The 70,875-nt window shown below is 42.9% G+C and overlaps 5 protein-coding genes across 6 annotated transcripts; 3 read left to right on the top strand and 2 right to left on the bottom strand.

Moving 5' to 3' along the window:
- Nucleotides 1-6,068: 6,068 nt before the first annotated feature.
- ren (renin) lies at nt 6,069-10,667 on the top strand. The gene is made up of 9 exons (XM_068729643.1): nt 6,069-6,145; nt 6,406-6,553; nt 6,938-7,061; nt 7,476-7,594; nt 7,718-7,914; nt 8,715-8,837; nt 8,966-9,107; nt 9,205-9,303; nt 9,617-10,667. The coding sequence occupies exons 1-9, from the start codon at nt 6,069-6,071 to the stop codon at nt 9,776-9,778; spliced, it is 1,191 nt and encodes a 396-aa protein (XP_068585744.1). The 3' UTR covers nt 9,779-10,667.
- A 2,288-nt stretch (nt 10,668-12,955) lies between these two features.
- LOC137886985 (macrophage colony-stimulating factor 1-like) lies at nt 12,956-24,105 on the top strand. Of its 2 annotated transcripts, XM_068729730.1 has the most exons (9): nt 12,956-13,170; nt 14,683-14,802; nt 14,911-14,973; nt 15,077-15,247; nt 15,420-15,621; nt 15,701-15,837; nt 23,459-23,502; nt 23,581-23,615; nt 23,726-24,105. In XM_068729730.1, exons 1-8 carry the CDS (start codon nt 13,129-13,131, stop codon nt 23,612-23,614), a joined length of 813 nt encoding a protein of 270 aa, XP_068585831.1. In that variant the 5' UTR covers nt 12,956-13,128; the 3' UTR covers nt 23,615; nt 23,726-24,105. The 2 variants fall into 2 exon arrangements, with proteins under 2 accessions (XP_068585831.1, XP_068585833.1); XM_068729732.1 differs by having other exon boundaries at nt 14,689-14,802; nt 23,581-24,105.
- A 1,424-nt stretch (nt 24,106-25,529) lies between these two features.
- Nucleotides 25,530-29,768, bottom strand: LOC137887002 (fibromodulin-like). The gene is made up of 2 exons (XM_068729756.1): nt 28,880-29,768; nt 25,530-25,854 (listed from the first exon to the last, which is right to left on the bottom strand). The coding sequence occupies exons 1-2, from the start codon at nt 29,766-29,768 to the stop codon at nt 25,703-25,705; spliced, it is 1,041 nt and encodes a 346-aa protein (XP_068585857.1). The 3' UTR covers nt 25,530-25,702.
- Nucleotides 29,769-33,227: 3,459 nt separating this feature from the next.
- On the bottom strand, nt 33,228-46,529 carry LOC137886995 (MAP kinase-activated protein kinase 2-like). Its single transcript, XM_068729746.1, has 10 exons — nt 46,290-46,529; nt 40,528-40,667; nt 39,757-39,821; nt 38,281-38,360; nt 36,538-36,664; nt 35,754-35,829; nt 35,523-35,647; nt 34,788-34,873; nt 34,616-34,696; nt 33,228-33,420 (listed from the first exon to the last, which is right to left on the bottom strand). Exons 1-10 carry the CDS (start codon nt 46,527-46,529, stop codon nt 33,283-33,285), a joined length of 1,158 nt encoding a protein of 385 aa, XP_068585847.1. The 3' UTR covers nt 33,228-33,282.
- A 3,281-nt stretch (nt 46,530-49,810) lies between these two features.
- Nucleotides 49,811-55,708, top strand: eif2d (eukaryotic translation initiation factor 2D). The gene is made up of 15 exons (XM_068729784.1): nt 49,811-50,028; nt 51,108-51,298; nt 51,372-51,455; nt 51,711-51,801; nt 51,869-51,976; nt 52,272-52,582; nt 52,833-52,950; nt 53,033-53,078; nt 53,182-53,288; nt 53,382-53,546; nt 53,825-53,914; nt 54,277-54,372; nt 54,970-55,090; nt 55,248-55,422; nt 55,524-55,708. Exons 1-15 carry the CDS (start codon nt 49,973-49,975, stop codon nt 55,592-55,594), a joined length of 1,830 nt encoding a protein of 609 aa, XP_068585885.1. The 5' UTR covers nt 49,811-49,972; the 3' UTR covers nt 55,595-55,708.
- Nucleotides 55,709-70,875: the final 15,167 nt, after the last annotated feature.

The raw sequence follows: 70,875 nt of genomic DNA, 5'->3' as shown, positions 1-70,875 counted from the left end.
AAAGAAAAACAACGAAGGTCTCCGAGACAACGGAGATCCAACAATAGATGAGCGATCGGATCAGAGGCCTCCATGAGGCGAGGCAGCCGGTACTGGAGGACTACAGAGAGGATGTTTGGTGGCCGTGAGGATGTGGACGCTTGTTGTTCAGGAAGTCACGAAGCGAAGCAATTAGAGGAGGATGCCTTCTTTTTTTAATAAGGATGTCCTGTCATGTGATCTAGGTCTGACCACTGAGAAACAGCTGACTCTTCTTTTACATTACCTTTGTTCACCGTCACACACACACACACACACACACATGTGTGATGCAGGATTGGTGCATTCAATGGATTCATTTCAACAGGAGGACAGAGTGAACGATCACTTCTTCACACTTTAATAATGAGCTTTCACTTCTTCACACCAATCAATAAGATGATACGGCGTACAAAACCTTTGTTGAAGTTTTGTACCATCTGAGGATAAGAACATGTTGCAAAGACCGGCTCACCTAGAGAGTCATTATAACCGCAAAGATGAATTTCTTATTGGTTAGGTTTTATTTACTCTTGAGAGGAGCCGAACAAGTTCAAAGTATCCAGATTCTATATTTAAGGGAATACCACAATGTAAAAATAAAGTAAAAGTCCTGCATTCAAACCTCTACTTAAGTTCAAAAACAATACTATTATCAAGAGAAAAAGGCTTCTCATTGTCATGTCATGGTGTAGCTATAAGTTGGAGTTCATTATAACTTAATTATAACACTTTATAAATCTGTAACAATGCATACTATTCTATCAAACGATCATAGGTTTTCTTATGTAAAATCATAATCTGCAAAATCCCAAGTGAATATAGCAGCTTTAATGTAGCAGATGAAATGTAAACGAGGATCAGAGAAACAGTAACTGCACCAAACTGAATGTTGGTGTAAAATGATCATTTATTTGTTTGGTGTACCGCCAACACTAGACCACAGAGGGTCCCAATCACACTAAATGTGATATCATAACACAGGAGGCCACATTTGGACCACAGACTCGATCGTCCATAAGACCAGTTTATGAATCAAAAACATATTTCACAGGATGACGTAGTTTAAACAAAGCAACGCGCTTTTTAACTGCCCGATGGTTCTGTTCTGGTTCCTGGATCGAGTGGCCTTGTTTTGATATTAGCCAGACTTCGATGCAGCCACAGAGCAGTTGGCTTCACTTTGTACTGCGGCTTCGCTCCTTCATGGAATCAGTTTGGCTCCACTGCTGGACGTCTTCATCAGTCTTCATCAGACTTTATCGGCTGGCTGGAGTTCGTCCTCATCTTGTGATGCTGTGCCTTGCTGCTGTTTTACTGCGCGTGTGATAGATGCACCTTTAAATCCTGTTCGTTGATGCTGGCTGGCAGGTTTTGTTGGCTTAGAGGGCAAAAGAAAAATTTGAGTTTCTCTCAATATGTATCACTCAACGGGACCGAAGAGTGTTACTTCAGAACGTTAACATTAGTCAACGGCACCATAGCTAGTTAGCTAGCTAGCCTCTCCTGCTCTCCTCCAAGCAAAGTCGGCTAATCTCCCCGCGTCAAAGAGGGAGACAGAGGGACATTTCCTGTTACCAGTGTAGCATTAAAGCGCCGCGGAATTAGCAAGGTAGCTAGCTTGCTAGCGAGCCACTAAATGAGCAAAATTCAACAACTTAATGCTTCATCGGCACATTACCAACTTTGTTCAGAGCTTCAGTAAGAAGGGCGTCCGCATGTACACTACCGTGTGACTGCGGTTATTAAATATTCATGGTCCAGGTGATGGATTGGCACACTTTGTTGCATCTCAAACCCTGAGCGGTAAAAACAACTGCGGTTTCTGCGGTTTGTCGTGCGTTCACCAGATGTTTTCTCGTCTTTTGCGGAGCACCTGTTTCCTAATAGAGCTCCCTGGGAATCGGAGTGTTTCTTCACAGGACACAAACCAGATCCGTCCACACGTTATCTCTCCTAGATGAGGCACAGATTACACACTCACCGGGTTAACACAGGTCAGTGGGTAACCATGTTTAACCGCACATAGTCTCTGATCGTTGTCTTCTGACTGCATTCACTGACTCATTTCATTGGATTAACTCCTTGTGTAGACCCGATGGTGCATGTGGTAGCTTTAAGTTCAGTGCAGCAAACAGAATCACTTCAATACATTTAGTTTTTAGTTAAACCTTTCTTCATTATCACTTTTTATTTTAGTTACATGGGATATTCTGGTGATCCTTTACCTCCACACCTTCCTCTGGATGAGTTCAGACGATGGGCCTTTCTCTCAGAGGACATTTTGACGTGTCAGAGGAGGACAAACACGTGTAAATAATAAAATGAACGATTGCTCAACCCCGTCTCAGAGTCGTGGCATCGTGCTGGCTCTCTGTCATGGCTCGCTAGAGAGCAGAGCCATCGTTAGTGTTATTAGCAACACCTGTGCTTTTTACTACTATCACATGCTGTGGAAAAGGCTTATTAAATTCATTCGATTTTTACGTTATTCTAGTCAAATAAATCAATAAATATAGATATTGTTTATTTATTTGTTCATTATATATATATATATATATATATATATATTATGATTTTTGTTAACTAATTATTTTAAATGTACTGCAACTTTTTGCAACAAAAAACTAAACAAATACAAGTAATTCATATTAATAGGAATTAATATGATAGAATGCATGACTTTATGCTGTAAAGGTTTACGTTTAACACACTCAAGACGTTGAAAAAACATGCCATGAGAACCCACTTGCTCTCGACTCATATGGTCACAAGTACGCCTCTACAAAGATGTGCACGCACGCACGCACGCACGCACGCACGCACGCACGCACGCACACACACACACACACACACACACACACACACACACACACACACACACACACACACACACACAGCTGCATGAGGTCTGGTACAGACTGACTCAGGTGAACTCTGCTTTGCTCTCAGCTGCCCTGATGTGTTTTAAGGCCAATGCTGCTCTCTGCTGGTCAGGAGCGATACAGCATGTTCATTACACACAAAAGAAAAGGCTTCAAACAACCACTTGAAAAATGAAAACACAGATTTATTCTGAGAAATAGCTCTATTACGCACATTCCTCTTGGGGATAGATAGCATCTGTTCGCACATGGAATATGTTTTCACTACATCCTTTGGTCTCTTTTTCTACATATTTCACCCCCCGTTGTGAAGACGGTCGCACATGTTGTCTCCAGATGGAATCACATTCTCATCTCAAATCTGGAATTTGTTGGCTTCCTTTTCAAAAAACAAAACTGACAATAAAATTAGCAAGACACAATTATTGTTCTCTGGTTTTTTAAGCAGTAATTGTATAAAGCAGCAGCAGCAGCGTTTAGGACTGTGTGGCTCACACCAGCTGGTTTGGATTTAAAGTCAGTTTTGAGTTTCACGGTTGAGTGAGGTAGACCTTCCATTAAGTCTCATTTCCTGCAAACAGTCCTCTGCTTTCTCTCTCTCTCTCATCACATCGACATCCTCTGCCTCTGAGGTGTGTCTGTCAGACTCCTTCATCAGCAGCTTACTTTAGTTTGCTTCAATGACCACATATGATTTGTGGACAGCTGATTCGCACAGTTTTGATTTGAAGTGTGAGCCTCTGAAGAAATATGAACGACACTAAAAATCACATGGAGCTGAAATAAATCATTTTTCAGGATTTCTACATTTCCCATGCACACCGAGTGGACTCACTGGAAAGGTGGAAGGCCAGGCCGGAGTGACGCATGGGTCCGTGAAGGCAGTGTGGGAAAGAGACGGTAACCCGGCGGGTCAAGAGTCAGCCGTCTGTGAGACTGTCCCTAAAATACCATCAAAAGAGTTAAATGTGTTGTCTCAACGCTGCATTAAACAATATGTTTCATTTTATCAAAGGATCAAAAGACAAGAAAATGGAATTGCTCAAACATGAACCCACAGAAGTGATCAACCATTGAAGCTCATTGTTCACCTGTTGGTTCACTCTCACGGCTCTCATCCACCTGAGAGCACCAAACAGAACAAAGACGAAGTCAGAGACGTGCTGCTGAACGTAGTGGAGCATTTATCAGCGTCTCTCAGGGGAGGGACAACAAGAAGCACACCTCCAAATGAATGCTAGTGTTGCTTGCTGTCTGCTAGCTGTCTCCGTGGGGATAGAAGTGTTGCTTTTACAGCTCTGTCCACTAACCCCCAGCAGGCCACAAAATAGAGGGTCCAATAATTAGAGTGCAGATCTCTGCAGCTGTGTCTGCAACACACTCTGCTGTATGCTGGTGTGTGATTGAATGAGTACAACCATCTGTAAAACACACATTATTCAAATGCAGAAACAAGCAGCAATGTATGCAGGTTAGTATTCGTTGTGCAAGACATTTCAAAATCAAACCCACACAGACGTCTGCCTGCACAGCAGCGGCTGTGTGGCGGCGATGTACTCAGCAGTGTGTGTGCTAGTAGCTCTGTTAGCTGTTAGCTGTTAGCTGTTAGCTGTTAGCCACACACACCCTCCAGAACAATAAACGTGTGCTGCAGGACAGCGGCCGAGTAATAGTAGGTCCGCTAGCTGTTAGCCTTTAGCCAAACAGCCCGTACAAAACAACAAAAGTGAGCGGACTCAGCTGCGTCATCACTAGCATGTGTCTTTCTTCACCAGCTAGTAGCCATCGTTGTTGTTTTTAGACCTTTTCTGAGGGAAGCAGCTGCCTGTAACACCAGACAAGAGGCAATGAGAGCGCTGAGAGTGAACCGAGAACAGCTGCTAACAAAAAGCTAAACTGAGCTCTAAAGCTTTTCATGTATTGATTGATGATGAAATAAATTTGATTTTTATAAAAACAGGTCAGAATAGAGGTCATTTCATTGATTTAGTTTCCACATGTTCCTCATAAGTTAATGTTAGCTTCTACTCATAAATTATAACAAGCTGAAGTTATTAGTAAATTTTGCTGCGATGCCGTGTTGCCGTCGGTGTAAGTCATCGCTGCCTCTGTGAACTGTGCGTAACCGCTCTATCATTTTCTGGAAGCTCTGCCCACAAGGAGTGTGGCCGACCTCTGATCTCTGCTGTTGCCGTCTGCGCTCGTGCATGACGTGGACGCCCACGTATCTCCCGGCTCGACCGGGTGGTCGGTACAGTACCAAAACACGGCCCCGAGCTGACAGGTCAGATACTGTGGGAATCCTCCCGGTGTTAGACCCCGGCGAGAAGCAGAATGATTAAGTACCAAGAAGAACGGTGCAACACACAGCGGGCTCCTGACCCGCCGTTGAACTGAACCCACTGATGTGCGCCGTCCTTTCCTCTCAGCCTGTTTATGTGAGAATCAATACTGCAGGCCACAAGTAGAAGAGTCTAGCAGGGTCAACAGAGAGGTGTAAAACTCTATCTGCTCCACCGATAAGGCATTGACGGCTGTGGGAAAATGAGACAAGACGAGATAAATGGTATCAACTGCAGCACAAAACCGCAATCCACAGCTTAACTCAAACGTTCTCACGAAATTGGCCGTTTCACCGTCTAGCAGAAGAAGATGCATCGTGACGTTCTAAAGTGCGTGTTTGTGGAGTGCAGAGATTTAAAGTGACTTTTAGTGAAGCAACATCCGACTAATCTCCCCCGACAGCTCAGAGCATGTTTCAGTCCCTCCAAGAAGCTTCTCACAGTCCTGCAGACAAGGTGTCCGTCCCACCGACGTCAGCAATCTCAGGAGCTCTGCACCCCCGGTCAAAGTTCAGGCCTGTCACTGGGACCTGTTTATCACAGCGGGGGTTGTGTGACCAAGTCAGAAGGGCGGGGGGGGGGGGGGGGGGGGGGGGGGGGGGGAGCGGAGCTTTTTTCTCAAGTGGTCACCTCCAGCAGAGCTCCCAGCCAGAGCCAGTGGGCCACGGGTGGGAGAACAGAGAAGAGCGCACGGTATAAAGAGAGTCCAGGGTTCTTCAGAGAGAGAGGCGGGCGGGTTTCAAAAGCTGACATTTTAAAAAACGTGGAATATTCTTTGCGTATACAGACTTCATCGCTGGCTTGTGTTTTCGGTGAATTCAAGATGGCACACCTGATGAATTACTGGATGTGTTTGGTTGCTCTGTCATCCACCGTGACCTCCAGCTATGCATTGAGAAGGTGAGAACTTTATTCCTTCGTCCGGTACAGAGGCGAGGATTTACTAGACATTTAGACAAGAAAACAAGGGACTTCTATTGTATGCTCTCATGTGCTTTTGTTCATGTCTTCTGGCTATGCGCTTGAGAGCGAAGCAGTCTGTGCTTTATGCTTTATTAAAGGTTCATTATCACACTGGGATGACGACCAGGCTGCATGATGAAGGAACGCAGGTCCTTTACCTCTAGTCCACTTATCTTGTTTGTCTGCATGGTTTCCAGGATCTCCCTGAAGAAGATGCCTTCCATCAGAGAGACTCTGAGCGGGATGGGTGTTTCTGCAGAGCAGGTCTTGACTGAGTTGGCTCAGAAGAGAACAGACGACGACAACAACGGGACTGTTCCCACTCCGCTAACCAACTACTTGGACGTGAGACAATTTTGCGTATTATATATTTACAGGAAGATCGAGTTTGTGTGTGTGGGTGTGTTGACGAAGGTCATGCATTTGGGAGCAAATCCAAATGTAGGGAGACAAAGGTAAGTGGATTTTCTGTTTTAGTGTTTTAGTGTCTAGGAGGCAAAAACAGCTGTTCATCAAAGAGGCTTCAGGAGTGGAATATTCTCTTTGTAGGAGTCATACTTATTCAATCTCGTTCTTCGTGACCTCAAATTAAATTTGTATCTAACAGCACAAGGAAAAGAACGTTTTCAAAGAGATAATTATATCACCATCAAAACAGCATGAGCTGGTTTAGGAAAGTCAGACATTGCTTGGTTAGAAATGTCTGTTCTTACCCTTCATCCCTCACAGACTCAGTACTTTGGGGAAATCAGTATCGGCTCTCCGGCCCAGATGTTCAACGTGGTGTTTGACACCGGCTCATCAAACCTGTGGGTACCTTCGCAAAGCTGCTCACCTTTCTCCACTGCCTGTTGTAAGTGTCCACACACAAATATTTACATTCCATATTCAGAGCATCAAAGGAGCAGCGAGCCCCTTCTGTCTGTGTAAAGATATGCAGTGAGGCAACGTCTACCTGAGCAGAGACGGAGGTCTCCCCTCTGTGTGTGATGGTATCACACACAGTTAGCTTATCAAATTTGGGCTCACCGCATGAGCTCACCGCATGAACCACGTGAGCGCTAACGTTGCCTCAAACGTTTGCTAACCAGTTCGCCATGTCAACTTGTTTGCGTTGCCCCCAAGTGGACAAAAGACAACAATCTGCTGTTGCGTGATTAAACTGATTAAATACATGTTGTTGTTTTTCAAATAAATGATATGTTGGAGGAAATATTGTTCCCAGATACACTTTGCTTCACGACTCAAATGCGTTTTGAACTTTTAGTTACTCACAACAGGTACGACGCCTCCAAGTCTCGGACCTACATCGAGAACGGAACTGGCTTTTCCATCCAGTACGCCTCTGGAAATGTCCGGGGGTTTCTGAGCGAGGATGTGGTTGTGGTGAGTTCGTTAACGATCTCCCGTGAAAAAGATGAAAGGACTCTGTTCTTTACATAAATTGTTGCTTTAACTTCCTCTCACGGGCTACACTTCCGACCTTTGATCCTCAGCTTGTTTATGCAGGTCGGCGGCATCCCGGTGGTGCAGGTGTTTGCTGAGGCGGCCTCTCTGTCGGCCATGCCTTTCATCTTCGCCAAATTCGACGGAGTCCTGGGGATGGGCTACCCCAACGTGGCCATCGACGGCATCACTCCGGTGTTTGACCGCATCATGTCTCAGCATGTCCTCAAGGAGGAGGTGTTCTCCATCTACTACAGCAGGTGGGTCGAGTCCACCGACTCTTCCACCGGCTGTGAAAGTGAAGTTCAGATTCAGAGACTATATAGATGAGGCAGTGAAGCAAATGTTTCATTTTTATCAATCATCATTTATATACTATTACTATATTCTATTATTATAACTGCTTATCAGTGTCAGGTATCACAAAACGACAGACAAGAACCCAATAGCACGACACAGAAAACAGTTCAGGTGTAGAAACCGGGTTTAATAACCAGCAGATGTCAAACCAGGTAGTAACCCGCGTGGCAAACAAATCCAGTGGGAGCAGGCAAAAGAGAAGGTCCAAAGTCCAAAAAGGCAGGTCAATACACGGAGGATCAGAATCGGAATGACAGGTTGCTGGATAGCAAGGGAAACACACTAGACAATCTGGCAGAGAACTGAGGGAAATGGGCCGGTACATATACACTGAGGGGCTGATTGCTGATGAGGAGCAGGTGAGTATGCAGGTGGGGCAGGCCAGGTGAAATGAAATCAGCAATTAGTGCAGAGCGGGGGGGAGTGGCAGATTCTGAAATGACATGAGAGTTAGTGTGGCAAAACAGGAGACAGACAAATGAAAAACTAAAGCCTAGCTGAAGTTGTGACAATCAGGGTCTTTAGAGAAAGTACCGCTTCATTTGTGTGAATCCGGTTGGAGAAGAGTGATGATGATGATGGGTTCCTTGGGAACGAGAGGTCATAGAACTAGACTATGGGAGAGTGCAACCATAGATGGAAAACACTGACAATGAGGGAACACTAACGGGGTTAAAGGTGATGCATTTATGGTTTGCAGGGACCCAAAACACTCCCCAGGTGGAGAGCTGGTCCTCGGTGGCACCGACCCGAACTACTACACTGGAAACTTCAATTATATGGACACCAGAGAGACGGGCAAATGGGAAGTGACCATGAAAGGGTAGGACGTCTGCTCCACACATTATACAGTGTGTGTGTGTGTGTGTGTGTGTGTGTGTGTGTGTGTGTGTGTGCACGCCCGTTCAGAAACAATACGTCTTGTGTTCCACCTCCTCCTCCATTCTTCAGAGTGTCTGTGGGGATGGAGATGCATTTCTGCGCGGAGGGCTGCGCGGCTGTGATCGACACCGGCTCCTCCTACATCACAGGCCCGGCCTCCTCGGTGTCGGCGCTGATGAAAACCATCGGAGCGCAGCTGGATGAGAGCGGAGTAATTCTTCACACACGCAACATTGATTCCCACAAAAAGATTTCTCAATGCAAAGATGAATGAGCAGCTGTTGCCCTCTTGATCTGTTGTTCCTCAGTACAAAGTGAGCTGTGACTCTGTCAAGGCGCTGCCCAGCGTCACGTTCCACCTGGGTGGCCAGGAGTACTCCCTCACTCATGAGGATTACATCCTATGGGTAAGCAGAGGATGCACACTGAATCACTTCTTTGAAAACACGCAGCGGTGGAACAATCACTCAAGAGCTTCGTTTCAGGTGGAAATATAGCTGTAGTACCTCACAGCTGTAGACGCTCTGTTATGAAACAGATCAACTTGTAGAATATGTTTTAACAGGCTACCATGTGGCTCATTGGACCAGAGGACATCATGTATATATATATATATATATATACACGTACATGTTGCTCCTGTGACTCGTGCAGAATGCTCTGTTCTTCTTTTAGCGGCTCGTCATGAAACCGCCTTCATTTTTTCATTTGTGTCTCCAGCAATCCCAGACTCAAGGGGACGTCTGCATCGTCACCTTCAGGGGCTTGGATGTTCCGCCCCCTACGGGTCCCATCTGGATTTTGGGAGCCAACTTCATCGCCCGCTACTACACAGAGTTCGACCGGCGCAATAATCGGATAGGGTTTGCCACAGCAGTCTGAGGGGAAGTCACAGCCGCCATGCTGCTCTGTCTTCTGGTTCTCTATCCGCACTGATAACCCGTGACCGAAGCACATCTGCTCTGTTGAAATGTTCCAGAAGAGTGCACATTATTAAAGATCATCACCCTCCCATTTCTTGCTGATCCTGCTTTCTAAAATGTACCAGTTGTACTGAACACCTTCTAACCTTTTGTGTTCATTAGTATTATTATTTATAATGTGTGTTTGTGACCGCTGATAATTATCTACAGCGACGGTGGAAGTCCAGATCGTTGCTCTGACGTAACAAGAACTAACTTGTTTACTGGTTTGAATGTGACTCGAGCCTGACTCCGTTAATGACTGCATTGTTTCTTCCTGCATGTCTTTAGTGAGCCATGTGAACGTCAAGTTGAAAACAGATTTTCTGCCGCAGATTAAATCAGCCACGCCGGAGCCGTCACGGAAATGTTTGTCATTGTTTGTATAAATGTTGTGCATATGCATTACTATATTTAACCCAAAACGGTAAAACTATTGGAAGCACACTGGCCTGATGTGAGGCGGTCATGTGTGCAGCACAGTGTGATGTGGAACCTCTGCGTCTTTAGAACCAAACGTTACAGTAGTGAACGTCGGATACCGTCACAGTTCAAAGAAGTCATCCGTCCTCTAGTTTGTGCAGCTTGTCTTCCCGGACAATAAACTATTGTCTTTTTCTGTAAAAAAAAAAGAAAAGAAGGTCATTTTTGGTGTAAAAAAACACACAATTGTTCATTTTTGTTAGCCAGGAAACACTGGTTTAGAGTCAGAGTCCTGTTTGTCATGTCAGAGGACACTCAGCCCCTTCAGGGTGATATTTCATTACTGACTGGACAAAGAGACTCAAAGATAAGAAACAATAAAACCACACGGATTCATCACATGCTCCTGTCCGATGCTTTTTTGTCTCATTTTCTCTGAAATGGGAAAGTCCTCAGGATGCTCCGCTGAGAGCAACTCACTTCCATGAATCGTCTGTCTGCTGGGGTTTTATCTGTTGACAGCGGGGGGGGGGGGGGGGGGGGGGGGGTACATTCAGGAGTACATTCAAACCACTAAAGAACATTTCTCCCACATGTCAACAGAGCCATTTGGGCTGGAAGCACACCAGAGCAACCCCCATGTTTCACAACATATCATGTACATGACGCCTGCCAAAGACTTATATAAACTTATACAAACTTATACAAACTTATATAAACTTATATAAACTTATACAAACTTATATAAACTTATACAAACTTATATAAACTTATACAAACTTATACAAACTTATATAAACTTATATAAACTTATACAAACTTATATAAACTTATACAAACTTATACAAACTTATATAAACTTATATAAACTTATACAAACTTATACAAACTTATATAAACTTATACAAACTTATACAAACTTATACAAACTTATATAAACTTATATAAACTTATACAAACTTATATAAACTTATATAAACTTATACAAACTTATATAAACTTATACAAACTTATATAAACTTATATAAACTTATATAAACTTATACAAACTTATACAAACTTATATAAACTTATATAAACTTATACAAACTTATATAAACTTATACAAACTTATACAAACTTATATAAACTTATATAAACTTATACAAACTTATACAAACTTATATAAACTTATACAAACTTATACAAACTTATACAAACTTATATAAACTTATATAAACTTATACAAACTTATATAAACTTATATAAACTTATACAAACTTATATAAACTTATACAAACTTATATAAACTTATATAAACTTATACAAACTTATATAAACTTATACAAACTTATATAAACTTATATAAACTTATACAAACTTATATAAACTTATATAAACTTATATAAACTTATATAAACTTATACAAACTTATATAAACTTATAAACTTATATAAACTTATATAAACTTATACAAACTTATATAAACTTATAAACTTATATAAACTTATATAAACTTATACAAACTTATATAAACTTATATAAACTTATATAAACTTATATAAACTTATAAACTTATATAAACTTATACAAACTTATATAAACTTATAAACTTATATAAACTTATACAAACTTATATAAACTTATATAAACTTATATAAACTTATATAAACTTATAAACTTATATAAACTTAAATAAACTTAAATAAACTTATATAAAGTTATATAAAATGATAAAAACAACCGTCACGTTGGAATGAACGGACTTCTTTCTGAACAACTGATCCTAATCGATCAATCTACCGGCGGTTAACTGATCTGTTCATTGTTACATGTTGTCCAACAGTTGGTAGTGTTTATGGAACCATCATCAGTTCATAATTCCATTAATCATCTGTAGAGTTTCTCATGTTTTAAAAGACAGAGTGGTGTCTTTGTTTCTCCATGTCTCAGATCAACAGAAACTAACCAACCTGTCACACAACACACATCACGTATCCACTTCACGCATTGTTCACTTCTACTTCCTGCCAGGAGTTTCATGAGAACAGTCGTACCAGTCTCGACAGGAGAACTTCTGCCTATCGTCTCATCTAACTCTTGACAAGAAAGTGAATTAACCGAATTCCGGAAAGGTCAAAGTGTCCTTTAAAGTGACGCGGTGGAGGCGCAGAGGGCCCTACATGCAAAACCTGATCACTCACACATGATCCCGAATCACTCCGCGGGACTGACTCCTAGAGCGCAGATTTAAAAGTGGAAGAGGATCAAAACCACCGATGTGTTTTTCCATTTCTCAATACCTCCTGGCCTCCGTCTGCTGTCTGCAGCACCACCAGCCCTATGAATCCACTGAAGACGTAAGTCTATAAAAAGGGCTAAACTCAATTAAACTCAGCACTTAATAGCTCGTTAACAGCACTGTTATTCTGAGGGATCACACGGGGATGACTGTCTATCGAGTTTCTAAAACCAGAACAGATGTCATCAGCACCCAAGCTCCCACAAACTGTTTTTGTCCAATTTGAATAGTTCCTTCAGAGGAGCTGTTGACTGAATATAGATAGACTGAGCATCCAGTCAATCTGCTGCCCTGAACCAGGACTGTGTACTTAGTCCAGCAGTGGAGAGGTGGGAGGTCTTTATAAAGGGCTGTCTGTCAGCTTGCATCTCGGTTTGAACTCATTCTGTGCAGGAGCAGCACATCAGGCAATGCCTTTAAGAACAGCAGCGCATGACGAAGTGTCAGAGTCACTGAGCGGCGAGCTTTCTTTCTGCGGAGTGGAACTGAATCTATGAAAAGGATCTCTTTGCTTCGATGTGTGTGACAGAGGAGTCTGGTGTTTTCCATTGTCAAACACGTACCAGATGACCGTCCTTGTGTCAACCCTGGTTCAGAGCAAAGCTAAGGTAGGTGAGAAGCTTTCTTTGATCTCAGACAACGCAGGAGAAGAGGAGCTTTAGTCACTGAAGGAATCATTTGTTTTGCCTGATTTTATTCTGACCTACATATAGATATTATTGGCCGCATGGAGAGAGCAAATCATGTGACAGGAGACTTTTGTATCATGTGCTCTTGCATTTACAATCACATTAATACTTTTAATTAGATTACATTAATTAGATTATCATCAATCATGGGGGTTCCCAATAAGGCTTCATCGTCTTTGAGCTCACACGCAGCATCTACTTTATTTTGGGAATCTTCTTGTTTTCTATGTTTTAAAGACATTTTTACAAGATTATTGTTTTTAATCTGCTTCCATTGTTGAAACACACTTCTTTTCTTTCTTCACCTTCGGGTCTCAATTGCATGCAGATTTTTGGCGAACTATTTTTTAAATAACACATATATGAAACATTTTATGTTTGTTGAATCAAAAGGCTTAACACGAGTTACAGTGTGCAGCTCAGCGTTGAATTAGGAACAGATAAACTAAATATGAAAGGAATACTTCTGGTCTCTGGCGGCTTTTATAAAATTGCCTTCCGTGTCTTTAAACGTTTCAGATGGTAATAAGGAGACACATAAATCCTGTTTTATTGCCTGTTTGATTCGCTGGCGTCGGTCTCAACCGTTTGTCGCAGAGGCTGCAGAGAACTCACAGGTCGAGTGAGTCAACGGGTTGTTTTTAAAAAAGAATACCTTTCAGTGCAGTCATGTTTGCCTGCAGTTTGAGGAACATGTGCTTGTCACCATGTTTCAATCTTCAATAGAAGAGTTAAGTCCATCTGGAGCCCATTGTTCTGTTAGAACTGCCAAAAGGTGCTTGGTAGCAGGCATCGTCAGCACGAGGCTCAAAGGCTCTGCCTCCGTGGTAGAGGGCACTGTTTGACCGTAGTGAGATTTATCTAACAGGCTTGGTTCCTCTGAGGTCACTCCGACATCGGTCTGCATGCTGCAGAACTTCCACCCGAAAGCCGACACTTCAACCTAAGTCAAGAAGCATATTGCAGCACACAAATATTGGCCAGAGGTGGAAATAAACTGTTGTTGTAACTGAAACAGAGCTGCTCCTCTTGTGTACTTTGGACGGAAAGAGAGAAAGTGATTGTATGCATATTGTTTAACTGTTCTGGCACAATCTGCAGGACATTCCATTTAGGTTTACGTTGAACTGGGTTTGCCTTGTAAAAATCATTTATAAGAAAAAGGCTTTTTACGAAGACAAGATGATCACAATTAGTGAGGAGAAGTGAATGAGTGAGAGAAACCACCATGTGGAGCGCATTCATATTGAAACGGTTAAGCTCAGGATCCCTGGTAGAGTTGGTGGTTGAGAGCATTCCTCATGCTTCACTTTTAGCATGCAAAATCTGCTTTAGTACACCCGCCAAGTAAAAGTACATTTGAATGACTGCACGTGTGTCAGACGCAGAGATACTGACCGTGGACCTGAAGGTAACGTGTGCTTGTGTTAGTTGCAGGTAAAGTGTCTGTGTGTACTTATGTTCCTGAGCTTCCCCCTGACTATGGCTGAGGTACCTGGTCCATGCAGACACTCCATCACAAGGGAGCACCTGCTGACAGTCAGGCATCTGGTAGGTGTTGAAATATTAGAAACACATGTGTTGAACTAACATCAGAAACAATGTGGCGATCCCGCTGCGCGACCTGGACTGAAACTCTCCGCGTTGTTGTTTCTGCAGATGGACAACCAGTTGCGGAGCGGCTGCACAATAACCTACACGTTCATAGAGCGGAGGAGTTTGGTACGGTAACGTTTGTGTTGTGGGACTTTGATTCACTTTCCAACTTTCCAACAACTCTCTTCTGCGTTTGAGTTCATCACCTCGTGCTCTGTTCTCCCCACAGAGCAAGTGTTGCTTTGTAAAAGCTGCTTTACCCTGGATCCTGGAGCTCCTCACCACCCACTTCAAATACAGCCGGGGTTCAGTCAACGACGGCTACGTTCAGTCCCTGAGAGCGCTCATCCTCCACATCTACTCTCAGAAGTGCGTGCCTCAGATAAATGAGGAGGTCGAGGTGAGTGCGTGTTTCTGGGTGCGGCCTGTAGCTGCAGACTGAAGGATTATATTTTCAATAATGAAAAACATGAAGAACAAATATTTGATGTGAGGAACATGCCCAGCGCGAGAAGATAAATCTGCAATACTTGTGAAAAAATGTTAAGTATGTTCCTGGGAATCTGCCGCAGGATAAGCCAGAGAGTTTTGAGATCCTCTACAGAGGGTCCACCTCAGAGGCGCTGCAGAGGGCTTCGGAGGTGCTGTCCGTTTACTGGGAGCTGGTGACGACGAGCGACGCGCCGGTCGACTGGAGATGCCAGCACGAATACGCAGAAACCTTTGGCTCTACCACAGAGTATTACACAGAGTCGCCCACGCAACACTTTACAGGTGGGAATCTCTTCTGCACAAATGAATGAGCAGACATGCGGAGCCTCTGAGATCACAGCGTCGGTGTCTTTCTCTACAGACAGTTATGGTTGGGGCTCGGCGAAGGCCTCGCAGAGAAGACCGGGCAGAGACCTGTACATCCTCGGCTTCATCCTGGTCTCCATCTGTGGAGGACTGCTACTGATACTCACTCTCTACTGTCTCATCACACAAAAGGTACAAGCACTTCTGTTTCCTTGACTTCTACATCTCATGTGCTCTAATAAAGTTAGACCATGCATTCCAGTCATGTTGCACTCGAGCCAGCCTTGGCAGCCTGCCTGTGCCCTCTGTGGCACTCCCTCTCTGGTAAACACGGAGCGCGTTCAAATATGGACTGGACCTAACGGGGAGAGTAGAAGGGCTGCTGTGCACAAAAGTCTCCGAATGCAAATGAGTGCATTTATGCACATTGTTTAATTCAGGGCTGTTTTGGCACCTTCGGCTATCATCTGAAAATAATAACAAGTCAGAGCGGTGGTTTTCAATTGGCTAACATCATTTACTATATGTATTTAATATAAACAACACAATGGTAAAGCAGCCCTGGACCCACTCAAAGCATTTGCAGTATTAGAAACTGGGCGTCTGAAAGAACAAGTGAGATCCAAGAACATACCTGCAGTTACCGCTAATCGCTACAAAGACAAAGCAAGTTTCTTTACTCAGCGCCTTATTGTACACAGAGGTCACTCAAAGACAATGAAAGGACGAAAGGTAAAAGTACACAATAACAAATATTAAAGTACAGTTTTGAACCATCCATCCATCCATTCACTCCGTTTCCCTGGTAACCTGGAACAATCATTACCATCCAGTAGTTCTCATGCAGTGGAAATGTTCACTGCTCCAGTAAATAGGATTTTCGGAGAATCTGTTCGCATGTTTCAGGCGGAGCACCACATTTTTAATTCTGACTGGCTAATGATTCTGTCAATCAAAAGGGTCTGTTCAATAGAATGGACTCAGACGCTTCTAAGGAGGGCCCATTGACTGAAATCGACCAACCACAGGCTGAGCTAGGAGACCTGGACTGGAAGCCAGATGAGAAAATCCCATGGATGACAGACATAAAGAGGCTCAGAGAGGATCCAGGCTCTCTACATGATGCCAAACTTCAGCATATGATAGATTGAACACTATTAGTCATAAAAGAAGTGAAATATATAATTATATACTATATAAAATTACAATGGAACAGCTGGAACCAAATGACATTTTGGTTGACCTCGCCTGAATGGGTATGCAATTTGCTTTGCTTTTTGCTGATTGTTAGTGTTCTAGCAGCAGTAATGTGATTGAGTGTCTGGATGCTCTTATTGGCCAGTAAGGAGTGCATGTCAGTAGTCCACCCTACAAGAAATAAACACCACAATGATCTTTTCTAAATCTTGCTTGCTTGATGACTTTGTTCCAGCTTTAATGTGGCCACTAACATTTTACTTTGTCAACACGAAGGTTCTTGATGTGCGTTAGTTTTAGTTTTCTGGAACTAAGGTGAACACTAAGTGCCAGCCTTTCTTTTTGAAGATTCTTTTTTGCTAGATAGATCTGGGTGTCATCTGCATAGAAATATTAAGCAACCTAATGGTCCTAGGGAATTATACCAAGAGGAAGCTTGTAAATGCTGAATAGGAGGGGCCCAAGAAGTGATCCTTGTGGGACTCCATAAGTCATGGCGACTATTGCAAATTCATAATTGCAGACTAAGTAAACCCTTCCTTCTTAGAATGACCTGATCCACTTGTGGACCGTTCCTGAGAGCTCAACTCAATTTTCCAGTCTATCTGGAAGTACTTTATGATCCACAGTGTCAAAAGCTGCAGTAAGTTACAATAACACCAGGACTGTGTGACAACCCAAATCCTGTTTCAAGCAATTGGGCAGAACCCTGATAGAGGCCGCCACAGAAAATGAAATAGAGATCTTTGAAATTGCAAACCTGACAGTGAATGAGTTGCTCATGGAAACATACGAAGTTGAAAGGGTAGGTACAATAAGCTAAGGCCTTTGTTTGTTGTTTTGTTATTTATTCTTTATGCACATTTCTATTCTGAGAATCGTTAATGAAGAACGAAATAAAAAAAATACTTCTACTTTAAGAACCCAATAAAGTAAAATCCCTGAAAAAGCACCAGCTGTGCCTCAGGCTGTTATTAAGCTATTTAGTCAGAGCAGTGGTTTTCAATACATATTTGTCCTTCATGGAGCCAAGGTGAGTATTTGCAGCACGGCTTTTATGTCTAATTAAAAGAGCTGAAGAAGCCAATCAATCAAATGCCCTGAAACAGCTGCAGGTTAGTACTGCTGAAGACAGTTTCTTAATTTATAACCTGGCATTTGTGGTATGTTTTGTTAACACACAGCTCCTCACAAGCTAACAAGCTGTAAAGAAGTCATGCTCTCTGAAAATCTGGGAATGGTTTAGATTCCCTTAAATTACAGAGGAGCAGCCCTCCCTGGCTGCTAAATACTGAGCACAACAAAAGAAGGTGGAGACTGAACTATTGGTGAGAGCAGAGCTGCTATTCTGCAGCAGCATGAACCAAAAAGTATGCATGTAGAAATGAATGCGTTTATGCTCTTTTTCCTCTTCGGAGCTTTTTGGCGTCATCAGCTTCTGTTTCAAATAATAGTAAATCGAAGGCAAGGCAACTTCATTTCTATAGCACATTTAATACACCAGTGCAGTTTAATGTGCTTTACAGGGTAATAAAAACACAGCAAAGGTAACGCGAGGTAGATGCCCAGTAAAGAGGCTCTGTGCCCAGCAGCCGGGGAGCAAGGGTCAGGAACCTCTTTGGTTTTTAGGAGAAGTTTTACAGTGTTTATTCATGGAAAGAAACTTGAACTTCGTTATTCCAGGTCTGTGTCGCATGATGACAATATGCGTGTTTTGGTCCAACTCTTGTGACTAAGAATCGTAGAACTGGTGCGGTCCTATTTTGTTTCTAGTCTTCGTCAGAATTCTGGCAGCGGCGTTCTGAATAAACAGGAGTTGCTGAGAGCTTTTATTGATGTGAACAGACCATCTGAATAATCCACGGAGATAAAAGGCGTGGGTTCGCTGCTCTGGGTCTTGCTTGCACATCACTCCTCTTGTTCGTGCAATATTTTATTTAGATGGTGGCAAGCGGACCAAGTGATTGATTTGATGTGACGTTTGAAGTTGAAATCGAAGTCCGAGGTAATGATGACTTTTATCATGAGAGACAGGGAGTTTGAGTGGGAGACGATATTGTGTCTCTCGTTCTTTGTTTACTTTGGAAAGTTAAAAAAGCACATTTTATTGATCTGCTTCTGGACCAGATACATATTCAGAAAGCAATGGGCGGCCACAGCTTGCGGACTCATTTTGAATTCTTGTGATTTTGCTGCTGGCTAACATGCATGTGTTGTGGTTGATGTGAGAACATGCTAACTGCACATAGCAAGGCACCAGTGGCTTATGGTGGACTTCAATTCACATTACACCAGAACTGTAAGGAAGCTTTGATCAGTCACTTTCCTTTCATCAAATCACATCACAGCTCCGCAAAAGAGGGGAACTAATGACAAACACACGGCTCCAAATATATCTCCGCAAACTCAGTTTATTAAATTACACGAGGAAGAGGGAAGAGACACATTCACGTCTGACTGAGCTTTAACACTAGACCAGAGCGTGGACAGAGGGGGGGGTTGACGTTCAGTCTTAGCATTGATTGTCCATATCCTTATTTGACTCACTGCATGCAGTGACATAATACACGCGGCAGCAGGACGGATGATGCAATGGCTGGCAGTGAATGCACAGACATTGCAGGCAGCGGGGGAAGGACCCAAATACAGACCAGGCAGGCGTATGTAATATATACAAATATGTGCTCAGTGAATGATTTCCTTTTAGAAGAACTTGTCCAACAGCAGGCAGGTATACGGGCGGGTTATAGGCCACAAGGAAACTGTACTGACAAGTAATCAGAGCGGGGGGGGGGGGGGGGGCAGGCAACCGACACACAAAGAGCGAACTCACAGAACGACATCAGGAAAAGTCAGAGCGCAAAATCTTCCACAGATCCAGACAAGATGAACATAATCCAATCCTCCCTGAAGAGGGCGTGAAGCCAGACCGTGACCTGGTCCGTGAAGGTCCTCTTCACGGACCAGGGCTCACTGGATGGCAGTGACCTGCCCCGTCTTCTGAAAATTACCTTCCCATATGTTTTCTGAGGAAAATGTATTTTATCATGCATTGCATTTGCTTTTGACTAAACATATGTTACACGTTAAATATACGTTAGGAGCAGTGTGTAGGATTAACAAATGGAACACAGGCCCAATCCCAACGGGATTCATGGACTGTGAGCGGCGCTCCCACAAAGACTTTGAGGGTTTCGTTTTTGAGCCCTTTATGAGCCCTTTCTATAAATCAGCATTAGATGCAGGCTTTGCCTCAGAGAATTACCCACAAATCATTGCAACATGACGTTAAACAGGTAGCCAGTGGACGCATGGAGACGTAAGAAACAAGGTAAACTAAGAGGACGGCTCACGTGTCTTATTAGATCTACTCAGAAACATTGAGGGTGTTCAGTCGGTTGCTATCTGCAGCCCGTTACACCGACGTTCACCCTGCTGTCGGGTCAAAATGGCTGCTGTGAAATGGGCCTTTTGCAGTAAAGGGCTTGATGCATTTTTTAACTCTCCACTTGTGGAACCTTAGTCTCTGTCTGCTAGCCATCGTCTTCTTCTTTTGCCGCTCACTTCATTTCCTCTCTCGCCTGCTCTCCCTCACAGTGAGTGTGTGTGGCTCTGCCGAGTGCCGCTTCAAACCTCAGCTTTAAGCCTGAACTCTCTCTGGCTCTAATTAACATCACCTGTGTGTTCAGTGTGGACAACCGATGGATGCGAGGGCTTCAAATGCTGCACGTCGGTAACGACCCATCACTTGGGACAGATGCATTTCTGTTTGAAGCTATTGGGTATGAAACAACTATCCCATGTTTGTGTCCTTTGTATTTATTGTCTCACCGAGAAGCCTGGGTTTGAACACTATGCTACGTTAACTTTATTAGCTGGTGTCTTACATGCACAGTTGTTTTATAATGGTTCTCAGCTGAATCCGCTGTGTGATCACAGTATGCAGCTGGTCTATTATGTTTTCCCAGGATACTGCAAAAAGCAAAAGGATCTAGACAGTGAAGCCAAAGCTTCACGTGTTAAAGCTGCATTCTCTCTAGTGTCCACCAGGGGGCGACTCCTCTGGTTGTATAGAAGTCTAGTCTAAAATGACTCTACTTCTCTCTTGATTTATTCCCTCAGTAAACATTGTAAACATGAGTTTATGGTCTCAATCTCTAGTTTACAGTCTTCTTCAATACAGCATGATGTTCATTTAGTACATTATGCTCCATTTAGAGTCACACAGACCATAAAGCAGGGTGTGATTTAGGGGCGGGGCTACACGCTGATTGACAGGTCTCTACCACTGAGAGTTGTCCGTATTTTATTTTACAACTTTAACCTCTTCAGTGCATTTTCACTTCTTCAAAGTTAACTATAATATTTTCGATCACCTAAAAACGTCTTCTTCAGCTTCCGGTTGTACTTAGCTCCGCCCTCTCATGTCACTTCCGGTTGCAAAAAAACTAACAAAAAAAACAATATGGCGACGGCCAGAATGCTGAACCTGAAGCTTCAAACCCGTAGTCCACAAACCAACGTTTGACATCACGTGATTAAGTCCACGTCTTACCTTCACAGCCATGCAGCACGCTGGTTTGAACCCTAACCTCAGCTACAGGGTTCTGGACTTGGTGTTTGCGTGTTTTCCCCGTGTCAGCGTGGTTAAAGACATGCCGGTCAGGTTCATTGTTGAATCTGACTTGACTGAAGGTGTGATTGTGAACATCCTGCGTCTCGCCCAGTGTCAGCTGGGATCAGCTCCGGTCAGCTGGGATCAGCTCCGGTCAGCTGGGATCAGCTCCGGTTAGCGGAGGCTGGCGGTGACAGATAACGGAAGTGCGAAAAGAAATCCTGCCAAGTCAAGTACTCCGTTTAGTTTAAGGTATCTCTGCAAAGACGGTCAAACACATGTATAGGTTGAGGCAAGATGAGCGCCGGTTGTGAGAGTTTACAACTTGGCTGTGAACGTTCTCTGTCACATGCAAGCTGTGTCCACCCGCCCACCTGCAGGGCAGTCTGGAGGAGCTAACGCCACAGCCTCACTGGAGGGAAGCCTATAACCGCTTCAAGATAGGAGCCAAACATATGTCTCTTTTTAACACTCAAAACATCTGGAATTCACATCACTGGTGCTGCTTCCCAGCAGTGAGAAGTGAACATCGTGCAAATAACCTGATGTTTTCTCTCTCTCTTTTTATTTTACCTGAACGTTCTATCATTATTATTTATTCTTCATTTCAATGCTATATTTATTTTATACACTGATTATTGTATATATATACGTATATATATATACGTATATATATATATACGTATATACATGTGTATATATATGTATATATATACATATATACGTGTATATATATATATACATATATATATATACGTATATACATACGTATGTATATACGTATATATATATATACGTATATATATATATATATATATATATACGTATATATATATATATATATATATATATATATACGTATATATATATATATATATATATATATATACGTATATATATGTGTATATATATATATATATATATATACGTATATATATATATATATATATATATACGTATATATATATATATATATATATATATATATATATATATATATATATATATATATATATATATATATATATATATATATATATATATATATATATACATATATATATATACGTATATACATACGTATGTATATACGTATATATATATATACGTATATATATATATATATATATATATATATACGTATATATATATATATATATATATATATATATATACGTATATATATATATATATATATATATATATATACGTATATATATGTGTATATATATATATATATATATATACGTATATATATATATATATATATAAGTGCCTCTGCAACTCTTTTTTCTTGATATTTATATTGAACTCCCCTCCCTCTGATTAATATTTCCATATTATTATTATTATATCTACTATTATCTCTGTCATTATTGTGAAGCCATGGACTTCGTTGGCTCCTCACACGTTGTTAGTCCTTGTTTGAGTTGAGCTCTCAGATGGGGGGGGGGGGGGGGCAGTACATCCTGCTGACCTTTGTATTTATTGTATAATATTGTAATATTCTTTTTAAATATCAAAATAAATCCTAAAATGCGACACTGAAAATACAAAAGCCTTCAGAAGGTCCAGTAACTGATCCGAGCTGTACGCTGCGTCCGTGAGGAGACGAGGTTCTGGGTGTTTGCTTTGTCTGTGGGGGGGGGGTATGACTCTGAACCAAAACGCTCATTCATGGACTGTGAAGAGCTGCTGCACATTTTAAAGGAGCCTTTAGAACAATATTGTTTCCTCTGTGAAGCAGAACGACGCTGTGCTGAATCACATCACAGGATTCAATAATAACGATCTTCCTAAAGAAATATTGAATCAACCATTAAAGTGCTTCTTCGCTCTGTCATCGTGTGATGAGCCCAATGATTGAGCCCAAACACAGTTTGTTATGTCTCAATGCTCACTCATAACTCATAAGTCACAACTCTAGCTGCTTGTTTGCTAAATATTTTATTCTTTAAAGTTTAAGAAATGTACTTAGTGAATATTGTCTCTCCAAAACAGATAACTCACAACCCTCACAGATCAAGATCTCACACGAGCTCAAGGTAAGAGCAGCTCCTTCAGACATCACATCTGTCTCCGTGTGTTGAAGTCAGACTGAAGTGTTGCTTTGTGCACCACAGAGACCGGCAGGACGTCGAGATGGAGCCGCAGTGATGTGAGTTCCCTTCTCACTTACATCATGGAGTTCTAACATCTGGAGCCGGTCAACACCTGCGTCCTCAGTGACTGCAGAGCCCATCATCCTCACCTTCTTTGTGTTTCCAGGAGTCCTCTGACGAAGCCCTCGACAGGCGGCACATTGTTTCCATCGGGAACAACGTTTCATATTTGTGTGTTTTTGTAATATCGCGCTCATGTTTTAATCAGAAGCTTGGCTTTGACTGAGAGCAAAGACGAGCCTTGAGTTGAATAGTATGCTGTGTATATTATGTTTGTGCGTTATATATATTGCAGATATCTTTTCCACTAAAAAAAAAAGTTTTATTTTTACACTAGTTATGTTTATGTTGAACCACGTGTCCATCTGCTACCACTTAACCAACTGTTTGTGTTGTTTGCCGAACATTCCCACAAGTTATTTATTAGTTTGACTCTATTCAACCACTGTATTGATAATAAAGCTTCCGTCGATATCAAATCCTAAATATGAATCTGTCCTGCCACCAGTCCATCCACACAGAGCTCAGTGAGGTCTCATCTAGAGAGCAGGGAGCCCACATCCCTCGTTAAGGGATGTGGGCTCCCTAATTGCTCACATCCTGTTTGACTTAACACTTTATGAGGAACGTTCTCCTCATTATGACCCTTTCTGACCAAAGACAACACGACGTGTTGTTTCAGAACGTGAACTCTGGAGAATATTCTGTTAATGATGAATCACACCGATGCACACGCACCGGTGTAACCGCAGGGGGCGTCACAGCAAGAGCCGGTGGGAATAAGACCCACTCATCATACGCATGCTGCACATACCGCACGGCCGTGGCAAATAACAGGATAATATCATGATTTATTGTTAGAATAATACATTTTGCACAAGCAACTTTAAAATGAACAGGAATTATAAGTGAACTGTGCTTTTAAATGCACGTCCGTTAATCCTGTCCAAAGAATCCCACGGGTGTGTGTTCTGGACCCGGTTTAGTTTTAGAGGATCTGTGCAGGAAGTGAAGGAGTGAGAAAACAGCAACACCGTCAGCCTGTAATTAATAATCATCTATGAATCATTTCATTTCTCACGCTACCGCTTATCAGTGTGCAGATCACTGTTGCGCTGCTCAGACTTCACTTCAGCGCAAAACAAGAAAAATACTTCTGTGATGAAATTAGGATCCTTTCTGCAGAGGATTAAAAGCAGCTGTGCAAGATGTCTTCAAGAATAACAGTGAAGGAACCGCCTGAGGCCAGCTAGTCTCCTTCTCTCACCCAGTCGTCCTCTCTACCTTCAAGTTACAGAAAGAAAATACAAACTGACCAAAGATACACAAACAACTCTGGAAACAGGTTAATTCACTTCAGATGTAACAACAGATACAAAGATTCACTTTAGACCAGAAGGTATGAATCATAGCTTTCACATCAGAATCCTGATGTTAGCTGACCGACGGTCAACTTCACACCAGTCTTTGATAAACAGAGCAGGACAAACACACACCCTAACAGTTATTAGATACAGTTATTAGTCTTAAACCAGTGTATGATCATATATATGATTACCTTTATAGAGTTCAGAGGCTCATTAGAGGAGGAATACATGTGGAAACACTTTATATGTGGATGAAACATATTGTATAAATGTGACAGTTCTGTTAGTGGTGATATGATCTGATGGTGAGAACATGACAGATATTAATGCTCAACCTGCTGTTCTATCACCTTGTGCCACATGGTGGAAGCAGAGACGCTCACGTTGATGACGGCACGTTTTATGCAGGTTATATTCTGCACAAGCAGAACTTGTTGCACCGGCCAAATCATATTTCTGCGTAGTATTATTTTTGCCAGGATACTACAATGTAATGTAATTAGTCTGTGGAAAGAATTCCCCATTGGTCATCTGATACGTGATTATACAGCTCTGGTATTTCCTGTTGACTAATACTGGAACTGTTTAATCGTTCTGAACAACGACAGCAGCTCTCATAACAGCTTCACCACAGCGGACGGTGACAGAAGACACGGTGACCAGTGCTTCAGGTTGAGCAACGCGGCGAGTCGAGAGAGTGGAGACAGAGCAAGCGGCTACACATCAATAAAGGCGACGCACCGCAAACAGTAGGCGGCCTCGGCAGGAATGTCTTTGGCGCTGATCTCATTGGATTCCAAACGCAGCATTCTCAGCCTGGAGAAGTTCGTCATGTCGACGGGAACGCAGAAGCTGCTCAGGGAGAACTCTGAAAGGCACAAGAGCAGAGAGCCATCAAGGGAGGGTACATGCTGCAGTCCAGCGGTCCTCAATCTTTATAGGTTCAAGGGTCAACACAGGGCTGCGTTACTGCAACACAAGAAAAACACAAAAACACGATATCATGTGGGTTTAAGAGTCTCTGCTGCTGTGGAGGCTGCTGGTACGGCAGCTGATGCTTCTGTGTCTGTTGCCAGACGGCGACTAGCCGTGGATGGGTCGGTATTTTCTTTTAATATCCGTTCGGCTCTGCTCAGGCACCTCTTGTCACCAATACCCCGATACTCTGTGGACGGTACCTTTGATGTTCTGGGCGGTTTTAATCCCCGGTGAGCCGTCCTGTCCTGTGCCGTGCACGTCTCATGCCAGTCTGTAATGTTTCCAGTCAGGGAACTTTGTTCTTCTTAAGTTCTCTTGAGAACTCCAGACGTGTTTGTTCTTTTTAAGAATGGACTTCACTATGACTGTCATCCTAAACAATGTGCTACCTTAAAACACATTTGTGTACTTTCTGATATTTGAATGTATACAAATACAATACAGCTGCATCACATCATTTCGGCCAGAGGTTCTCAGCCTTCTTCAGTTAAAGTAAATCTTGAAGAATTCCATTAAAATGAATGTTTATATATTTGCAGTGTTGTGAAATGGTTTGTGGTGACATTCCTGAGGGAGAAACATGCTGCATTCAATGTTTCTTTCATTTCAGACACACAAAAACTGAACTATGCACACAATTCTGAAAACGTGAAGGTCATGTTTCAACAATAGCTTCAAGCACTTCCGCACAGATGTTAACCGGAGGTTAACATCTGTGCTCTGTGGAATTGGTCGTCTTTGAGCTCGAGGTTGGGGGTGAACTGTCCCTTTAACGAGTGGGCTGATGATGTCATCCAGAGGAGACCTGGTGTAGGTGGATCGGTGAATACGAGGAGCTGATATGAGAGCATGAAACTACTTCTTAGAAATGTAAATCCTTCATCTTTCGGCGTCTCTGTGGCTGCGGCCCGATCTATATTTCTTGATTAAGGCCGGAGATGCGGTGTGCAGCGTAGTAGAAACTTTAACTGTCTGTCAGCAGTATGCTAGCTAACGTTAGCCTCAAGCGCTAGCACTTCTACCGTTGCTCTTTCACTGGCTGTTATGGTATCATTTAGATTTTAACTCCTAAATATCAAACATGTTTGTTACTGTTGGGGGGGTTAAGACTGGATCTGTTTCCTCCACACATTACCAGATCATTTGTGCTAAATATTGATACCGACTAAGGCTCTGGACAGGAAATCCCCTCCGATCGTCGAGCAGGGGGAACGGTCTGAGCCCTGCTTCAGGCCCTGATTGTTAAAGCAATTCTATTGGTCACCTTCCCAAATAAATTATGAAACAAACATAATGTACTAAATGAACATCATGCTGTATTGAAGAAGACTGTAAACTAGAGATTGAGACCATAAACTCATGTTTACAATGTTTACTGAGGGAATAAATCAAGAGAGAAGTAGAGTCATTTTAGACTAGACTTCTATACAACCAGAGGAGTCGCCCCCTGGTGGACACTAGAGAGAATGCAGCTTCAACACACTTCTATATTGGCTTCACTTTGCAGAACCGGAGGTTGGCCTCTGATGATGTGACGTTTATTTTGACGCTTTTTGTCAATGTGAATTCTTGAGCACATTTAGACAGCTTTTTAATTAAAATGAATTAATTCAACTATTTGGTAATACCTTTACGGCGTGCTAGATGGCGCTCTGACGCCACAGCCTACTGGTGGAGAAAAGCTGCTCAAGCTATCTAAGCGTTCACATCTCAGGGTTCCATCAAACCATGCCAAAGTAAATAATGAGTCCTGCTTTCCTGCTGGGGCTTTAAGTACGACTGTGCAACGAGGGGTTTCTGGAGCTTTTATTCAGTATATTGTAAAGTGTGGGAGCGTCCACTTAAGAAAATGTTTATGGAAAACCTTGACCTCAATTCAAAGAGTCTTCTGCTGTCGTCTGATGGTTGAAAATGTCTCTTTGCTGCATGTTCAGTCATGAGAGGTGCAACAAATCAAACTGTCTAAGAAATGTGGACTACAGAAAATATGTTGAGCTTTAGAATGTTGAGCTTTATGTAATAAATAAAACATCTAAACGATGTGGATGAACTGGTGCACGTCTGAACAATTCAAACCCACACAAGAAACATCAGGTCTCTGAAGGTCTCTCTTAAATGTGGCTTTAAAGGACACAAAGAAGTCCTTTACATCAAACTTCTTTTTTTAAATTCTAAACTTTATTTAAACTTCAGCTTCAACTTTCTACCCACATCTGTGCCTTTAAAGATCGATGAGGCAAAGCGCTCAGTGTGTGTCCTGCTGCGCCAACCAACCAACCAACCAACCAACCACACATAAAGAGTGACTGTTTGACTTTAAATGAGCGCAAAGAGAAGCTGACAGTATTCAGTAGAGGAGAGCGTGGTTGGTTGTGTGTTTTTAGCATGTTATCATGATGTCATTCACACTCATACTCAGCCTCACCCTTTCACACTTTCATCCTCAAACCTTCTGACTAGTCCTCACATTTTATTCATTGCTGTTCAAGTAGTAAGTGAGCAATGGAGGGTCATTCTGTGACGATACAAAAGGGTCCCAAGCAACCTCTCTGGCCCCATTAGCTCAAAAGATCCCTCGAGTCAACCTTTGATTTCCCCTCGCGGGATCAATAAAGTTACTATCTATCTATCTATCTGTCTATCTATCTATCTATCTATCTATCTATCTATCTATCTATCTATCTATCTATCTATCTATCTATCTATCTATCTATCTATCTATCTTTACTTCAAGTAAACACTGGTTTCAGCATTAAACAAGTTATGTTTGATTGTTAGAAATGAGAGTAAAATGTGTTTAAGTTACAGTTCTTCATGGAATACCACTCGTGATTCGAATGAGACATTTAAATCCTTGAGTACATTTACTACTGTACCGTTATTTCACATTTTATAGTAAGTAGAAGTGTCCATACCTTTGATCTTATTGGCGTGTAAGTAAAGGTTCTCCAGGTTCCTACTGACAACAGGGATCTTCTCCAGTTCATTGAAAGAAAGGTCGAGCTCCACCAGCGTGCTGACGTTGAAGACGTTGGATGGAAGTCCTTTATCTGTCAGCTTGTTATGAGCCAAGCGGACGAACTGCAGATTGGGGTTGGTGGTGAGGAAGCCCGTCGGCACACTCTCTATGTTGTTGAACTCCAGGTAGAGTTGCTGCAGCCTCTCTGGGAGGTTTCCAGGGATTTCCCTCAGCCTGTTGCTCCTCATATCCAGCAGGCTCAGAGACTTCAGTCCCTCGAACACACCTCCAACGTCCTCGAGGACGTTCGCTCGGAGCTGAAGGGTGGCGAGGTCAACCATCCCCTCGAACGAGTTGGAGAGGACTTTCGAGATGTTGTTGTGACCGAGTCGCAGGTCTGTGATGGACTTCGGCAAGTTGGGGGGCACACGTGTGAGCTCGTTGTGGTCCAAGAGGAGCCGCTCCAGGTGCTTGAGCTTGCTAAAGACGCCCTCGCCGATCTTGTCTGAGTTCAGTTGGTTGTGAAACAGCACGACCCAGACCAAGTTGGTGGCGTTGTCAAACACCCCGTCCTGGATGCCCGTGATCCGGTTGTGCTGCAGGTAGACGTACTTAATGTGCGAGGGGACGTGGGGGACGTGCTGGAGGTTGCGGCTGTGGCAGTACATAGCCGTAGGGAAGCTTGAGGGGCAATCGCACTCCAGGGGGCAATCCACGTCCTCGGCCCGCCAGCCGGCGTCCTGCCGCCGCCCACGCAGACGGGCCAGCCACCGGAGCTGGCTGTAATGCTGGCTGACGCTCAGATCCACTACTCCCACAGCGAGGAGGAACACCACGGTCCACATGATCCTGAAGGAAAAAAAGAAGTAATATGAAGTCACAATACCCACTAATCTGTAATACACGGATCATGTGAAACTAATACTGAATGATGCTCATTTAGGACGGATCTTTACAGTGTACCTACCTATGGTTGGTCAGACTCGATGCCTCCCTTCTCTTCCTCGCCTGTGTTCTTCTCAGACTGAGTGGAATATGCTGCAGTATAGAATAAGTACCCCCTCGGCCTCAGACACCCACTCTCATTAGATGACTTACATTCATGGAAAACCTACAGTACCACACATCCCCTCCGGCCATAACAGCATTAATCCCATCTGTGGTGCACACATCTGCTTTTTAACGGCCTTGTTTTCCCTCACCTTGTCACACCTTATCATTAGGACGTCCACTCGTACGTCTGGCTTGCTGTTTATTGCAGCAGCGTGGAGGCTGTGGAGAGGCTGGGGGTGCTCATGGTATAGACAACTTAACCAAACAGACGCTGTAATTGGCGCTACGTTTCTTCTCATATGAAACAATTCCGCTTCGTTAAATCCTCTGAAGATGCAGCATGCTTCTGTCCATTATTCACTGGATGTTTGAACATGAACAAAGTGTGACAAGCCCTGTTATTTGTCCACAATCATCCTCCTGAAACATAGTTTCCCTCCTGCCTTTTGTCCTGGTACTCACTACTTTTGACAATTACAGTGTTCAGCCCGAGGAGAAAGTTCACACGTGTTGTGTTGCTGGCGCCTGCCGAGAGGAGAGCCCGGCATCGTGCTGCGGGTTGCTGTGGATGTACGGCCTCGCCGCTTCTGTCCTTCACTGTGTGGGTTTTAGGGACTACTTCCTTCCCCTCTGATCTGAAAGTAGTCCTTCATTACGACTTCTTGTCGTCACGTAATAGACCTTAATCACCAAATAATTACATGAGTGGACCCGAGGACACAGATGGGACTGTTTTGCACAAAGGCCTTGGCAGGATTTCAGTTACAGAACAACAATCAATACAATTCTCTCATGATCCTGTGTTTGAGAAGCCAGACCTGTCATTCTGCTAGAACTGTGGTTCTGAATCCTTCCTCACAAATGTATCCACAGCAGTAATCGGATGACAACTGAAATGAAAATGTTTCCAGGAAAACAAAGTCCCTTTCAAAAGTCTAAAGTTGGATTTATCATTCAGTTATGATCCAACAATGTTCAAATCTCCCTATAATCCACAGGCATAAATATCTTTTTTCTGGCAGGACAGCTTCACGTTCAGTCTGTGTGTGTGTGTGTGTGTGTGTGTGTGTGTGTGTGTGTGTGTGTGTGTGTGTGTGTGTGTCTCTGTGAATGCGCCACAAAGGCAGTCTGAATAAAAACAGGATGCAAAAGCTGGAAATACTGTGTTGTAATTGGAGCAACATGTTTAATTCAAAACATTGTGTGTGGTGTCATATTCACGGATCTACTAAAGCCTGAAGAGTCTTCATAATCCCAATTATATGACTACACACAATAAACGTTTGGCCCTGAGGAACTCTGCTGATGTGAGTTGTAGCGTAAGGTAAAACCAGAACCAGAAGAATGGATGAAGACTGTACATCGGGTCGACTGTATTCATACAAATATATGATGCTTTTAACGTATATTTGTGTATTTGCTGCTTGGGAATTCTTTAAAAATGAAAAGATCAGAGAGGACGCGTGTTTCCATCTTCAGGAGAACACTTAACACAATGAAGGTTCTACCTTCTGTAACTTGAGGCTCACTTCTGATGAACGACCACTTTCCAAAATTAAAGAGGACAAAACGGAGAACAATAAAGTGGCTGTAAATGTGTGTCGTGCTGCGGTCAGCTGTATGTCCAAAATAAACATTCATGCAGAGTCTTTTGGGTGGTCAGTTCTGGCTGCATGCTGGAGGACCTCATTTCAGACACATCTGGCACAGATCTGCACCTTTAGAGTTATTTGTGTGAATTCTTGAGCACATAGAAAAATAACAAATTGTACATTATTAACAAAACAACAGCGGCCGACTAGACGTTGCCTGAGCACCGTTTCCTTACTAAGACGACAAACATGCTGCTGATAACTTACTTATTTCTTCACTGACAGTTGGACGAACTGTCACAACTTTGATTCACACTTCATCGTCATCCCGTTCACAACAAGAGCACGGTAACATCTGTATCAATTTTAAGATGCTTTCTGCTTTCTTTTCTTAACATAACATATGCACTATATATAATATAATTCATATATTTTGCACTGAAGAACTTATTACCACAGTGTTTGAACAGTGAGGTTGATTCAACCTTGAGATGAGTTTCTTTTTCACATACATTTGAGTCTTTAATCTTTAATCTCTTCACGTTTCTTTTCATAAATATAACACTTAAATCTCAGACAACATCATATTCATGGTTCATCATTTTAGTCTTTCCTCTGAAATGTAGATGTGATGTGATGTGATTTGATTTGATGTGATGTGATTTGATGTGATGTGATTTGATGTGATGTGATTTGATTTGATTTGATGTGATGTGATTTGATGTGATTTGATGTGATGTGATTTGATGTGATTTGATGTGATGTGATTTGATGTGATTTGATGTGATTTGATGTGATGTGATTTGATGTGATGTGATTTGATGTGATGTGATTTGATGTGATTTGATGTGATTTGATGTGATGTGATTTGATGTGATTTGATGTGATTTGATGTGATGTGATTTGATGTGATTTGATGTGATGTGATTTGATGTGATTTGATGTGATGTGATGTGATTTGATGTGATTTGATGTGATGTGATTTGATGTGATTTGATGTGATGTGATGTGATGTGATGTGATGTGATTTGATGTGATGTGATGTGATGTGATTTGTGTTTACAGCAGAAACATCCAGCTGCTGGACGTTTATTTGACTTTATGAACTGATAACTGGTCAAACAACACGCAGAGCCACAGAGAATATCAAAAGATTTAATCCAGAGCAAAAGACAGACGTGACAATAGTGATGTGAACATTGTCCACATCACTGTACACATGGTCAACACGTTTTACTGCACACGCACAATGAGAATACTGCACACGCACAATGAGAATACTGCACACGCACAATGAGAATACTGCACATCAGCGTGACAAACAGGAGAAGTGGGTTCTGGGTTCTGGTAACACTCAGTCAATCGACAAAACTAATCGATGCAAGAAAACGAGCTCGAGGCGAAACGTCTCAGCGGTTTCTACGCTGAGAACAGAAACACGGAACACAAACATCAACCTTAAACTAGTACAAATAAGATTATAGTTTCCTCTTTGAGAGGATTCATGAATGAGCGCTGATGCACACACAGAATACTTTTCAATGCATAGAAAGTCCTTAAAGCACATTTATAAAAGCGCTTATAGGTGCTTTATAAATTTTAAAATAACATAATTTAAAGTAAACGTTAAAAATACACTATAAAGGTATCAGAGCCACTTGTATCCCTGAAGCTAACTAAAGCTCATGCGTGTGTTTGTGTGTAGCTGAATGCCTCACACTGGTTGTGTGGCAGAGTTTTTACTTTTCTTTCTTCTCTTCAGCAGCAGAGGATTCGTTGAGTCATCGATGGTCTTGATTTTGATTTGATCGTAGTCCACTCTCATCGTTTGCAAGGCGTTTGTCATTTCCTCCTGATGATGAACATAAGAACATGACTTTTATCAAACACAAGAATAACAGCATGGAAACAAAACCCACACGTCCAGTTTTCAGTTAAAGCTGGATGGATTCCATTTTGTGGTGATGGAAACGATTATAAAATATTAACGTGAAACATTAAAAAATAAACAAAACTATCGTACATTCACCCGCAAACCCACTCCTGATTTTACAAGATGAAAATAAATCCAGAGACGATTCTGTGCATTTAAAGAAGCAACACCAACACCAACACCAACACCAACACCAACACCAACACCACACCAACACCACACCAACACCAACACCACATCAACACCACATCAACACCAACACCAACACCACACCAACACCAACACCACACCAACACCACACCAACACCAACACCAACACCACACCAACACCACACCAACACCACACCACATCAACACCACATCAACACCAACACCAACACCACACCAACACCAACACCACACCAACACCAACACCACACCAACACCACACCAACACCACACCAACACCAACACCAACACCACACCAACATCAACACCACATCAACACCAACACCAACACCACACCAATACCAACACCACACCAACACCACACCACACCAACACCACACCAACACCAACACCACACCAACACCACACCAACACCAACACCACACCAACACCACACCAACATTAACACCAACACCAACACCACACCAACATTAACACCAACACCAACACCAACACCACACCAACACCACACCAACACCACACCAACACCAACACCAACACCACACCAACACCACACCAACACCACACCAACACCAACACCAACACCACACCAACACCAACACCACACCAACACCACACCAACACCAACACCAGCACCACACCAACACCATACCAACACCACACCAACACCAACACCACACCAACACCACACCAACACCACACCAACACCAACACCACACCAACACCAACACCAACACCACACCAACACCAACACCAACACCACACCAACACCACACCAACACCAACACCAGCACCACACCAACACCATACCAACACCACACCAACACCAACACCAGCACCACACCAACACCACACCAACACCAACACCACACCAACACCAACACCACACCAACACCAACACCAGCACCAACACCAACATCAACACCAGCACCACACCAGCACCCACCTTGACCTTCTCCCAGACTTCCTGCTCCTCCTGCAGCACGCGGCTGGTGTGAAGAGGCGTTTGTGGGACACAAACAGACCGCTGCATCGGAGAGAGAACATGAATAACATGAGTAAATCCCACAATGCATCTCTCAGAAGCAGCAGCTCAAACAGTTGAAGCGTTCGCTCACATTGATCCAGGGATGGTTCATGAAGTCGCTGATGTTCATTCTCTGGGTGGGCTCAGTTTTCAGTAAGTGACAGATTAGCTGTTTGGCTGGAACAAGAACTCATCATCATCATCATCATCATCATCATCATCATCATCATCATCTCACTAACATGTCATGCAGTAACTGGAATTATGTGCGACCCATTCCAAAGTCTCCATTCCTATGGCATCATTTACATGAAAGTTAAACAAAACAAATCTGAATCTACAATTCATAAAATCAATACATAATAACTATTATTGCTTTGCTGCTGTTCTTCTGTATTTGTTGTGACGTAACAGAAAGTCTTCTGTTACATTACATTACATTACAGTCATTTATCAGACGCTTTTATCCAAAGCGACTTACAATAAGTGCATCAACATTGGTAATCAAAAGAACTACTAGTCACCAGAAGTCATAAGTACATTTCCTTTAAACAAGCATCTAAGAGCCTGAAGCAGAGCATAACTCAGAGCCAAAGTACAGAAACAAGAGAAACAGTTAGTGCTATAAGTAATACATTCTGTTCATTCTGTTCATCCACGATTAATAAATGCTTTCACCACTTTTGAAGAACGTAGAGTGCTTGTGAATGTGTGGCGTGTCTTTGCAGGGAGACGCTTCATTCAAGCAGATGAGCGTGGAGGGTGAAGCTGAAGGAGCATTCAGACAAATTAGCAGTTTTCACTTTTCATTTCCCGCCGCTCTCACCTTCCTCAGACACGTCGCACCACTCTAGGTTGGGGAAATCATATTGTCCGGTACGGATCCGTCTCTTCATCCCTGGAGATATTGCCAGACCGTGATGTGAGAAAAAGGGAGGATATCCACAAAGTCTGAGCATCACAAAGAAACAAACATCTAATAACTAGAAGCAACAATCATTTCTAGAAGCTTCAAAGTGAACGACGTCTGACGGTGAGATGATTCACAGTGACTCACAGAATGTACATGATGACGCCCAGGGACCACATGTCACAGGATCTGTCATACTTCTCTGGACCAAGAACTTCTGGAGCTGAAGAGAGCGAAGAGAAAAGCTTCTGTTTCACATTTAATGCTTTGAAGGTTCTACATCAACTCAGGACTTTACAAGCAGTCCACGGGATGTAACTTCTCATCAGTCTTCTTCTCACATCAGTCATCAGTCATCAGTCATCAGTCATGTCACTTTCCAAAGGAAGCACACCATTAACCTTTTACAAACGAGGCCTATTTGCAGGCCTCAGCTAGAATAAAGATAAGAAATACCTAATTAAGTGTATAATTAAATAAAAAAATTAAAAAAAATTAAATATATTTTTGAGATGAGAAAAATCATGGAACTATCAGAATACATGTTACAGGTTCACATAAGATAAGGATGGAACACAGCACAACTTGGAAAATTCAAAAGCTCGCCCTGGAAAAACAGCAGTTTCAGGATATTGTTTTTTGGAAAGTATGGAAATCCAAGACTTTAACCATTTCATGTCAGCTACTGTTGGCCTGTTTCATGTTGTCTGGAGCAGAAACAGCTGATACGTCATGTGATCTGTGAGTTAAATGTTTGCTACGACCACCTAAAAACCACCTAAACATTAAAAAAACTATATTTACAATTATTAAGGAAGTATTTTTCAATTTACATACAGCTTTTCTTATGCGATACTTCACAATGCGCATACAGGTGTGTGATTGAGATATTTATATAAGTGTATCTTCCACCTCACATGTCACATCTTACCAACATAGTAGGGCGTAAAACAAGGCGTCGCTAAAGAGTTTAAGGTGGTGATTTCTTTGGCAAACCCAAAGTCCGTCAGCTTGAGGAGAGCATCCGGCCTCTTGGAGGTGTACAGCAGGTTCTCTGGCTGAAAGAGAAGAGAAGAAGAATAGAAATACGATAAATAGCTCATTTAATGTCTCCATGTCTTTTCACGGTAACAAACGAGACCACAAATTAAGTTTCTGGAGGCAAAACCAGGAAAACCGTTGAACGATCAAGTCTTCAGTTCAGAGTGTGCAGCTGCTCTGAAGCATGTTGTTCCCTCCTCTCGTCTCGTGGTTCCTGCCTCTCTCAACTCATATAAGATTTAATATCTCATCTCACTCAAGAGGCATTATGCAGGCTGGATGCTCACTATCAATGTGTTTTTAATCAAATTAATTAAATATAGCATGTCCATTACGTATGTAACAATAGGCCTAATAGGTCCCAAAATCATGAGCACTAGTAACTGTTTTGTTTAGTAAAACTGATCTTTTTATGTGTTTTTATGCTACACTCTCAGAAATAACTGTTATGGTTCCAAACGGGTTCCAAACGGGTTCTTACTGAAGGGCTGAATTTCTACCCAGAACCATTTGCTCCAGAAAGTAGTTTTCATGCATTCTTTGTGAGACTGAGGGTTCCACTAAGAACCCTTTTTGAAAGAAAGAGTTTTTCAAGGATTGTCATAAGCATGAGTGTTTGAAAACTGTGATTGTTGACAATGATCGCTGTATGATGCACTGCACCACATCAGCCCTGGGAACATAAAAGGCTCTCGATGGAACCCTCTGTGTGGGTTCTAGATGAAACCCTTGGAACAGAAAAGGCTCTCGATAGAACCCTCTGTGTGGGTTCTAGATTAAACCTTTGGAACAGAAAAGGCTCTTGATGGAACCCTCTGTGTGAGTTCTAGATTAAACCCTTGGAACAGAAAAGGCTCTTGATGGAACCCTCTGTGTGGGTTCTAGATGAAACCCTTGGAACAGAAAAGGCTCTCGATAGAACCCTCTGTGTGGGTTCTAGATTAAACCTTTGGAACAGAAAAGGCTCTTGATGGAACCCTCTGTGTGAGTTCTAGATTAAACCCTTGGAACAGAAAAGGCTCTTGATGGAACCCTCTGTGTGGATTCTAGATTAAACCCTTGGAACAGAAAATGGAGGTAGAAAACCCCTTGATAGCCGTTAAAAGGTGGAAAGGATAGAACCTCCAGGGAGAGTTCTAGATGGAACCATTACACCATAGACACCACCTCTCATAGGAGGTTCTGGGTGGAAACTTTCAAAGATGGTTCTAGGTATAATCCTTTATGTTGAGTTCTAGGTACAACCCTCTAAATGGGTTCCAGGTGGAACCTTTATAAAAAGGTCCTACCAGGAACCACAAATGATTCTCCTATGATGACGAGCCGGAGAACCCTGATCACCTTTATTTCTAAGAGTGTGCGGCAGAGAATAAAAAGTAGAAATGGAGCTCAGAGACCAAATAAAGAGAAGCTTCTATTGTTGGACGTGATCATGGAAACAGTTGTGGTTTTTCCATCGGGGGCTGTCTGGAGAGGAATCTACTCACGGATGATTGTTCTCCTTGTTTTAAACATGGGTTCTTTGACAGGATGTGTAACTGTCAGCGGCATGAGAGCACGATAAGAACAAACCCACAGCTTTATTGAGAATGATCTCGAGTTACAGGTCTTCAACACACAACGTTAAGCTTACCTTGACGTCTCTGTGGGCGATGTTGACGGAATGCAGGAAGTGAATGGCTCCTCCGATGCTCCTCATGATGTCGGAGGCCTCTGAGTGAGAAGGAGGAAGAGGACGACGTGAACATGAAGCCGGAGTACGAACAGAAAGAAGCAGATTAAACGATGCACTCAGCAGCACACTAGTAACCGTGAAAAGTCAAAATCCTTTAGATTTGTACCTGGTTCACCGACGATTGTTCAAATCTAACTAATATGTTTTGTGAATAATATTTTTTTGATCAATTGTTTCATTTTTGCTCTCTAAACAGCCTTTTGTGTATTCTGGTGGGATGATTTAGGCTTTGTTGTGTTAGTTGTTGTTCATTAATCAGTTTTGTGCTCGGTAAGCTCTTTCTCACATCATAGTGGTTCGGGTTAGGGTATGTATTCAATAACATGAATTATGGTCATTCCAGTGATACGCACAATACCAAGACTCTGAGTTTCACACGTTGACGAGTCGCTGCAGAGTGAACAGGTGTCATTAATAACAGCAGTTATTAATGGGATCCTAATTGATTTCATCACCTACACCTGTAACTACACAGTGTAGTGTAATAGTATAATAACATGTTAAGACTCACCTTGAGTTCTGGCTCACATGTGTTTTAAATTCAGGTCTTTACATGTTGTATCTGATTTTATTTGTGGGTCTTTATTATTGTTTATAATAAATTAATCCCATTTAAACCCTTATAACAGCATTTTTATGGAAATATTTTACAATTCCATGTATGTGAAGCACCTTGAGGTGTTGCTTGTATTATTAATAAAGTTAGTTTGTATTACTTTATCTTCATACATTTTCTTGATCAATTCATCATGTCTATGAAATGTAAATTGTGAATACTACTAATACTACTAATACTATTAATACCTTCCCAGAACCCAAAGTGATCTATTCAGAGTGTTTGTATTGTCCAAACAAACCCAAACCTACAAATATTAAACTAAATTCCATCAATAACAAAACAAAGTCCTCACATTTGAGTAACTAGAACCAGAACTTTTTCTTTGCCACAACTGAAACAATTAATTGATTATTAAAATAATAAAAGAGGTGTTGTTATTTAATTAATGTCACTCCTTCAAATTAATAGCATTCAACTTGCAAAACACATATTATTTTTATTGTGGCGCAGTCAAAGGAAACACTACTTGTAACTGTGGTTAGCATCGAGTCATGTTGAGCGTTTTCTTTCTTTGTTTGTTGGCAGATTTCAAAGTGAAGTGATGAAGCAGCAGCAGCAGAGCCACAGTGAGCTCTGCAGTGAGGCTGCTTTTACTGGTCGCTGTCAAGTGGAACAGTGTTCACACTGTGTGCACCAATAAACATGTCCAAGTATTGACTGCCCCAATAACCCTGTGCCCTGTGGTATCAAACCAACCGGTACCAGGATTACCAGGACTGTAACTTGGACTTGGGCTGAGATGATCACCTCTTTACCTCTTTCTGTAAATGCGTGATTCCCTCTGTCTTGGATGTGACAGAATAATTCACCTCCATCCATACTGAAAAGAAACAAAGAAATCATAAACATGGTGTAATGACTCTGTAGAGGCATCGGGCATTCAGCTCTTTTACTCCTCAATGAGAAACTTTCTCCTGGTTCACTGCATGATTAAAGTTGTTTTGCATGTCGGGGATGAACTGTATTCAGCTTGTTCTTTGCTGATCTCGGGCGCTTACGTGTTATTTTGTTATTTTCACTTCAGAGCGGGTTACTTTGCCTAACTTTATGATCTTTTACTTGCCAAAAAAAAAATGTTTTAAGCTTTAACAAAAAAAGCTGCTTTCCTCAAAGCAATAAACTGTCAATTCATTGTTTAGGTACAGTAAAACAGCTGGAAGCATCACTCACTAAACACGCAGTCATTATAGTCACTTTTATGGTTCTGGGTCAGGATTGAATTATAACACAACATTAATCATATCCTATCCAGCTTGGAGAACCTTTTCTTTTCTTTTCTTTTGGACCATATGTGACGGCTGTAGATCAAGTGGACACCTGCCTCTTACTGCGTTTCATTACTTATCTCCCCTCAGATGGTGAGTTGGTGTGGATTAACGAAGCTTACGTTACGCAATTATGTTTTAAGACCACACATACTGTATTGGCTCTGGATTTAGTGTGTGTGTGTGTGTGTGTGTGTGTGTGTGTGTGTGTGCATGTGTGTGTGTGTGTGTGTGTGTGTGTGTGCGTGCAGGAGAACACACCACTCCATGATGATGAGGAGGCACTTCCTGCCGTGGTAGAGGTTCTCATAAACATCTATGATGGGCACAATGTGGGGGCAAGGTGACACCTTCCAGTGGAGCTCCACCTCCCGTCTGGCCTCTGGACAATCCTGCAGCATCTGAAACACGCCATGCGGAAAGACGTGTTACTCTCAAACAGTCCTGTGAACCTGGTTCAGTACGGTCACAGTTTAAAGCAGTCATGGCTTAAAGCAGTCATGGGGCTCAGGACCCCGTGAACATAAATGTTACTGCAGGAGTAATTGATTAAAAATGAACGACACAAAATGAATCAACAAATATTTTAACAAGCAATTAGTCTTTTTGAATGCCTAAAGTTTGCTTTTGTTTTTCTTTGTAATAAATGAGGATACACTGTTATCTTTATCTTTGGGTTTCAGACTGTTGGTCCAACAAAACAAGGTATTTGTGAAATTATAACGTGTGTTTTTGTTATAACGTGTGTTGTTGTTCGTGTGTTGTTGTTATAACGTGTGTTGTTGTTATAACGTGCGTTGTTGTTCGTGTGTTGTTGTTATAACGTGTGTTGTTGTTATAACGTGTGTTGTTGTTATAACGTGTGTTGTTGTTCGTGTGTTGTTGTTATAACGTGTGTTGTTGTTCGTGTGTTGTTGTTATAACGTGCATTGTTGTTATAACGTGCGTTGTTGTTCGTGTGTTGTTGTTATAACGTGAGTTGTTGTTATAACATGAGTTGTTGTTATAACGTGTGTTGTTGTTATAATGTGTGTTGTTGTTATAACGTGTGTTGTTGTTATAACGTGCGTTGTTGTTATAACGTGTGTTGTTGTTCGTGTGTTGTTGTTATAACGTGTGTTGTTGTTCGTGTGTTGTTGTTATAATGTGCGTTGTTGTTATAACGTGTGTTGTTGTTATAACGTGTGTTGTTGTTATAACGTGTGTTGTTGTTCGTGTGTTGTTGTTATAACGTGTGTTGTTGTTATAACGTGCGTTGTTGTTCGTGTGTTGTTGTTATAACGTGAGTTGTTGTTATAACGTGTGTTGTTGTTATAACGTGTGTTGTTGTTCGTGTGTTGTTGTTATAACGTGTGTTGTTGTTCGTGTGTTGTTGTTATAACGTGCATTGTTGTTATAACGTGTGTTGTTGTTCGTGTGTTGTTGTTATAACGTGTGTTGTTGTTATAATGTGTGTTGTTGTTATAATGTGTGTTGTTGTTATAACGTGCGTTGTTGTTATAACGTGTGTTGTTGTTCGTGTGTTGTTGTTATAACGTGCGTTGTTGTTATAACGTGTGTTGTTGTTCGTGTGTTGTTGTTATAATGTGCGTTGTTGTTATAACGTGTGTTGTTGTTATAATGTGCGTTGTTGTTCGTGTGTTGTTGTTATAACGTGCGTTGTTGTTATAACGTGTGTTGTTGTTTGTGTGTTGTTGTTATAACGTGTGTTGTTGTTATACCGTGTGTTGTTGTTATAATGTGCGTTGTTGTTCGTGTGTTGTTGTTATAACGTGCGTTGTTGTTATAACGTGCGTTGTTGTTCGTGTGTTGTTGTTATAACGTGTGTTGTTGTTATAACGTGCGTTGTTGTTCGTGTGTTGTTGTTATAACGTGAGTTGTTGTTATAACGTGTGTTGTTGTTCGTGTGTTGTTGCTATAACGTGTGTTGTTGTTCGTGTGTTGTTGTTATAACGTGCATTGTTGTTATAACGTGTGTTGTTGTTCATGTGTTGTTGTTATAACGTGAGTTGTTGTTATAACGTGAGTTGTTGTTATAACGTGTGTTGTTGTTATAATGTGTGTTGTTGTTATAATGTGTGTTGTTGTTATAACGTGCGTTGTTGTTATAACATGTGTTGTTGTTCGTGTGTTGTTGTTTTAACGTGCGTTGTTGTTATAACGTGTGTTGTTGTTCGTGTGTTGTTGTTATAATGTGCGTTGTTGTTATAACGTGTGTTGTTGTTATGTGCGTTGTTGTTCGTGTGTTGTTGTTATAACGTGCGTTGTTGTTATAACGTGTGTTGTTGTTTGTGTGTTGTTGTTATAATGTGCGTTGTTGTTATAATGTGTGTTGTTGTTATAATGTGCGTTGTTGTTCGTGTGTTGTTGTTATAACGTGTGTTGTTGTTTGTGTGTTGTTGTTATAATGTGCGTTGTTGTTATAACGTGAGTTGTTGAAGAAGATTACCAACTGTGTCTTTAATTGAGAAAATAATGTTGAGATCAATCAATAATGAAAATATGGTTTAGTCGTAGCTTTAGTTCCACCTCAGCACCACCTCAGTCTGCTAGTCTGACGGTGTGAAGAGTGGCTGTTGTGGGTGAGAGAGTGCAAACATTCAGGGCAGTTAACTGTGAGAGGAGCATTTATGACACGTCGGGTTCAATAAATTGCTCCGTGGACACAGAAAACAAAATGTATTTCCTTCTTTCAAGTGTTCTGAACTTCCTCTGCATTCCTCTGTGATATTTTCACGACTTAAATTTGTAGGATGTCAGTTTTACACTCTTCTTTATTGGACTCTTTCAGAGGTCCTCCATCTGTGATCTACAGTGGTCCTTTTCCCTGAGTGGATTAGTCTGTCTCACAAACATATATCAGGATGAGACGCTCCCACACAAGATGCACTCCTCTCACCTCAGAGATGTCAGCGCGAGGACCTAAGAGGACGACGGTCTACACAAGTGGCCGCCATGATAAGAGCTGTTTGAAGTCTCTAAATGTGAAAGGATGCTTCCTTTATTAGCCCCTTTAGCATAGGAGACACTGGACCTTCCTTTATGAAAGGAAAGTAGATAAAGTAGATGAAACAAACGATACATCTCACACAGGTTTAACAATTAGACTCACAGTCAGAAAGTAATCGGATTCATGTTGATGAATATGAATAGACAGCAACAATCTGTTTCATTTTATATGTCTATATATTTACTTTGAACACAAAAAAACAGTGAATATAGTAAACTGTCAAAGAACAAATTCTCGTTCTCAATAACAAAAAACAAAACAAGCTCGGCCTCCGAAGATTATTAAACTGTTAAAGAGCACAATATAACCGAACCGTTGAGTCTACATTGTTGTACAAAGCACATATTGATACTGAACAGATTCACTGATGTTGCACACCAGTGAATTGTCCGTTTGTACTGAAGCATGTTGATTGTTCAGTGTGACAGCAGAGGAAGGAAGGAGCTCTGGTTTCAGTGAAGCAGCCTCTCTTTAAATAGCTGCGTGCTCACGAGTAATAGATTACACCATGTCGTGTTTTAGTTGTGCTTTTCGTAGTCCTTCTTCGTTGTAGTTTCATTGGCAGAACTACGTCAGTGAGCCGTCGTATTAAAATGATGTAGCTTAGTGAAAGTGGAGTCGGGTTCTCTAAACACCGTGGTTGTCTTTTCCTAGAATTCATTTTTTTGACTTTTCGACCGCAGTGATTCTTCTTCACAGAGCCGGCCGCCATGTTTCTACGGTAGCCCGTAACGGACAAACCAACGCTTTGAGTGCATGTCGGTGCATGTTAGCGCGCCTCACTGTTTAGCTCACAGTCGCCGCTCTGCACTGCTCTCATGCGGCGGTTACAGCTCAGCACCCGTCCTCCGGTTCCCCCTCAGATAAACTCTGTTCTGTCAGTACTGTCGCGGTTCTTTGCACTGTTAGGACTGTTAGCGCTGTTAGGACTGTTAGCGCTGTTAGGACTGTTAGCACTGTTAGGGCTGTTAGCCCTGTTAGCACTGTTAGGACTGTTAGCCGCCAGCTCGCCGTCGCCATGGTGGGAAGCAATCGAGACGCTCTCCCAATCTCGTATCTTCCATCTTTAAGGAATATAAAGGTCTTTTATTTAATTGTCTTCAGTCCGAACATGCTAGAACTAAATACAAGTGTTTTTTCTATAAGACATTAGAGGACATTACATTACAGTCATTTAGCAGACGCTTTTATCCAAAACAACTTACAATTCAGTATCTATCTACACACCATAGACTCAGCTATGGGAGCAATTTTGGGGTTAAGTGTCTTGCTCAAGGACACATTGACATGAGACTAGTAGAGCAGGAGCCGGGGATCGAACCGCTGATTGAAAGGCGGCCCTGCTCTCCACTTAGCCACGGTCACACCCTGGCCCAAAGACCATATTTGGGTGATCTCTATGTCAAGAAATCATATCTGATGAATGCAAACCAGTCAGAAATGTCAGAAGTGATGTTCAGTTCTCATTAAAATAACTAGAAGTTTAGAGAAATATGAGGCTCTGCTAGTCTAAAACAAAGGTCAGGAAAGGATTGATCCATAGTTCCTCCGTCTTGTTTACTCTCAGAAGTGCTTCACTGCTGAGCGTGTGCTATCATGACACCGCGTCCCGCTGAACCACCACACGTCGTGATCCCCCAGCCCTCTCAGGCCTCTCAGGCCTCTCAGCCCTCTCAGCCCTCTCAGCCCTCTCAGGCCTCTCAGGCCTCTCGCACGAGGCTACTTTTAGACTCCGGCATGTTGCCGTCTCTCCTTCTGACTGCAGCACTTTGGAAAGTCAACACTCGTCTTTCAAAACGCAGACGCCTCAACATGGAAGACCAGAGAGGCCAGAGCTGCTGGAAAATATATGTAATTTACAAACTCTGAAACATAAATTAGACTCTCACAAATCCATCCGTAAACCTGACCCTTAAATTACAAGTTCCCGTGAGAACGAAAATCTATAACTCACATCTAATGCCAATGTTCGCAGCACCTCTTGAACTCTGCTCAGCTCAAAATACAATTACTGCCTTTAAATCCAGATGTGACAGCAGTACAGTATATAGTTGGATGTGCATCACAGGCGCTTCATCTCTTGTGTCTTCGTCCAGAGGAATGCAGTGCGATAATGTACTGATTGATCTCCCGCTGCGGGCTGAAACTGAGATTTAGAAGACAGTCCGTATCGAGCCCAGAGGACCCATTGTGAGAGAGGCAGGTAGAAGTTCTGTTCTGTAGCGTTCAGCTCGCTTGACTTCACACGTCCCGAGCAAACGCCTCGACTGCACTTTCTTTGACCGAGAAGGTGACGAAAGGACAGACAACCTCATCGCACGATAGTCATTACGGGCCAGGCTCTGACCCTGTTCACCGCGCACCAATAATGAAAAACAAGTTTCAGCGGCTTCTCAGAAAAGTTAAGATCTGAACGGAGGAAGTGAAGATAACGAGCAACTGGAGAAACAGAGGCCCCAGGAATGAGTGGAGATGATGCGTGCATGTGAGGGTGTATTCATTCAATGCTGGTTTGTAAATCCAAAGAATTTCAGAGAAGATTACATTCAAGTCTGTGTGATCTAGATCCAGATCTAAACTGCTGGATTTCACTTTACAATGACTGTAGAGCTAAAACTAGCACAAATATTCCACAAAAATCCCATCGGAAGCTTCATCTTTCTATAGTAGCCATAAGTATGAATAATACACACAACATGAACGTTATTATACAGAAAGACTTTGTGTTGTTGAGACATGCAGGGAGCTGTTTCTAGACCACCGAGGTGATACGAGTGTCAGAGATGAGCTCATCACCTCTGACACAGAGACACAAACACAACAACATCCAATACATCACTGTGACCAGACACGAGTCTATGAACACTCTATGTTTACATATGAACTTATAACAACACTCTCCATCTACACCGAGTCAGTGGACTACATCTGTCTTATTAAAATAAAACATGCATCCTCCTCTTATCATAGCCATGCATTGAACAGGAATCCAACAGGATTGAGGTAACAGTACCTTTAGTGCATACTTTTCTCCACTCTCTCTGTGGAACACTTCCAGCACTCTGCCGTTTATCCCCATCCCGAGCACCTGGCTCGTTACACTGTAATCGTCTGTTATCACATTCCTCTTGATCTGAAGAGGCTTGTTAAACGGTTTCACAAAGCACTGTGGGAAAGGAGCGGGGTGTAGGCTGGGCTGCTGCTGCTGCTGCTGCTGCTGGCTCGGGGGAGCCGGCTGGAGCTGATTCGACATGCTTTCACTATCGGTAACGAGTGTCCACAACCCGCTGCGACAGGTGCGTTCCACCGTCTGCTCGCTGCGGGACGTGTCTGCTATAAATGTGTCAGCTCATGTTGTTGTCCCTGAGTGACATCAGTCCGGACCAAGTTCCTCCAGCAGTGCAGTGACCGTCCGGGAAGTCTGCTTTCACCTGAGACGTTGTGGACAGACTGCCGGAACCACTTGTCCCGGTGTGCAAATCATAAATCACTGAATGAGCAATTAATCAATCAAACGAATCACCAAACTTCTGAAGTGGTGGATGTGAAAGCAGCATCTCACGTGTGAATGGGGAAAGCTCCTCCTCAATATATATATATATATATATATTTAAATATATATATAACCAATTTCCAAATCTCAGTATCATTTATGAAATATTTTTTTTGGACAGAAACATGATTTAAAACAGTTTAAAGGGTCCACCAGCGACCCCTGCAGGACAGAGGAGGACGTGCTCCTCCTTCAGGGACATCTTGTATTAATTTGATTCGTTTCTTTTTTTTTGTTCATGATTTTAAATGAATTTACCATCTTCCTGAAGATATAATCAAGGAATAAAGGACAGGCGCCTGAGCAGTGGAGGAGGGGAGCAGCTGCACCCCCGACTTTTCGTTCGGGGATCAATCGTGATTTTGCATCCCCACTTTTTGATATATCTGGCCGCTTCTGGTCGAAAGTCCTCGAACCCAGTTGAGATGTTTCCCTCCGATTCCCATAATAATTCGATCATCGACCCTGACATGTCATATGCTTTTTCCACTTACAGACAACACTGCCGCTACCGCCTCTTTATTAGCTTGAGTTTGTGTTCTAACCTCGTCCACCGTACATCCCACTGGATCCATAGAGCCCGTCCACTCTGAAGTCCTCTGTAATGTGCTGCCACCGTACCGCTCAGACGTACAGCCGCCTCTCACTGACCGTCCGTCACATCAATGAACAGACATGCGATGTCAAAGCAGTGCGCCTGTGCTTTATTGGCTTGCTGGCATTCTTCCCAGGTTTCCTTGTTAGAATAATTGTCGCTTCCTTCCGGTTCTCTGTGACTCTTCCTTCTTCCCACATTTTATTAGCAAATCACATCAACAGCTTCCTCGGTCCCTCCATCCCTCGGTGTATAGAAATAGAGGTGGAGTAGAACGGACGTTCTCCTTCAGATCAATGTAGCAGGACGGTCAGAGCGGCGGCCATTGTTATGGGCACCGTTGTAGCGCGCTATCTTCCGTACTAAATACTCCCATTGTGTTCATCCTCAAGCACTTTCTCCTTGTTGCCTCCATAGACTAAGAAGAAGAGGACGTAGTCATCGTGACGTCACCCGTTGGTTTGAGGACTGATGGTATGAAGCCTCAAGTTCACCGGTTTTTCTTTTTTGAGCCAGTGAACAGAAGTGACCATATCTGGACTGAGGCGGAGTGACGTAGAGACCTGTCAATCAGTGTGTAGCCCCGCCCTTAAAGCATCCCCTGCTTTATGGTCTGTTTGACTCTAAATGGAGCATAATGTACTAAATGAACATCATGCTGTATTGAAGAAGACTGTAAACTAGAGATTGAGACCATAAACTCATGTTTACAATGTTTACTGAGGGAATAAATCAAGAGAGAAGTAGAGTCATTTTAGACTAGACTTCTATACAACCAGAGGAGTCGCCCCCTGCTGGACACTAGAGAGAATGCAGCTTTAAGGAACTTCTGCATCGGCTTCACTCGACAGAACCGGAGGTGGGGAAGAATTCAGATCTTTTACCCAAAACATCTTCTACCTCTCAGCTGTTTATTATAGTTTTATTACGTTAAATAACACTTGATACAATATGGCTTACATTTCCATAAACAACAAACAACTTGCCCTCAGTCAGGTTAGCATTATTATACATATATTCAGGGTCGGACAGGGAACAACATTCAGCTTTCACAATTTACATCTGGATGGAGATGGGAAGAAGATGCAAGCTGAGATAATTGAATGAATGTTTTAGGACCAAAGGCTCTGCTGGATATTTTGGAAAGAAAAGTGTTTCCAGTGAGCGTGAGATATTTATCTGTTTCTGATGGCGTGCAGACTAAGTTACTTGACTTTCATTAGGACAGCAAATGGCCCACATCAAGCTGGAAACGCATGAATTGGATATAAGACACATGACAGAATGTGCAGCAGACGATGCCAACGATGACCAATAAACGGTCAGACTCGAGAAACAGACGCAGCATATCAGAGCTCATTAATAAAAATGAACTTCAGATATCTGTGAGCTGTGTTTTGTCATTTAAGGACTTCTCTCTGGGTGAGAAAGGACTACAGCGAAACACATCCCTGGAGAACGTAGTGGTGAGCCTCTTTTTGTCTTTTGAGTTTTAAATGTTTAGCTTGTTTTACTGTGAAGGTCCAAATTGTGATTTCTTTGGTCATTTTATGTGGAGGCTTATTCACATAAAATTCCATAACGATACTGCTAAGACCACAGTCACGCTTTTACCGCTTCGTGCGCCAATTCCTGCCAAAAAACGAATTAAAAGAAAATCGGAACGTCTGCTGTCGGTTTGGCGTGCGCACGTCTGAATGAAGCTGCAAGTTAATGGATAAGCCTGCAAAAAGAAGAAAATACTGTGCAGCTACGACGAGGGGTATTAAGTGTTCGCACAGGGAAGTTGATGCACCTCCAAAATAAATGATCCTCCGATTCACAGACGTCTCTTTCCCCAAAGTAACACTGAGGTACAATGGCATTACATAACAGACGACCATAGCTAATAAATCACACACTTCTTCTGTTACTTCTACTACTGCAGCTGCCCTTACAAAGTACGTACTGTATGCATTCAACTACTACTCACTCACAACCACAGACTGCATGAAAGAGGTGGACGGAGTCATCGTGGCACACTGGGCAGTACGGCAGTATAAGAGTATATTGGACCGCCCTCTCACCACATCCTCCCTCTCTCTCTCCCTCCTCTCATCACTAGTTTCTCTCTTCCTCACTAAACTCCGTGCTGCTGTTGGAAACATCTGTCTCCTTCCCCTCCACCCTGCAGCGTTACTATGGAACAGTGTGTGAATGTGGTGTTCAGGCCCTAAACTGATGTTTACAACTATCGAGTCTGCAGACATAAAGGTCGTTTAATCACTCAGGTAATGAGTGGAAAGCGTCACGCAGCGTCACACAACGATGACCACTTCCGCTCACTCCTCCGTGTGCTTCGTTCGGCCTGCGGAACTAACGTTGACGCGGTACAGTTTCACCTCGGACATAAATACGTGTCGGACCACCATACCCAGCCAGCACTACTTGTTTACTGTGAAACCTTCTCAGTGCGTTTATGAGGCTGTCGCCGCTGCGGAGGCGTCCATCGTTAAATCACAGGCGGACATGCTGAGCTCCTCTCACGAGTTGTTCGTGTTCTGAGAAGATGTTTGCGAGACAGTTCCGCGTGAAGTCTAACACCGCCATCAAAGGGTCCGACAGGTGAGCCGCTGCTTCATGTGTTCACAGCGTCATGTGTTCACAGCTTCATGTTTGTCCATTAAACACTAAGTAGTAGATTTGTCGTGAACGTTTTCTGAATTATGAATGTTACAGATAAACCTGAACATGTCAGCTGACTACAAACATCCATTTAATATTATCTTCATTAAATACAACGCTGCAAAAAATCTGTCATATTTCCCCCAAAATCCTCTGAAATACTTTGTTTTGTTACATCATAATACATGTATTAGTAATAAAACAGAAGAAGCATTTAAGGATTTATATTAAAACAGCTTTAAAATTAAGTTAATCAAGTCTGAGGAGAAACTTGATTAAGATATCTGAAACCAGCAGAAGAGAAAATACTCATTTTCAATGAAAAGTACAATATTACACGTGTATAATATGTACTGAGAGCGGTGATCTGAACCCGGTACTGAGAGCGGTGATCTGAACCCGGTACTGAGAGCGGTGATCTGAACCCGGTACTGAGGGCGGTGATCTGAACGCGGTACTGAGGGCGGTGATCTGAACCCGGTACTGAGGGCGGTGATCTGAACGCGGTACTGAGGGCGGTGATCTGAACCCGGTACTGAGAGCGGTGATCTGAACCCGGTACTGAGGGCGGTGATCTGAACCCGGTACTGAGAGCGGTGATCTGACCCCGGTACTGAGGGCGGTGATCTGACCCTGGTACTGGGCGGTGATCTGAACCCGGTACTGAGAGCGGTGATCTGACCCCGGTACTGAGGGCGGTGATCTGAACCCGGTACTGAGGGCGGTGATCTGACCCCGGTACTGAGGGCGGTGATCTGAACCCGGTACTGAGGGCGGTGATCTGACCCCGGTACTGAGGGCGGTGATCTGAACCCAGTACTGAGGGCGGTGATCTGAACCCGGTACTGAGGGCGGTGATCTGACCCCGGTACTGAGAGCGGTGATCTGAACCCGGTACTGAGGGCGGTGATCTGACCCCGGTACTGAGAGCGGTGATCTGACCCCGGTACTGAGGGCGGTGATCTGAACCCGGTACTGGGCGGTGATCTGAACCCGGTACTGGGCGTCTTTTCTTTCAGGAGGAAGCTCAAAGCGGACCTGTCTGCAGCCTTCCCCTCGCTGCTGGCTGACCATCTGTCTGAGCTGATCCCCAACAAAGAGGACTTAAACGTGGTGAAGATCTACGCTCATAAAGGAGATTCTGTGACGCTCTACGTTCTCCACAAGAACCCTCTGTTCTTTGAGCTGGAGAAACGTCTTTACCCGACAGGTAAGGTACCGTGTTACGCTGAGCTGGACGAGCTCCTCTTTACAGTAACTCACCGTCGTGTTCTGTTCCTCAGTCTACGCTCTGTGGCGCTGCCCCGCTCTGCTGCCGGCCTTCAGGACCTGGCCTCCGGTGCTCCAGAAGCTGACTGGAGGAGCAGGTACGCTTCTTCTCCTGAGGTCAAGACCTGCACAGATGTTTGATGCTGTACGTTTGGGGGGGGGGGGGGGGGGGGGGTCGTTTATCGTCTTTCAGTGGAATCACAGGTTCTTCATAACATGTAAACCCGTTTCATCTACAGGAGTAAGAAGTCCTCTTCACCATCTGGTTGCTTCATTTACTTTTGATGTATTGAACTCACAGTAAACACATGTTGAGATATGAACACTAATTGATCATTCTGACTCCCTCACAGACCTCATGCTGCCGGGTGTGGTGGTTCCTTCATCTGGTCTCCCTGATGTGAACCCGGGCGACTGCTGCTCCGTCACGTTGGTGAACAGCAGGTGAGTTGTCACAGGAGACGTCTTCAGCGGTTCTCCTCACACACTTGACTCCTCCGGTTGATTGCAGAGCTCCCGTTGCCGTCGGCACTGCCGCGCTGTCCAGCGGAGAGATGCTCAGTTCGGGCATGAAAGGCAGAGGAGTGTGTGTCCTCCACGCCTACATGGATCATCTCTGGCGAGTAGCTTCCGTCTTCCCGCAGATTCTAAGAACGCATTGTTCTGCATGTTTTTGTTTAAAGGACTAATTCCACATATCTATGAAATCACTCTCCTCATCTCACTCATTACAAGAGAACTAAAGAGCGCACTGTAATATTGATCAGTCATCCACCCGTTTCTTTGCTTAATGAGGATCTCCTCATGCAGAGCTGGAACTCTGAAAGGTTAAATAATTGTTGCCCAAGTTCTGAATTTACATTTCACAGGATCCACCGCCGAGCCCTGAACTTTGCCCTCCTGTCTTCTCTCAGGGCTTTCGGAGATAAGTCAGGTCCTCCTTCGTTACCGGAGGCTGAAGGACAAGAGGTGAACGGAGAGGAATATGAGGTCGATGACACAGAAGAGGAGGAGGAGGAGGAGGAGAAGTGTGAGGAGGTGGAGGAGGAGGAGGAGGAGGAGAAGTGTGAGGAGCAGCAGCAGCAGCAGCAGCAGCAGCAGCAGCAGACTCCAGGTGAACAGGTCACAGATCAAGCCTGCTCTGGTGTTGAGGAGCTGAGTCTAGCTGAGCAGGAGGAAGAGAGGGCCAACGAGGAAGAGGAGGCGAACCAAGATGACCTGAAAGGTACCAGACGCATTAGTCAAAGTCGTTCCAGCTATTGAAGCACATTCCACGAGCGTTTATCCAAACCGGCTTGTGATCGCAATCATAAGCCTCGTAATGACCGTTATCCCCGATTCAAAACGGAGACATTCTCCAGCTAAACGATCGCAGCGCCGCGGTTCATTCAGTCAGATGAGATTTAGTGACGGCAGAACCAGAGCCTGTTCAGACAGAGGAGGAGGTGACCCGGGTCATGCCCTGATTTCCACAGAGATAATGGACGCCCTGCTGCTGCAGTGTTTCCTCCACGCGCTCAAGAAGAAGGTGAAGAAGTCGGAGCTCCCCCTACTGACCAGCACCTTTCTCCGCATCCACATGTTCTCCTGCTGGTAAACGTTCCGCTCGTCTCTTTCAGACATTCTAAAGAGAACTTACGTTTAGCTCTGATAAAACCTTCTGCTGTTGTTTCAGCCCGAGTGGAAAGCAGCTTGACATCAAGAAGTCCAGCTATAAAAAGGTACGTTTGATGTCCAGATGAATGAGTCTATCTTTCACAAAGATGGACTCATTCAGAACGCACGTCTGGAAGCGTCGATTCAACCTGTTTTGTTTTCCAAAAGCTGTCCAGGTTCCTTCAGGCCATGCAGAAGCAGCACAACGTGGTACGAGTGAAGGAGCTGACCAAGGGTGTGGAGAGCATTGTGGAGGTGGACTGGAAAAACCCAGAGTGAGCCAAGCGCCGTCTCAACTTGAGGAAGTTCTTCAAACTCTCATCCCGCCCACATGCACACCGACTCGTCCTTTTGTCTTCCCTTCACAGGCTGCGCTACTTCAAAGTTCCCGAGGAGACGGCGGACGAAGCGTCCCCGGTGCAGGACGGGGGGGACAGGGGGGACGCGGAGCCTCCGTACCACCCTCCAGAGATCACCGCGCTGTACTCCGTGTCGGCTCGGCTGGAGCCGCTCTTCCTGGATGCCAAGAAGAGGTGCGTTCACTTCTGTTGACCCCCGACGCGGGTTCAGGGTTCAGGGTTCAGGGTTCAAGGTTCAGGGTTCAAGGTTCAGGGTTCAGGGTTCAGGGGGACGTAGCGTGGCGAGTCGAAGCTGGTTAGCAGCTTAGTGCTGGATGTATTCTCTCGTCTAGTTCTGTGTGTTTTAAAGGTCCGTGTGGATCCAGGCATTGTTTTATCATAACTTTATTCATACAGTGAATGTCAGTGAGACGACGTGTTCTCATGTGTGCTTTGATGCTCCTTCACTACAGGAGAGGATCGATCCTGCAGCCGGCTGAAGTGAGACACATCGTCACCGAGTACGTGAAGAACAACGAGCTGGTGGATGAAAACAATAAGAAGTACGTGTCTAATATCTCATCACAAGATCTCTCTGACCTTTTGACTGATCAACTGATCCATCGACAGAAAAATAATCACCAAATATTTTGATCGTTAATTCATCAAGTTTCATGGAAACAGAAAATCTGACGAATTTTAGAATTCTAGCTTCATTTCATTTAAAGCGTATTTTTATTAAGAGTGAACTGATTTTGGGGAAAATATACATACAAAAAAATGACAAAGTATTCCATTGAATTTATATATATATATATATATATATATATATATATATATATATATATATATATATATATATATATATATATATATATATATATATATATATTTATATACTCCATCCATGCTCCTCTCTCCACAGCTACGTCACCATCGACCCGACGCTGTGCGACTGCCTGCTGGAGAAACACGAGTACCAGGAGGTGGAGTCTCTGAAGTGGGACGACCTCTTCAGCAGGTAGACTCTGTGTTCAGTACATCTGATGAGCTTTACGTCTCTCGGGCTGCAATGGGAGAACAATACAGTGCATGTGGTTCATATAGAAGACCGTGTGTTTCTGTAGATTAATAAGTTAAATCACCAACATGTGAGACACTGTAGATGATGCATCAGGTTATTGAAGACACAAGCAGTTCATAACTCAGTGACATTAAAGAAAAGAGAGACTTTATGTCACAATGTTGTGATTATCATCACGAGCTGTGAGAGAAGTGGAATAAAGACTTCATCATCAGACTGACACTATGTGACCTTTAATCTTCAGAGGGTTATGAGTTATGATTATTGAGACTGTTTGTTTCTCATCCAAATGTTTCAGCATGTCTGTGTGATTATCAGCATGATATGGTGAGTCATGAAGCGTTCATGTGGACCCTGTGACCCTGTTCTGTTCGTGGTTGTGGTTGGTTGAGGGCAGACCTTCACAGTGCTGCTCTCTGTGTGACAGTGGGTGAGGTGTGCTCTTTGTTCACGTGGTGGTGTGGTGGTGGTGGTGTGGTGGTGGTGTGGTGCCGCTGCGCTCTACGTTACTACCTGCCACCTCCTTTGTTACAGGGCGCTGGGCAGAATGCAGGAGTGCTATGAAGTGGTGTTCCCCGGACACGCACCCGTAAGGAAGAAGGGCCACATCGAGCCCATCGACATCTCTGTGGCCTCGAGAGGCTCCAACAAGAAGGTGTCAACTTCTCTTCACTCGCCGGCTGCAGAGAGCAGCGTTCTTCAGAACCAACCATCTCTCTCTCTGTGTCTTGTGACTTATTGGTGGATGTAACAACTGAAGCTGGTGTTGAGCTGTTGTTCTGCTTCTGACTCTTTCCCTGTTCTGCCTGCAGGTGACCCTCATAAAGAACCTGGATGTGTACGGTCTGGATCCTGCAGCTGTAGCCGCCGCTTTGCAGCGCAGAGTCCAGGCCAGCTCCAACCTACAGCCCATCCCCGGGTCCAAGGACAAAGTCCTGGTGCAGGTCCAAGGCAACCAGATTCACCAAGCCGGCAATTTGCTGATAGGTTTGTAACTTAATAACACCTGAAGCCTCTCAGAAGGAGTTCGTCTCAGTTGCTTTACTGGTACAAATACATTCTGTCTCATACTGTATTCATCATTGCAGATCATTATCAAATTCCTCGCAAGTACATCCAGGGACTAGACAAAGCTCCGAAAGCTGGAAAGAAGAAGTAACATCTCAAGCGTTCACTGTTCACTGCTGTATGTACACAACAACAACAACAACAACAACAACAACAACTAGTGTAATAAAGGTGTAATAAAGGTGATTCACTGATGAAGAGTTGATCTGAAGGTTTCTGATGTGATCATTCAAACATTCAGTGAAACTGATCGAATGTGTCCAGTTTAACGACGCGCCCGACAAAATGACTTAACTTCACTTCTCCATCGTTAAGTTGACGTTTTTAACAACACACACACACACACACACACACACACACACACACACACACACACACACACACACACACACACACACACACACTTACTTCTGAAGACGTGTCGTCTGTTCCAAACACTGCAGTGAACAGAATCGTCTCAAACGAGTCGCTCTTCTGTGCCGTGTTGTGTGTCACCACACCAAAGGGTTCCAGTGAGGACTTTAACTGAGGCTGTTGTAATTAGACAGCCTGAGCTATGTTGAGCGCCGGTGTCTGTGGCGTCTTCATCGTTCTGGTCAAAGACGGATTCTGGCAAACACGATGTATTCATCGTCCTGTTTTCCCCTCAGACACTGAAGTGTAGATGAGAGAAGATCTCAGTAGACTAAGATGATACTCACTCATCTGAAGGGTCGTTCAGTTACTGATCAGGACCGACAACCGACAATGAAAAGAGAAGCGAACGCTGAAGAGTGTTAAAGTTGCATTCTCTCTAGTGTCCAGCAGGGGGCGACTCCTCTGGTTGTATAGAAGTCTAGTCTAAAATGACTCTACTTCTCTCTTGATTTATTCCCTCAGTAAACATTGTAAACATGAGTTTATGGTCTCAATCTCTAGTTTACAGTCTTCTTCAATACAGCATGATGCTGATGGACAGTTCCTCATTTGTCATTTGTTGTCATCCAAAAAGAAATTGCCAAAAAGAAATTGCCAAAAAGCACAAAACTTATAAATGGATATATCAATCCATTTATTCTCAAACTACAACAAGAGCAGCCCACATCTCCCAGAATACCACCACCACCACCACCACCCCACCCCCCCTGACTCCTCCCTGTGTGCTCACCTGTGTCGAATGAGTCTAAACTAAAGTTAGACCCTCCTGAGGACACGGCGCTACTCGTCCGTGTCGTTCAGACGTACCGGACCCTGTTTGGCTTCCAGAGGTGTGACTTGGCTCAAGTGTGCCGTCAACAGTTGGTTCGGGTTCACTGGAGTTCACTGTTGCTGTTTACTGGCTCGTGTGAACGTGTGAAGCCATTAGACGGCTCTGTTTTCCACAGGTGTTGAGGCTCCTCTTCCCTTTGAGGAGGTAACCGTGACCGCGTCGACAGAAAGAAATAACCATTTGATGTTGCGCCGAGTGTCACCCTGGTTTCCTTTGCAGCACATGTGTACATGTGTTCTGGTCCGTACACACATTCCTTTTCTTTCTGTGGTTTGGATAACAGCTGGACTTGATAAGTGCACCACATCCGTTTGGTTTGCATTGCTGTTTGTCTCTAATACGACATGCAATGCTTCTGAATCGTTCCCTCAGTTCAGGAGGAATGTCAACTTCTCTCATTTCCTGAAATCACACGGTGCGTCCACATATGAAGGAAGTGTAACTCCAGAGCGAGGAAGCATTTCCAGCCGTAACAGCAGGCCGGAGGAGAAGTTGCTCCAATTGAGCTGCAGGGATCTTCGTCTCTCGTTCAGCGCTGTGTGTAAACAGCAGACGGTCTCGTGGACGCCCTCTGGTGTTCATTTACAGATCACACATGCAGTCTCCTCTTCATTTGTACTTTTCTCTTCCACTCAGTGTTTGAAGAATTTCTAGATAACTTTGAATTTTAAAGTACTTCCTCTAAAGCTGGTATTTCTCTTTGGAAGTCGGCTTGCTCTTTTAAATCAACATTTCAGATTTTTCATTTTGCCTTTGTAGAGCCTGTAGTTTGGGAATCATCATCATCATCATGTGACATTGTTTATTCTTTTGACCGTTAAGTTTCGATGTCACGGACTCCTTGACCTTTGCATCAGGAATGACTTTCTCCAAACATCCAGTTCCACGCTGGTTCTGCACCTGAAGCTTCAATCTTTGCATCAATTTCCATTTTGCTCCGTTTGTTTGCGTGATGATTCTCTCCGGCGCGTCTTTCTTATTCAGCTGCTGCCGTGCGTGGCTCTCTTGGCTCTCGTGGCTCTCTTGGCTCTCGTGGCTCTCGTGGCTCTCGTGGCTCTCGTGGCTCTCGTGGCTCTCGTGGCTCTCTTGGCTCTCTTGGCTCTCGTGGCTCTCGTGGCTCTCGTGGCTCTCTTGGCTCTCTTGGCTCTCGTGGCTCTCGTGGCTCTCTTGGCTCTATTGGCTTCAGCTTGTGCATGTGACACTTCTGGGGGGGGGGGGATCTGGAGCTGCTGTGGCTGCTGTGGCTTCTAATTGAGATGCTTGATACCAGTGATCCAACATCTGATACAGGTCCAGTGACATGGAGTGTGTGTTGTGTTGATGATAAAGAGTTTATTATCACACACACAGTTTGTCATGCTTCAAACCTGCTACTACTCCTGCTCTCTGCTGTGATGTGAATATTCAAACTGTGTACACGTGTTGTACATTTAACATAAAAAAATTAAATGTTTCACCATTAACTTCACTTCTGATATTTATTTTTAGGTGAGAAATCCACTGTAATATGATATAATACAAACCGCTGCACTGCAGGTAGCCCACAGATGGCTCTAACAGGATGTTCATGTCTTTGTTCACTTCCTGTCTGTTCTTTTGAAGGCTTCTGGAAGCCTGCTGTCCTCATGGACTGGAGAGACCTGGATGTGATCTGGGACTCCGGCCATGGACTGATCCAGGTTTAAGGACGCTGCACCTGTTGACACTTCATATTTACTTTTTCTGACATAACAGACATGGTCTGCACATTTTTATTTTGTTCCCAAACAAATATAATATATGAGACAGTAAGCAAAAAAAACTCATTTTAAAAGGTGTACTTGACGTAGTCTACTATTAATGTAGTATTTTGTGATCATGTCTGCAGTATATGTGACATCATGTGATATTTGCTCCTACATCGCACAATGAGTACAAAATATATCAAACTAAAGGTAAATGAGAAATGTGTGCAGCTGTAGTTGTTGTTGTAGTTGTTGTAGCTGTAGTAGTTGTAGTTGTAGCTGTTGTTGTAGTTGTAGCTGTTGTTGTAGTTATTGTTGTAGTTGTAGTTGTTGTTGTAGTTATTGTTGTTGTTGTAGTTGTAGCTGTAGTAGTTGTAGTTGTAGCTGTTGTTGTAGTTGTAGCTGTTGTTGTAGTTATTGTTGTTGTTGTAGTTATTGTTGTTGTTGTAGTTGTTGTTGTAGTTATTGTTGTTGTTGTTGTAGCTGTAGTAGTTGTTGTAGTTATTGTTGTAGTTGTAGTTGTTGTTGTAGTTATTGTTGTTGTTGTAGTTGTTGTTGTAGTTATTGTTGTTGTTGTAGCTGTAGTAGCTGTTGTAGTTGTAGCTGTTGTTGTAGTTGTTGTTGTAGTTATTGTTGTAGTTGTAGTTGTTGTTGTAGTTATTGTTGTAGTTGTAGTTGTTGTTGTAGTTGTTGTTGTTGTAGTTGTTGTAGCTGTAGTAGTTGTTGTAGTTGTTGTTGTAGTTGTTGTTGTAGTTATTGTTGTTGTTGTCAGTTTGCGCTCTACCTCGTGTCGAGCTGGCCCAATCAGAACACAGGCGACGCTAATTATTTGCGACAACGTTGAGTGTTAAAGAGAAGACTGAGAAAGAACAGCGAGTGTTCAGAGAGCAGTGGAAACATGTATTAATTTCTCCCACACACAAACAGCCTGTATGTGTTTGATTTACACGGAACAGAAGAGTAGCCAAACAGCACCGTGACAAGCACAGCCGTGGTGAAGAGGAGGAAGAGGAGGAAGAGGAGGACCCAGGGGTGAGGACAAACCGCCGTGAACTCTAAAGACCTCTGACCTCAACACATCTGAGAACTCACTTTTGATTTATCACGTGGTGGAAGACGCAGGAAGTGATACGGTGAGCTCCAGTCGGCTGCCTCGCTGTCAGGGTCCTGGTGTAGGTCCTGGTGTAGGTCCAGTTCAGAGAGTCTGTTTTGACATACTACATGAATTATGGCCCCGTTGCATTCAGGTGAGCGAGGCCTCCTGGTGTTGTGCTGTCACACTAAACACAACGGGACCGTGATTCATTTCTTTTATCAACACCACCTGCTGTGACCCTGCTGTGACCCTGCTGTGACGAGTCGAATAGGTTGTTATGCTGCTGGTTCATGATTTAAAGGGACACGTGAAGACAGCAGAGCCGTCGTTCATGTTATTAGTAGCCTGACGTCTCTCTCTCTCTCTCTCTCTCTCTCTCTCTGTCTCTCTCTCCGTCTCTCTCTCTCTCCATCTCTCTCTCTGTCTCTCTTTCTCTCTCTTCCTCCCTCTCTGTTTTCAACATGTCCAATCAGTATGCTGATTAATACAAAGATGATGAATAACTTGGAATGTCTGAACTGTCGGCACCACTGAGGTCAGTTGGATCAGCAAACCTTTCTATTGCTGCTGTTCTGCAGGTTTGACCCAGCATCGGCCCGCCTGCAGCTCCCGGCGTTGGGGTTTGTGCCGGCTGAATGCTCCGGTTTGTTTCTCAGCGACTGGCTTTGCCTGTTCATGATCTAATCCTTAATGACGGTCTGAATGGACTTGTAGGACTTCCTTCTGAACTTTAGACACACATTTAAGTTTGGTCAAATGAAGTTTTAACTGCGACTTTCTTGACTTGATCTTTAAAATTGAAAAACATCATCTGTGTATTTCAATGATTGTAATGTGTAATTCTGTAAACAATTTCATTTGGTAAGTAAGATATATACTCAAATGTAGATTTTTAAGACCTCCGGTTTCTAAAGCATCTAAACACAAGTGAACCGTCTCTGTAAACCCCTCAGACGTGTTGTTAGTGATGTCATCAGTGGACTATTTCATTCTCAGTCATGTCTGAAGGGCTCTGATCACACACGCAGCAAAGTTACACAAATTCAGAGGCGCACCATCAAGCACCAGGACCACATACGGAGCCTTCATGCACAACGCCAAGACAGTTGTTACGCCATTTTCTGGCGCCGGCTTCACTGCGGCAAGCTTTAGACTCGTCATTCTTTAATGTGAAGGAGTATTTGGATGGAGTTCTCTACAGAGATCTCAATCCAATTTGACTTTCATGACATGTCATGATATAATGTTGTCAACAGATGTTGCTTTTATTTGACACGATTGCTGTGACCATAGAGGTGCCCGCGGTGTTAGAGAGGGAGGGGGGACTGCAGTGCCCCTCAACTACCAGGTAGCACATGTGAGCAGTCCAGATGGCGCTCTGTTGTCCTACCTATCCCACAACAGTTCCCACTACCACCACCTCAACCACAACAACTCAAACTACCAGGACACATCCTGGAAACCAATACCCCAACACATTCTTTATACAGCTGTGCTGGTGAAAGAGCCTCCAACCAACGCCAGTACAACTACCACAACTCCCACTACCAGAACAACCTGTGAACGAAAGGTCAATGGGCCTCATGCCAACCCTCCTGACTCAAGCATGTTATATAACTGTGCCAATCAGCTAGCCCACACCCACAGCTGCTCATTGAAATTGGGTGTGAAGAGGGTGTGTTCTTATTGGATCATTTTTAATCACTGTGTAATTGCTTTTCAGGCTGTTACTCATTTCAACAAGGAAACTAGCCTTGTTCTGTCCATGCATTGTTACTTTGTCTCAATTATTTGTGTATTTGACATACCGTACATAACGTCATGATGTTGTTAAAAGGTATTTGTTGATCTCAGGGAATCCATTAGCAACTGACCAGGAACTACAGGTGTAAACTAAACAATACGAAGGGTAGGTATCAGTTGTCAGTGGGCGTGTGTAGCAGTAAATGACAATAACAGAAACATCAACCCAAAAGAACAATGTAATGCTGGTGGCTGAAAGGATCTCCTCAACCCTGCTCACCCAAAAATGTTTAACAACTTTGCCAATCAAACAGCCCACACCCACAGCTCCTCAGAACATTGGATGTTCCTGTTGGGACATTTTGAATCACTGTGTAATTAGCTTTGCCTTACATGCTGTTCCTCATTTCAACAAGGAAATTAGCCTTGTTTTGTCCATGTATTGTTACTTTGTCTCAACAATTTGTGTATTATGACATACCTTACACCATGTCATAGGGGTGCCGCTGAGGCTGAGGCCAGCCACCCTACGGAGGAAGCCTTTTGGCCACTTGTATCTGCAAACTCATTCTTTTGGTCTTTACCCAAAGCTCATGAATATAGGAGAGGGTTTGAATGTAGACGGATCGGTAAATCGAGTTTTGCTCAATTCCCCCTTCCTCACAACGATACGATACCGTCTATCCATCTCCTGCTCCAGTTTACCGTCACTTGTGAACAAGATCCCATAACCCTTCACTGCCTATGCTTGGGGCAGTGACTCAATCTCAACCCGTAGAGCGCAATCCACGGTTTTCTGGGAGGGAACCATGACCTCAGACTCGGGTAATGACTCATCCCAACCGCTTTTACAGTTAGCCGCAAAGTGCCTCAGTGCGTGCTGAAGGTCACTTTTCTTTTGTGCCAGTTTCCATCAGTGAATAATTGCAAAATTGGATAATTGTGCCCGACATAACTGCCACACCTTATCAGCTAACCATTTAAAGCATCGCAGCAAGACGTCTGTCAGTCATCAGTCACAGCAGAGAGACAGTGGATGCTTCTTTCACCATTTGTAAGTATACCTTTTACTTTGATCTTAACAATCTTACTGATTTCTTTTCTTTTGCTATGTATATTGCTGTACATTCTGTATATCACATGCAGGGATACTCTATACTTTTGTCATTTGATAGCTGTATCTAGGTGAGAATGGAGAATATCCCTTAAATATTTTTGGTGGGGGCTGAAAACATCAGTGGCTGTTGGCTAAATCTTATCCTCAAAAATACACTAGTGGTATGAAATGTGTCAAAAAGAATTGTTCCAATACTTTCAGTAAAACCACAAACTGTCCTTAGTGGCACTGCTGGACACACCACAGAATATGAAAGTGACCTACTTTCTAAAGACGATGCAGCAAGTTTATGTATTAAACTGTGCGATGTTCTGACTTGACATACATTTGTTTTGTGGGACCAATTTATTAATAACAATAGCTCAGGGTGAGGATTTGTCTAATTAATAATTGTGTTTGTATTTTTTTCACTGCATATTAATCAAATGCTTCTGTTTTTGCTTATCCACAGAGTGGCAAAATGTACAAGCTCACTCTAACTGCAGGTAAGGCACGCCGATCAAGTACATGTTTTAATAAAAGGATCAGTTTAACCAAATCATATTTTCTAACTTACCTCCAGTGGTATGTTCCCAAGCAGCTGCAGCATCAGCCCAACATCGTCTTCGCAAGCTCCTTCGCTTGTACTTGCCCAAAATCAAATTGCTTAGTGGATTAATGAATTTGTATTGACATGATTAGAATTTTGTTTTGTTTGTTTTTGCCTCTCAGATAATAGTGAAACTGAATCTTCATAATCCACACAACACAGACAGTGTTTGATTATCAAGAGGAGTAGATATTACTGTTTATTTTTTAAAGGTAAAACTAAATTCTATTGAATTACAATGTAATTGGGTGACTGCAGAAATCTTAAGAGAGGATTATTTTAGTAACTTGGAGAAATAAAAACAAACTGTAATACTACAAACCAGTAGAAGAAAGTAAGAATACCTGTGTTTTGTTTGTTTTTGTACCATGAAGCATAATTGGGAGTTAGTGAGGTAACTTCAGGGTTAAGTCTGAGTTCACGGAGGTTCACTTCTCGCCTGGATAGATCGCCATGGTTACTTATGTGGAACACCTAACCTGCTCGGCAGCAGAACTGTGTGAATGTGTAAATTAACTGATTTATAATATCACTGCTTCATCTAGAGCACGATTGATTTGACTATAGTTACATTTGTGTATTTAGGTAAATGAATATGTTGCAGATGTATTCTTATGGAATGTGTGACAATATGTTAGTTTTATTAGTAGGAGTGGTGTCTTACAGTCACAGACTGAATGCAGTGTTACTTTGCTCCGGTTACTTTTATGTAAGCTGTGGGTGATTATAATATATGGGAGGAAACCTTCTATATTTTTACATTTATTTTTTATTTTCTCCCAGTCCATTTCACACCGCCGGAGTTGCAGCTGAAGGAATATGGCTAAAATATTGTCATACACGCCATAAGAATACATCTAAGCAACACATTAATTTAACAGAATACACTCATGTAATTATAGTCAGATCTATCATGCCCTATATGAAGCAGTGATATTATAGATCTGTTCATTTACGCATTAACACAGTAGGTGATTTCTTGACAGTTGTCCTTCCTTCATTTGTCAGTTTAAACTGTGTTACTTTCAGCCTGAATTACGTGTTTAACTTCTACGTATTTGTCCGATGTTATAGTTTGTAAAATGCAGCGCTCTGCTGACGGCAGACTTGTCCATGTTTGTGATTGGTCAGATGCTGTAAACACTGCCCCTTTTATGTGAACGCGCTCATAACCAGATTAAGAAATCCTGGTGTGATTTACCGAGTTGATAACCAGCTTCATGGGACCGCTTAGCGGGATTGCGGTTGTTAGGGTAAATTATACCAGATAACAAAAATGTACCGTGGGTATGTTGAACTCGCTTCGTGGTACAGACCCCTGTTAAGCTAAATTTAACCTCAATACTAAACAGTCTGTCACTTTCAAGGTCTCTGTTTGATCATCGGCAGCTTGGGTAAGTTTATTACATGTATGATTCATAATCAACAGTCTTACTATTAGATACATGATGTCCTTAACTCAACAATTGTAGGAAAACAAGGATGGGGTAGTGGTTTTCAGTGTGTATATGATTCAATGCCATCATCTTTAATATACTCTCCTTTTATTTAATTTATACATTTGTATTATGCAGAGTGAAAATATGTGTTCTTTCAGGGTTTAACAGCTATTAATTCATATCCGGCTATAATTCTTTTAGGTTTATTACCTGAACAAACAAAAACTCCAACTTCCACTACAACACTTCGACACCATCCCTGGAAGGCTCAAACTACCAGTACACTTCCTAGAAACCCCTGTTATGGAAGAAGGGATGGGCAATACCCCAACCCTAATGACCCACATTCTTTTCTCAGCTGTGTAGCTGGAAAGACCCACGTCCAACAATGCCCATCAAATTTGGTGTATAAACAATCCAAAAAGGCTTGTGACCATCCCTGGAAGACTCAAACTACCAGCACAGTTTATGGAAACCTCTGTCATGGAAGAAGCGATGGGCAATACCCCAACCCTAATGACCCACATTCTTTTCTCAGCTGTGTAGCTGGAAAGACCCACGTCCAACAATGCCCATCAAATTTGGTGTATAAACAATCCAAAAAGGCTTGTGACCATCCCCGGAAGACTCAAACTACCAGCACAGTTTATGGAAACCTCTGTCATGGAAGAAGGGATGGGCAATACCCCAACCCTAATGACCCACATTCTTTTCTCAGCTGTGTAGCTGGAAAGACCCACGTCCAACAATGCCCATCAAATTTGGTGTATAGACAATCCAAAAAGGCTTGTGACCATCCCCGGAAGACTCAAACTACCAGCACAGTTTATGGAAACCTCTGTCATGGAAGAAGCGATGGGCAATACCCCAACCCTAATGACCCACATTCTTTTCTCAGCTGTGTAGCTGGAAAGACCCACGTCCAACAATGCCCATCAAATTTGGTGTATAAACAATCCAAAAAGGCTTGTGACCATCCCCGGAAGACTCAAACTACCAGCACAGTTTATGGAAACCTCTGTCATGGAAGAAGGGATGGGCAATACCCCAACCCTAATGACCCACATTCTTTTCTCAGCTGTGTAGCTGGAAAGACCCACGTCCAACAATGCCCATCAAATTTGGTGTATAGACAATCCAAAAAGGCTTGTGACTATCCCCGGAAGACTCAAACTACCAGCACAGTTTATGGAAACCTCTGTCATGGAAGAAGCGATGGGCAATACCCCAACCCTAATGACCCACATTCTTTTCTCAGCTGTGTAGCTGGAAAGACCCACGTCCAACAATGCCCATCAAATTTGGTGTATAGACAATCCAAAAAGGCTTGTGACTATCCCCGGAAGACTCAAACTACCAGCACAGTTTATGAAAACCTCTGTCATGGAAGAAGCGATGGGCAATACCCCAACCCTAATGACCCACATTCTTTTCTCAGCTGTGTAGCTGGAAAGACCCACGTCCAACAATGCCCATCAAATTTGGTGTATAGACAATCCAAAAAGGCTTGTGACTATCCCCGGAAGACTCAAACTACCAGCACAGTTTATGGAAACCTCTGTCATGGAAGAAGCGATGGGCAATACCCCAACCCTAATGACCCACATTCTTTTCTCAGCTGTGTAGCTGGAAAGACCCACGTCCAACAATGCCCATCAAATTTGGTGTATAGACAATCCAAAAAGGCTTGTGACCATCCCTGGAAGACTCAAACTACCAGCACAGTTTATGAAAACCTCTGTCATGGAAGAAGAAATGGGTAATACCCCAACCCCGAAGACCGACATTCTTTGTACAACTGTGTAGGTGGAAGAACCTACATCCAACAATGCCCATCACATTTGGTGTACAGACCATCCTGCAATTGTGTGACTATCCCAGAAACCTCAAACTACCAGTACAAATACTGGAAATCCCTGTAATAGAAGAAGCAATGGGCAATACGGCAACCCTGATGATCCAACTTATTTCTACAACTGTGATGGTGGATGAACTTCGATGCAAAATTGCCGTAAAAATTTGGTCTTTAGACAATACTGCAATTGCTGTGACTATCCCTCAACCACCCACACTACCACCACCACCACAAAAACTGCCACTACCACAACCACCTCCACTACAACTACTACAACTCTCAAAAAAAAAAAAAAAACCCTCATTGGGACAAATTCTGTTAAATGTACAATTCCTGTGATTCTTCATTGCTGTTTAGTAGTTTAATATGGGTTAAATATGTTCAATGAATCTGACATGCCTTACTTGACTTCACGGTTGTTGTTTATGATATAGGCCTATGTAATTGTTGGTGTATCTAATCGTATGGGTGTGTTCTCTTTGGTTTATGTTTAGACATTGGTGATTGGATTTATCTTACATTATGACACAGATGTCGCATATTGCATATTTATGTGTTCTGTGTCTAAATGTAAATAATACAAAAAAATGAATATGCTAACAATAATGAATTAATGAATCAATAAAATACCACAAATATAACAGACTTATAATGGCACATTTTTGGGGGGGTTTTGTTCTATGTTTGGTTGTACTGTATTGGTTACTATTTGCCTATCTGCTGTTTGTGAAAATAAAAAACACAATATAGTCAACATTTTTGAATCATCAATTATCAATCGGTTTTAGTTCCACGGTCCGGATACAACGGCGTCTGGGTCCGGATCCAGACCGCCGTCCGCCTATTAGTGACCCCTGAACTAGTGGGATACATAAAAAAACAACGTTGAATTAAAATCTTAATTTAAATGACAGGTTATGTTTGAATATCACCACGACACATCATCAGGTAGACACATCATCAGGTAGAGACAAAAGTGATCTGTCGCTGTTAGCTGGCTACGGTTCCATCAGATGCAGTGACTGCTTTAACCAATATGCAAAATCAAATTACGATTTTCAATTTATATTTTCTTCTTGCTCCGCCTAGGGTTACCTGAAGACTGTTCTCTTTTCTGTGACGAGTTCTTTCATCCTTAAGGTTTTAAAAAGCGTCTTGATGAGGATGCACGTTTACTGCGTTGCACTCTTCTCTTGTTTTGCGAATACAATGCGCAGACAACCCCCTAGTGGTGAGATGGGGACATCTGCTGAGAGATTACACACATTACAGTGTAACATTAAGACTAAAAACAACAGTGTTCAGCCTAGATCTCCTCATGTTGGTAATATTGTTCAAACTTCTTTCTCCAACAAACAATTATTGCAACTTCCCTGAGACGATAGGGTCCCGTGGTTTCGTGGGGCGTCTTTCCCACGTTCTCCCAGCCGAGGTATGCGTCCGACTGAAGAGAAAGAACAGAGAGAAAGAAAAACCCCTTCAGACGAGTGTGTCTATTACACGTGGTGCCCCATTGCTGTGGAGAACAGGGTTTAGAGGTCTGCTCTCAATCAAGCAGAAGGTCTCATCTGGAGAGGATTTGAATGCAGGGTCATCCAATAATTCACACGTAGGCTTCTGGCGTCTCTCCAGACGTAGGCTCTGCTTAGCTCAGCGCGCAGCTCGGTGTCGCTGCTCCTCTCGGCAGCTCCGAGGAGATATCCGAGTTCACCGATGTTGTACCGGCGACACCGCACGAAAATGAGACTTTGATTACTGTGCGGTGCGGAGGTTACATAAGGCTGTAAGCCGGTCATTAAGAAAGATGTTTTGAAACATTTTGGAAATCTCCATTTGGCACTGAGGTCGATGATCGTTGGTGGTTGTGTTGTAATTTGTGTTGCGCATGGCAGATTATTCAGTCTTCCTGTTACAGTAGAGGCTGCAGTTCATGAAGGCTTGGAGACTATAGAATCAATAAAAACGTTGTTGTGTTTTGTTTTAAGGTTTTTCCTCCCATGGTCACTTGCGTCCCTCTTTTCTCTCGCTGTTGTAACGTCGGATTATGTTGTTTGTTTGTTGTTGTTTTTTTTCACCAGTGTTTCCGCTTGCATCGGTTTCAATTTAGATAACAGACTTGCTGATTGCGTAACGGGTGTGTGGCGATGCTTCTTTTGAGCTTACTGAGGTCATTCTGCATCACTGCCGGTCCAGTTTACAGCTGAAAGGATGAGGAGATCAAACATGATTTGGATGCAGTTATAGAAAATATAAATCTGGTTCATCTGTTTGCGGTCTGTCGTCACTGTGTTTTGAGCTTGTAACGTGGTTTGTAAAATGACAGAAAGGCAAACAACCCGTTATTTTTATTTTTGAACAAATATTATTTCCATTTGGTGATGAAATGATATCATCACTGCCAGGTTGTTGTGGCTTGTCATGAAACCATAAAGAGATGGAAAGATGTCTCTTTCCTCACAGTATCTGTGCAGACTGTGGGTCGTTTTAAATCCCCACAATCCTCCTGGGTGAGTGTTCCAATTATCATTTTAGTGGGCTGTCATGAGTGCAGAGCCGTAAATACCTAAAGGCAGAAACTCACAAGAAGCAGATGTCAAACAAGACAGAAAGAACGAAACTGAAAAGAAACAGCCACGTATAAAATAAGTCTATAAACCGTAGGACTCAGCACAGAGCTGGAGAAATGCTAATTCACATGAATGAAAAGGTGCAAATAATCAACAGCGATACGTCTGAGAATGAGCAGACGCAGTCTGTGCCGCCATCTGTTGGTCATCAGCCAGCACATCAGGAAGTCTTTACAGTGAAAGCAATAATACAGGCTGTAAGTTCACAAGGCCTGGACGTCAACAGTGTTCTTCCTGTGATTGAGTAAGTCAGTGAAGTCGTATTACACAGCACTGCTGTACAGTAACTTCAGTGCTGCAGAGGGTCTGCAAATGAATACAGAAATCAAAGTGTTTTTAAAGTGCAAAGTGCACACAAGAAGAAATGTAAACACAACACACAGAAAGCAGCCAGTCACCACACAGACTGACCCTTGAACTTAAAAATGTGTAGAATTCATAGTGAAAAAAAAGATTAATTTCTAGAGAAACAACTTAAAGAAGTGGGTTTTTAGATGAGGTGTCACGTTTGGGTTTCCTTGCGCTCTCATTGGCTGTAGCTTCTCCCCAAAAGACTTGCCGACACCTCCAGATATTTAGCATGCTAGAAATCTGGAACGCATCCGCAATGCACCAGACATCAAGTCCTGGAACAGCTCACACACAGCGCCCGAGCGCTGACGAAAGAGAGCAGAGCCAACGTGGATTCGCCTTTTGATCTGTTGACTTTTGTCCAAAAACGAAAAACGACAAAGTGTGTCGTTAGCGGAGGGAGCGCTGTGCTGCGACATCAACAGTTTAGTAGAAGGTATAAGGTAGCTGATCAAAGTATTTCAAGTGATCTAAACTAAACTATCAATACTACTATCAATACTACTATCAATACTATCAATGTAAGTCGACCTCCACTACAGACAGAGTGGAGTCCATCATCACACGTCATGACGTCATCGTTCTGAGAGGATTACACCATTTGACATTCTGACCAAAACTGCTGAACCACTTTGATTAGAGACCCAAAAGAAGAACATTTATGACGACACAGCAGGTTCTGAATTATTATTTTGTGGAGCACCGCTTATGTTCTCCTGGTATTGACGTGGCTGAATCATTGACCGGTCGATGGAGTATTAAGGACCCAGACGTATCACAGCGGCGTTCACTTTGGTTTTTATTTGTTCTTGCTTCGTCTTTATGGAACATTTTAAAATTAGACGTGACTAACGAGTCGACAAACTAAAACACAAACATATATGAAGCAGTCTGACATCTTCACCGCCTGATAATATAAAACCGTCTGCTGCTTTACAGCGCGTCTGGATACAGTAATCTTCTGTCTCCTGCTTTCTGTCTTCTATGTGTTCAGTGTCATCTAACTCCAATACTCCAAGCCTAACTGGAACGTCTGGATCATCCATGAGTTCTGTGTTACTGCTGACTATACGCCTTTATGTAATGTATTGTGTGTGTGTGTGTGTGTGTGTGTGTGTGTGTGTGTGTGTGTGTTGTATACCACATGTTTTTGTGCATTCCATCACTCAAATGTAGCGGCCATAAACTCACAGAGGTCAGAACAGTTCAAACATGAATGACAGAAGGAAACTTATCTGCCTCAGTGTCACAAGTGAACATATCACCATCTTGCGTATCTATGAAATATTGCAAGATCACACTATAGCTTTATTATATCCCCTTTAGTATAATGTTGGGATTTTCTACAAACGCAGTCATCTAATGACATTTGCAGAACCTTTTCTTTGACAGCCTGCTTTATATTTATGTGTGTGATCCACACTGTTCACTACAGAGACCTCTGGCTTTACTGAACACCCCTCAGATAAATCAGGATCTCTGTCCAACGTGACATATATGCAGCTGATAAATACTCATATTAAACTTGTGACTCTGCCCATGTTTGTCTTCCCCACATGCAAATACACCGACCTATTATCTC

Source organism: Cebidichthys violaceus, unplaced genomic scaffold (assembly GCF_023349555.1).
Source record: "Cebidichthys violaceus isolate CVI_PGR_0920_01 unplaced genomic scaffold, fCebVio1.0.p SCAF_47, whole genome shotgun sequence".
In the NCBI taxonomy this organism is placed as follows: Eukaryota; Metazoa; Chordata; class Actinopteri; order Perciformes; family Stichaeidae; genus Cebidichthys; species Cebidichthys violaceus.
Note: the sequence above shows the minus strand (reverse complement) of the source record. Positions and strands in the feature narration are given on the sequence as shown.

What these genes read in the sequence shown, in the direction of transcription:
- LOC137886995 (XM_068729746.1), bottom strand. Translation starts at nt 46,529, where the DNA reads ATGTCGAATCAGCTCCAGCCGGCTCCCCCGAGCCAGCAGCAGCAGCAG. An exon ending in GAGAAAAGTATGCACTAAAG is followed by an intron (nt 40,668 to 46,289) that starts GTACTGTTACCT and finishes GGCGTGTTTCAG; the next exon opens with ATGCTGCAGGATTGTCCAGA. An exon ending in GTGCGACGTGTCTGAGGAAG is followed by an intron (nt 34,874 to 35,522) that starts GTGAGAGCGGCG and finishes TTCTTGTTCCAG; the next exon opens with CCAAACAGCTAATCTGTCAC.
- LOC137887002 (XM_068729756.1), bottom strand. Translation starts at nt 29,768, where the DNA reads ATGTGGACCGTGGTGTTCCTCCTCGCTGTGGGAGTAGTGGATCTGAGC. An exon ending in ACACGCCAATAAGATCAAAG is followed by an intron (nt 25,855 to 28,879) that starts GTATGGACACTT and finishes TGTGCCTTTCAG; the next exon opens with AGTTCTCCCTGAGCAGCTTC.
- ren (XM_068729643.1), top strand. Translation starts at nt 6,069, where the DNA reads ATGGCACACCTGATGAATTACTGGATGTGTTTGGTTGCTCTGTCATCC. An exon ending in CGCAGCTGGATGAGAGCGGA is followed by an intron (nt 9,108 to 9,204) that starts GTAATTCTTCAC and finishes GTTGTTCCTCAG; the next exon opens with TACAAAGTGAGCTGTGACTC. An exon ending in ATGAGGATTACATCCTATGG is followed by an intron (nt 9,304 to 9,616) that starts GTAAGCAGAGGA and finishes TTGTGTCTCCAG; the next exon opens with CAATCCCAGACTCAAGGGGA.
- eif2d (XM_068729784.1), top strand. Translation starts at nt 49,973, where the DNA reads ATGTTTGCGAGACAGTTCCGCGTGAAGTCTAACACCGCCATCAAAGGG. An exon ending in GAACCAAGATGACCTGAAAG is followed by an intron (nt 52,583 to 52,832) that starts GTACCAGACGCA and finishes TGATTTCCACAG; the next exon opens with AGATAATGGACGCCCTGCTG. An exon ending in GTGGATGAAAACAATAAGAA is followed by an intron (nt 53,915 to 54,276) that starts GTACGTGTCTAA and finishes CTCTCTCCACAG; the next exon opens with CTACGTCACCATCGACCCGA.
- LOC137886985 (XM_068729730.1), top strand. Translation starts at nt 13,129, where the DNA reads ATGACCGTCCTTGTGTCAACCCTGGTTCAGAGCAAAGCTAAG. An exon ending in TCATAGAGCGGAGGAGTTTG is followed by an intron (nt 14,974 to 15,076) that starts GTACGGTAACGT and finishes TTCTCCCCACAG; the next exon opens with AGCAAGTGTTGCTTTGTAAA. An exon ending in AGATAAATGAGGAGGTCGAG is followed by an intron (nt 15,248 to 15,419) that starts GTGAGTGCGTGT and finishes AATCTGCCGCAG; the next exon opens with GATAAGCCAGAGAGTTTTGA.